The following is a 72089-nucleotide window of genomic DNA, read 5'->3' on the forward strand; positions in this document are numbered from 1 at the left end:
ATGCCATTAACCCAATCAAAATACTGAGCAAAATTGGTGTCTTGAATCTGCAGAACTGCAAATTGCCATATGAACAGTAAAGTTTCAATGGCTATAACTCTCTCTAGAAAACTCCGATTTAGGCGATTCTTGAACCGATGGAAACCTAAGACATAGTAGAACATTTCATATGAAGAAAATCAGACCAAATTATGGACCTAACTTTATCAAATTACTGAACAAAGTTGGAATCAATAATCTGCCAGAATAAAATTCTGCAGCATAAACAGTAAATATAATTTGCTTATAACTTTAGCTACAAAACTCCAATTGGGGTGATTTAAAAAGGGGAATAAACTTAAGACAATAAGGAACATTTTCTATGAAGAAAGTTTTATCAAATTCTAACAGTAAACCGAACCAATGAAACAGTATAATTAGGGACACCAAAATTGAAAATTTGGCAATTTTGCCTAAAAGGCCTAAGTTTTGAGAAAATGACCAAAACCAAGAAGTTTAGTGACCAAAATGTGGTATGTGGGTGAAGTTGGAATTCCCATACCTATTAAGCCTTAGAAAGTCAATAATTTGACTTGAATAGTGCAGTGAATAGTAACCCGAAACACAAAATTTCAAGAACGTCGAATTTAGCATGTTAGAGCTAGGTAAAAGTGAAGTTAAATTTATTATTGGATTTATGCTAAGTTATGATACTGAAACACTGTGAAATTGTGTGTTTCAGTGGAAAAGAATACCGGGACAGAACCCGAGGAGTCGAGTCAAGGCCAACAGGCGACTCGTTTGAGGTTTGTGCATAACGTGTAATTTTTGTATTTGCTGCATATTGTTTTGAATGATTTGAAAAAGTGAATTGAGACATTATTTATGATGCTTTAATCGAAATTGTTGAAAGTTATTTTATATATTTGAAATGACAATGTTTAGCAAATTATTAAGATAAGTTTTGAAATCACAGTGTCATGACCATATATTTGAACACCTCACTAGCACGACTAGTGGGGGTAATTAGTTTCGAATTTTGATTCCTTCTCTGGAGAAGTATTGAGGTGTGCCAGTAGAAGATGATGTGAATGGATATCCATATATTTGAGCTAGCTAGCCTTGTGATGTGATTTCTCTTTAGCCTCTGGCTATTGAGATTCTATTTGTTTCGAATGGCATGATCTAACTGTGGGTTTTATGAAATGTATTTTGATACTTTGAAATGAACTTGGTTTGCATTTAAAATCTCACAATGCATGATTTGTACTTAATTCTCATGTTCAGTCAAATTTTTGAATAAATGTGATTTAAATTTTGCATAAAGATTATTTTAGTATGTTGTGCACCACTGAGTTCTAATACTCGTGATAAATTTATTATTCGCAAATATAGAGACTAGAGGAGCAGCAGACTGAGCTGCTTAGGGTTAAGGATCTATCAGCTTGAAGTTATCGGGTATAGTTTATACCCTAGCTGTAAATAATTATTTTGATGTATGTATTGCACATAAATGTATGGACATGTAAAAATGGTTCTTGAGCAGCTTGTACAAAGTTTGTATAAAATTTATAATAAATTTTAGTTTGAATTTTCTGAATGTAAATTGTAGTATGATGTATATACAAATTGTTTATCTTTAAGGAAATATGAATGAATGATATTGATTGACAGTATTTTGAGAATTGTTGAATTTTGAAATTGAGAAAATGGTTGAGATTGATTGTGAATTTGAAGAAGTAGTTGAAAAATTATTGGAAGTGTTTTTTTTCAGGTATTTGAAGAACTGTTTTCTCAAAATACATATGGAACTCTGACAAAATTTTTATAAAATTTGCGGAAAAATAAAATGGACTAAAAATATTAAATAGTTTTAATTTTAATTAAATGTTTTAAATACCTATTAGAAAATGCTCACCACTGAACAAAAGTAAGAAAATTATTTTAAAATCCCTTGTAGGGTACTTAATGAGTTATCGGTAGGTGAAGTTCGGTAGTTCATTAGGTATTCTACGGGATCATGTTATGCCTTACAGAGGAGTAAGGTGTGACAATCAGCATACACTCTGCATGTTTATTTCATTTTAGTTATTTTTATTTTATTATTGACACCACTAAGCAGTATTACTTAGCGTGTTGCTTTTGCCACGCGTAGGTACAAAAGATACGGAGAGCGAGCCCAGTAGACCCCAGACTGGGTGAGAGTCAGATCTGCTAGTATCCTGTGTTACCTCTCATCTGCAGTGTATTTTGGTAAGACACTAGGATTCTCTTTTATATTTTTGTCAATTGTATTTTGTATTTAGATTTTCATGCTATCATGTAAATTATAAACGCTTGTTTTATTTTGTAAATGTGTAAATTAATGAAATTAAGTATTGCCTTCATAAATTTGAGTTCGAATTTAATTATGTATGATATAAATAAAATGAATGAAAATTGTTGAGAAATTGTTGAGAAATGTTGAAATGATGTTGATTATTTGGAGTTGAGAAGGATTGGGAATATATATTTAGAAGTGTTTTTCACATGTTCCAAATAACTATTTTCTCCATTTTTAGTTGGCACTCTACCTAGTTTTCTATAAAATTTCGGTACCTCAAATTAATTTATAATTTCAATAAATAATATAAATGATATCAATTTCATAAATTTCACTTAGTGACTCATAAATAAATAAATTAAGAAATGATAAATATCAATGAGATAAGTTATGGTGCTTCGGTACATTGTGTGACATATCTTACTCAGCTACATTGTAGATGGATAAGAGGTGTCACAGGAAGCCCCAGATATTATTATTTCCTAGTTTAGAGACCGAAAATTAATTTCATATAATTAATTAATTGGTCCTTCTCATGCAAGGGAACTAATAAAATGGTCAATTCAAGCAGACTAAGTCCCTTTTCACGTTTGAAAAATTTTCAAGTTTGTGGGTTCATAATAATTAATAAAATACAAGAAAATCACATCTTTTCTCTTTCTCTAAAATTTGAAGCACAAGATTTACACACTAGTTATTTCAGATAATTAAGAGAATTAACCACAGACACACTAGGATTTGGAATGTAAGGAAATTTTTATTTAAATTTAATTCGTTATGAATTTATAATATAAATATGAAAAATTTAAGTATTTAATAGATTTTTATATATATTTTTTATATATTAAATTTATCATGAATTCGATTTAAATAAAAAATATCCTTAAGATATATATATATATATATATATATATATATATATATATATATATATATATATATTAAAGTTTAATTGACACATATATTTTAACAACCCTTTTATGTGTTTAATTGAAAGTAAATAGTCTAATAATGTTGTGATTAATTAATTGAAATTTTAATTTGAGTGCTTGACTACTTTATCATTTGGGCTGAGTTGACTGTTACACTTTGACACGGTTTATGGGAATATGTTACGGTAATAGTTTATTGATCCTTTTCCACATCAATCTACTCTTAATTTAAGATTTTTTTTTATTTTTATTAAAAAAATAAAAGCAAACATAACATTTTATGGCGTTAGTGAAATTAAATATTACTCCACTTGAGTTTAGTTAAAGTACTTTAAGAATTCAATAGATAAAAAATTTTACATGCATCATTAGCTCAATGCTTGATTTCTGTAATTCTATTTTTTATATATATTTTTTTAAGAAAGACTAAATCTTTTATTAAAGATATTAAAGAGTGTTAATTAAGTTAATTTTTTTTATAAAATTAATTTATTGTATTTAATGTAATTTAATTATAATATCTAAATAAATTATTATTAATTATTTTGAGTAGTTAAAGATAATTGTGAAAATGGAGGTTAAATAAGTGGTGGGAAGTTACTGGCTGTGTGGAAAGCTACGAAGTTTTCTGCTACAAAGTTGATGAAAAGCAATTGCAAGTAATGGGTGGCGTCTGCCGGGAAAGTGTAGGACATGGGAAATATAGGTACCATAGGCTCCCAGGTTCTCTTAGGTGAGACTACATAAAGAAAGTGTTGTGTTACAAGAAATAGCCTCAACCACCCAACAACTAAAGGCAACTTTGATATTATTATTAAAATTATTATTAAAATTTTTTTTTTTAAAATATATTAATTAAAAAATAATTAAAAATTAAATTTAATTATAAAAATATTAAAATATTTTTTTCAATTTTTTTTAATAATATCTAAAATGATATTTTTATTTAAAAAAGTAATTTTAATCTTTAAAATTAGGCTATTAATTAATAAACTCAACTAAACTATAATAGCTTTATATTTTTTATTTTATTGTTATTTATTTTTTATCTCTGCATTTAATTTCTCAAACCTTATTGCTATTTTCTTTTAGCTGTGTAATTAATCTCTCAATGATCAATATAAGTCTTATTTATATTATTTGTCTAATTAATCATAAGATTTGATAAAATTGTATTCAATCTAATTAAATATCCACAACTTTATGATTTAGAAGTCGATACACTCAATATTTGATACAACTACAATTTTTAAACTATTAGTCAGCTGAGATTATTCTCTAGTGAACAAGATATAATCTCTTACTGATTTATACATTTAAAAATGATTTCTTAAATGCTAGCCTTTGGAGTCATCTCACAATGTTTTGAATCTCGATAAAGGTAATGTTTTAGGTTGAAAATTATTGAAACTGGAAAACATTATTATAAGTGCAATCTTGCATGTTACGAAAGTGCTCATTTTTAGAACTATATCTATCCTAATTGTGATCCAGCTGGTTTTATATATCCTTTTTTTAATTTTGAACCTCCACCTCCACAAGCAATTAGTCGTTCTCACCCAGTATTTTAATAATTAATTTAATTTTTTTTAAATCTATTTATTATAATTTTAAAATATAATAAATATGATAAAATTTATCTATAAAATATATGAGACTCATATGTTATTTTATATATTCAATGATTAATTCAGTATTTAAAAATTGAATTAATGAGGGGTAGAGATTAAAATAGGTAGTGAATTAAATTCAATAAAAAGAGAAGACATAATAATGAAGTAAATTGAAACATAGATATGAATTTAAGTTAGCATGACCTAATCAACCAAGTAAGACAATAATTTATTTGGAATTATGAGTGAGAATGTAATTAATTATAAAGAAGCACTAACACAACAACAAAGACTCATCTTTAATTTCCAAGAAACAAACTTTGAAAGAATGGCCGATAAAATGTCAGATCAATAATGACAACTAGTCAAGAGGAAAATAATGCTACCTAGACAAAGATTTTCACTTATCCACCTGCATTGTAATACTAGCTATGACTATTATTATTTTAATTTAATTTCTTAATTATTTTATATAAGGTTGGCACTTGCATCAACAAATCAAGTAGGCAAATTGATCCATCCTTTGAGTTCTAGAATTCCCTCTCTTGCTGAGGTGACCAATGGAGTTTGATGTCAAGGTAGGTGCAATCATGCAAATTATATACATGAATAATTATTGTGCTCATAAATAATCATATCTATTAATGATTATTAAAAGAGAATAAAAAATTCTAAATTAGGACGCATATCTATCCTATAAGGCTATAACTCTACTTTTGCTCCTTTGGCCAAACACAATTAACACAATCAATAGTTTTTGACAACTTAATTACTTTGATAATTAAAGAGTATAATAATAATAATAATAGTAACAAAGTTATTTTCCTAGGTGTTTTACAAGACCCAAGAAAATACTAGGTTATATCGAGAGGCTACTTATTATCATCATTACTTGTTACAAAAGTAATCAAAGATCCTAGTACTTTTATTTAGATTATCTTGGAGATGATCAAAATCAAAATCAAATTAAAGTGCCGTTTAATGAGTCATTTCCAAGTCCTAAAGTTCTAGTTATCCAATGAGTGTGTTCGATGACACTTAGTATGATCATTAACAAGGTGACCAAATCGCATTCTTTGTAATCTTTGTAGCTAACATTTGGATTCTCATTGGACAACAATGACAAAGAATGCAAATTCCTCTTGCAACTTTAACCGTTCACAGTTCACACGTCAATTTGAATATTTAATGGAGATTTCAATTTTCTTCCATCTGTAGCTAATGCTTATAATGAGCTTATTTCTCTTTAATTTATCCTTTCATTATAATGAGAAAAGCACTAACTTGGGCTGGTTTATAAATTCTTTGTTATCTGTGAGAAACAACAATCACATTATCATGACCTAAGAAATGATGCAAAAAAATATGAGTGATGATAAGGTCTAATGCGTCATAATGAAGAGCAAGCCAGGCAAGCCAATTAGGGTATTATTCTTATAATGTCAATATCCATATCTAGGTTATTTTCTTTATAATATATTTCTTTAAATATTTTGGGTTTGTATTATTTATCGAAATATTCAAATATACAACCATGGCTGATCATAAAATTGGAAATATAATTGTAGCATGTTTCTGCTGTGATGAGAGATTCTTTTTCCATCAACTTCAGGCACCAAAATTTCAACACCCTACTCCTTCAAAACACCGAAAAGGAAGAAGAAAAAAAAAATAAAGGAAGATCTAATGGTAATGGGGGGCGAGAAAAGATTGTTAATAAGATGCAGGTAAAGTGTAGCTTTCAATAGATATGGCATCTCTTCTTGATCATTTGCTACAGAAGCATATCTTGACGGATAATCTAGACTTTGTCCCTAACGGTAGTACTATGGAAAAATCAGCCACATTCTCAAGGTCAAACACAAATATACCACTCCATATATATAATCAACAGCAACAAGCTAATGGTTTTTGAAAATCTTATATTGTGGACAAGCATAAAGCAAACAAAAAAAAAAGTATCTACAAAATGAAAAATCTAGTTATCTAAATAATTTTTAATTTAAACTTGAAAAATCTCATAATTTTAAAGGAAATTCAATATAACATAATGATAAATTAAGCTGGTACCAGTTGCCGTAATCCAACGCTTGATGTCATTTTAGTGTCAGATTGCTTTCCAACCGTCACCAATGGGTGATACTGTATGCTTGCGACCCCCACCTCGAAGGCGTCACAATTCACTAATTGACTTCCTCTATTTTTTTTTTTCGTTCTCTTTCCTTCATAATGGAGAATCCAGAATATATGTGTTAGGCTCCATAGACCTACTCCTAACTCTATCATCAAATCTAAAAAATAAAAATCCAATCTAGGACAATATCTTTATCATTTCATTTTCCTCCTTTTTAATTGTATGTGCATAGCTATAACATTAACGTGTCGTTTTTAAATTTCATTTAATTAAAAGGTTGGTATAAAAAGAAAAAAAAAACGTACTATTAGAAGCACTTATAATTAGATCAAGGATGAAACTATTTAGAGATCAGAAAGAGTCATATAGCCCCTTCAAAAAATTATGAACTTTATATTTATATATGATAAATTCGTTTATTTATGTTCCTATTAAAATATATACTTTTAGTGAAATGTTACGTTATAAATTTTAAATTTTAAAAAATTCTTTATATAAAATTTTTTTAGAAAATAAATTTAATAATTATATTTATTTCTAATAACTAATTAATAAGTATTTATGAAATTAAAACTTATAATAATCTACATGCACACCAATAAATAAGTTCTTTAAGTTTTTTAATTTTGTTAGTAATTTGCATGGAATTGCTATGAGCAAATTTCAAATATAAATAAACTAAAAGAGCATAATTCCTTTACAAGTTACCAATGATCTTGATTGATCCCTCAAGATATACCTCTTAACTCTGCCATTGCTTGGAATTGGATGCTAATGCAAAGTTTAATATACTTTTTAAGTGTAGATAATAAAAGAACCATCAAGGTGGTGGCTTGGTGTTAAAAACATATTCACTTATCTATTTGATTTATATTTAATATTTTCTAGCCATATCTTGTTATGTATAATAACTAAATATTAAATAATATTATGGCATGGATTTATGGATTATGACAAAAGATATTGATAATCGCTAAAATTTTATAAGGAATTAAACTAACAATATTAAATTAGAAATCACAATACTTAATTAAAAAGTAGAATATTATAATCATTAAAAGTTTTAAAAAGGAGAATATTATAATCATTTTTTACTGTACTTTAAGGGTGGAAGAAAAGGTGCTCCAAAAGTTATGTAGAGGTGCCCAAATCAGTGCATTCAACTTTCTATGAGACAATGATGACAGTGTTGTGTCAAGAAAAGTTGGTGTAAGACTGCCACTGAAGTGGCTCTCTCCAGTCACCCACAATGAATTCCTTATCAGATACAAGAGTGTTACAGGAACAGTCCATGAACAATTGATTCGTGATGTTACCCAGAAATAAGGATCAAAATCTCTGAAATTAAATAGGAGTTTTTGCGATTTTATGGCTTAACCTAAACGGAATTGCAGTGGGATATACCTAACAAATTGAGGGGAATTAATTAATTTTTGTGGTGTGGGGCAACTGATTTATACAAAATCTTATATTTTACATAAATATGTTTTCCATGTACAGGTAAGTATTCATATATTTGATTTTTTAAAAATTATATTAAAACTTTTAATTAAAAATTAATATTATGAAATTTGAATCTCTAATTTATATTATTATGAAAACTGGCATTTTTTCAAGGAAAAAAAAAAAAAGAAAGAAATGTTGGAGAGAGACCTCAGAAGTCGGAAGGTGCGTATTGTGGGGCCAGCTATAATTAATCAGCAGCGTAGCTGTAAGGCTGTGGGGCTACTGAGAACACGTGCCAAAATCCTTAGTCGTAGTCTTACACTCCAACGAAACAAGCATTCGAAACGTGGAAAGTTAGGATGCGTCAGATTTGGCAGGTGACGTGGACATTCTTCATTCACTGCTTTTCCTCTGTCAAGTCTATTATATCCAGGTTGGCCTAAACATACTAATCTGACTAAGCTGCCAACCACTGCTTACGTGCCCTTCTTCTCTTCTCGTCACTCTGCTAAGCCTGTTTCAATCTGGGCCCCTCTTTTGGTACTGAATCGACGGTACACAATCAGCGACTTCTCCTTTCAACTGTTAACGCAGGGGGTGGCCCCCACTTTCCCACTCCAGGTTTCGGCCATGCCATTGTCCACCAATATACCAGGAAACAAATAATTAGTATGTTTACTTAAAAATCATAATTAATAGACACAATGAGAACATGAAAGATAAACTCATTTTTATATACTTTGACAAGTCATAGTCAAGCAATTTATTTTGAATAATTTATCAACTTTTTTAGTACAATGGTGGCATGGTACTATAATAGGGTGAGCCGGGCCCTCTTCGTAGACACGTAATGAACAGTTGAGTGCCACGCGGTGGGCGTATAGAGCAGGAGAAGGAGATGGTGAAAGCATGCGCGACAGGATAAATAATGTAAATGAGAGCAGAGGATAAAAATGAACTGACAGAGATAGAGAGAAAGTGCCCAGTGTACATATCCAGAAAATGAAGGCCAGGGCTTATTATTCTTTCCTGAAAAGAAAGGAATTCCCTGTGATTCGCACATGCCCTAGAACATAGACCACTCCTCCTTCAAAAATGACTCCCGAGAAATTGATATTTAATCACATTGTTGGGTTTTCATAGAGAATAAAGAAAAGCCGAAATGAAGCTTTCATGTCAGCCATGGTGAAATCTAGTATTATAGGTTGGCTATATATTTCAAGAACCCAAACGTGTATGTAGGTTGAATGATATATATCATGCATGCATGCATGCGCCGTTTTCATTAAATTTGTAGGACTCATTATAACTAATAAAAATTGATAATTATACATATATTACGGTTTTATTGGATATAATGCGCACATTAAAATTTAGGTCTTCACAACCACCAAAAATATATTTATTTGTACAGATGACATTATATTTTTGGTTAATTCCGAATATATATAAGAAATTTTCCAAGCAAGGAGACGCGAAAGTTGATAAGCCCCATTACGTGAATCTTCATCGCTGAGTCATTATGCTGCGCTCTGAGACCGTTCCTACATGGTATGGGGACAAGAAAGCCCCTATAATAGAATTTTAATTTCATGTGGAGTTCATGTGACAATCTTGTTGGGAAACATGACTACGAGTTTCTGCAACGCGGATTTATGTATGAAATTCTTCCAAAACAGATGACCTATGCATACCTATATACACATGAATCAGATAGACAACTCTGTTTGAATCGTGGGAGTCCAAAACTTAGATGTCTTGCGCAGGCCACTTGTGGTCTTATTTATACCTTTCTTATATAGTATTATTATTTTGATCCAACAGAGAATTAATCTTGAACCAAATTGTCCTTCATCCTCATCAGAAAATTCCAACAACACCATTTTTTGTCAATTTGAAGTTTGGACAACCATTGTCAGCCCAAGCTTCACCCTGCAGGCTCGAGGCCCCAAGTTCTGAGCCCAAGATGTATTTGTGGGCTCGTTTAACAATTGGGCTCGATCGGTATCTAAATTGAGTATCAATTTATTCTTCTTTTTGTTGTCCTACTTCATTACAGAAATTCTAAAATGAGCTATTGTAGCAGCAGAGCTTATGCAGAAATCTATATAAATTTCTGGGGAAGTATTGTTTTTATGATTTCAGACAATTAAGAAGTAAGAATCGACAATGATGAAAGATGTAACATCCAAGGCTAGCTGTTTCAATGTTTTGAGAAGAAATGGATGAAACAATGGAGCTGTGACAAATTGGAATGTTCACATTACTTTGTAAAGCTTTCTAGGTTCAACAGTTTCCACATACAGTTCCCACCATTTCCTTGCTTCCTCCTTCTCATCCAACATCGTATGTATGATAGCCTGAACAAATTAATATATAATCAAGATCATTAATCATGATAATTAGTACACAATGCGTAATTGAAACCGCTTCATTTCCCATATACTACTGGTGTTTTGTAATGATGGCTTGCTGCTTGGCCTTATAATTTTTGAAGTATGTTATGATAAACACAGTGCATGATATACTTCTCCTGTTTATTTTCTCTGGTTCCAATAAATATATGTCTCTCTGTCTGTGTTTCTTTCTTCTTCTTTGGGAGTTGAATTATGGCTTCAATTGGTTCTTTTTTAGTTTTTGATTAGTGAGTATTGGTTTTTGTGGATAGATTATTGGATTGCATTGGAGGAGATCCAAGAGTTATGTCGAAATTCATCTGTATCTTCACAGGACTTGAGGTATATGGAAGGAAACAGTGAGAGTTTCTGTGGGAATTTCAGTACCCTGAAGAGGAAATCCAATTTTCATCATTATATGAAGGTGTTGAGATTCCTTGTGTATTCTTTAACCAGTCAGTGAGTCTGGTCTGGTTTATGCCTCCTGCTACAATTCCTGAAAATTTAATTCATTTCCCATTTTTCATTTTTGTTTGGCATTAGTTTCGTCCGAGTCCAATTAGCAAAACCAACGAAACTCTTGGACACAAATTCACCAATGCTGTAACTTTAAAAGAATTAGAAATATCATGATTCTTCATTGTTTTCCCCTTCTTGTTGAAATTAAAATTAACAGACTTGATTTGTGTAAAATTCAGATCGAATGGCAATGGGTAACTCAAACGGAGTAGTTGAAGTCTCAGCAATCTTCAATGGCCATGACAATTAAAAATAATTGTCTCTTGACAGGAGTAGTAACATGAAGTTCAGAATTACGAGAATATTCAACACTCCCAATAAAAGAGGGATTAGTTTGTTGTCATGCAATAAAAAAAAAAGGAATTCTTGAATGCACTTCGTGAAACCTAACTTCTTTTATATTTTTATAAAATTAATAATTAAGAAAAATTAATAATAATGCTTAATTATAATTAGTAATTTATTATTTTTTAAAACAATTATTAAAATAAAATTAATAACATTTAAATTTAATAATTAATTATTTTTTAAAATAATCATTAAAACAAAATTAACAATATTTTATATTGTAGCTTTTTTTAATTTAAAATTTAATTAAATATTTAGTAATTTATTATTTTCTGAAAGTACTTATCAAACAAAATTAATAACATTTTATATTTTAATTTTTTATTTAATTAAAATTTAATTTAATTTTAAATTAAAAAATAATTTTTTATAATAAAAATATTATAATACGCAATATTAATTATTATAATATTATTTATTAAAATAATATTTATAATTTATTTAAAATATAAAATAAAATAATCAATAGCAGCATTCAGCTTTCTTTTAAATTTATTAATTATTTTATTAAACTGAAATGTTTGGAAGCTGTTTATAATAGCATCCAGATTTTCAAAATACTATTATAATTAGTATCCTACCCTTAAGTCTTTCAACTCAGCATAATTCACTCTTTTTTAGGAATTAAATTAAAATCCATCATTTTTTAGTATAATATTTTTTTTATTATACCTCTCTGGTAAAAAAACTCTAAGTTCTTATTAGGGGTAAATCACAGGTGAACTTGTTCATAATTCGTTTTCTCGGAAGGAAAATGTGTAGGAAATGGAAAATTATTAGGCTTGATGATGAAGTTTAATTGAATAATCATTGCATAAATAATGCTCAAGAACGAAGCTCCAATAGGTCTTATCTACTGGAGCGTGCATGGTTGAGAGAGAATTGTTTAAGAAGCGAATAATGACTGGCAGGATAGCTTCTTCAATGTGCATTTTCTGGTTTTTTTTCTCTGAGTCATGCTGAAGTTTTGTGTATACAAAAAGAACTTGAGATTAAAGGTTGCACTAGATTTAGACTTTTCATCATTTAGTATTGGAGAAGGAAGGATTTTAACGATGGTAACATGGCTTCAACCTCAACATTAATGCAAAATGAAATATTAATCTCAAAATTAGATTTTTTCTGTTAGAAATATAATCATTTATGACGCAAACTTGACCTGATAACAAGATTTGTCGGTTAATAGCAGCTGTTGTAGCAAGTGCCAAAAGTACCTAAATTTGAAGTGTGGGGGGAATCCATAATTGATTATTTCTCTAAAACTTGTATATTATTGTAGTCTTAGCACCGAAAGAGGGTAGAGGATAAAGAAAAAAAAAGAGGGGAATATGGAAAAGAGAAAAAAGCATTCTAACCGACAGCTTTTCACAGGGAAAAGCTGAGAAAGAATGACAGGTTCAGGTAGGCAGGGCATATTCCTTTTGCCCTTTTCGATCATTTCGTTTCCTGGTAGGCTATTTTAACTTGACGGAAGGGGAAGTTGCTGGGCATTGGACATTGGACTTCACAGGAAGCCTGTGAGAAAAGGCGTCTCCTACACTGGAATGGATTAGGGTGTTTTTCACTTTTTGACAATATGCTCTTATTCACACTTCACACCCATTTCTAAATTATTTAATGTGAAAATTTGGCTTTGAGGTTCATCGCCCAAAATTGGCTCAATTAAAAATTCTTAATATATATTACTTTGTGAAACAAGTGACATAAAACAGAGAGAGTTGATCCACTCCAATTCTGAATGGAGAGGAAGAAAATGACAAAACGACAATTCCACAAATATCCGGCGGAACGTTTGGATCTACCAACTTCTTTACGGCCATTCCCAAATTCATTAGCTCTACCAACCTTTTTAAAAATTACGGTATAGCAATTAATACATTGTCCAAAGAGATGCACCATCAAGAAAATGATTCTACACCAGCTAAAGAATGATACGTACCGTGGTAGACCCAAGACTGATATTTTCTTTCCCCCATCGCGAAAATAATTATTTCAACATGTTAAATAATTATTTCGAGAAATGGGATTGATATGAGCAATTTTGCAATTCACATAAATAAAATCACAATCTCACGCAAAAGCACTCTCACCCTCTCCTTCAAAGTCGCACCATTCTCATTTTAGTAATGCCACTCCTATTCCCATTTTCACTATCTTAAAATTTTTTCCAAATCCTTGTTAATTATTAAATTTACAAATAAAAAAAAATCCTCAGAATAGTAAAGTATATAATAACATAACTATTTTATTTTATAATTGAATCTGATTGAGATTCGAAATCGAAATAACTCTTAATTTAATTAAAAAAATAAATAATAAAAACTAAAATATTTATCTATAAGTAAGTTAATACTTTATTTATCAAGAAATTTTAAAGTAGCATTTAGTATTTTGACTATGCTCAAAATGCTACATTTCTTATTCATATTGTTAGATAATATAGTGTCTATATTAATATTTAGAAGTTATTAGAAGTTAGAGAAGTGATTCATAAAAAGTTATTCTCATAAATTTTAAAGGTTGCGAGAGTATTTTAATTAGAGTTAACAAGATTATATCACTATTTTTATATTTAATAACTAATCTAACAATTATTTTTATTGAAAATTTTTGCTATAAACAGTTAATTATTAACGGCTAATATCTAACGATTAATAGCTAATATTGCAAAACATAGCATAATTTTTGAGATTAATATGTTTCATTAGTGATGAACTTAATAAAATTTACATTAAAAAATTAGTCTCTTTTTTCACATCATAAAAACAAAACAATAAATTAAAAATAGATGAGTCTTATAAGCAAATTCAATTTTATCTAAAGGAGAGTTTATCTTACACAAAAAAATTATCAAAATTGGCATGTGTCACATTTAAATGTAAGAAGTTTATATAAATATGAGATTTTAATTTTTTTTTATTAATTAGGTGCATAAATTAATTTATATATCTAGTGTACGTTAAAAATTTCCATTTGTAAAATAAATGAGTTGGCACAGATAATCTCCCCAAGAGTAGGGGTGAGCACTCGGTTCGAACTGAATTGAATCGAATCAAACCGAATTAAATTATAAAAATTAAATTATATATTTTAGAAACTGAACCGAATCGAAATAGATAAAAAATCAAATCGAATCGAATCGCTTTATTTCAGTTCAATTTGATTTAAATCGTTCAGTTTTGATTTTTAATTAATTTTTAATTTAAACTTGATTTTCAAATTATTTGATCTAATTTTGACTTTAATTTGAACCTAATAATCATTAATCAATGAAATTAAATAATTAATATATATATAATTAAATATAATTCATAAATTTCTTATAAAATAAATCAATTCAAAAATCAATTTGGTTCAATTTGATTCAATTTGAATATATAAATTACTATTCAATTCGATTCGATTTAATTAATTTTTTTTCTTCAAAATTAAATCAAACTAAAATAATTAAAATTTATATAATATAAAATCGAATTAAATTTATTAAATTTTAAAATTAATTCGATTAAATTAAATTAATTTAATTTTATTTAATTTTTTAATTGGAACCAAAATGAAATATGCTCACCCTTGCCCACAAGGCAAGAAAGCGAAGGAAAAGTACATTTAAGTCATTTCAAGAGTCACCCTTTTTATATGCTTTCCCTTCCACCTAATGCTCAGCCCCTATTTTCCTTTGCGAAAAAAAATAACCCCTATTTTCGAGTGAAAACTCCAGTTACCCAAATGACGTCTCAACCATTAACAAATCACCGAGAAGGAGCGGAGATCTACCACGGCGAGTCCCTCTGCAAGCAGAAGTCCCTCGACCTCCTCCAGGAGATCCGCCTCCCCATGGGCCTCCTGCCCCTTGACGACATCGTTGAGGTTGGCTACAATCGCACCACTGGGTTCGTCTGGCTCAAGCAGAAGAACAGGAAAGAGCACAAATTCCGTGCAATTGGACGCAACGTGTCGTACGATAAGGAGGTGACGGCGTTCGTGGAGGACCGGCGGATGCGGAGGCTGACTGGGGTGAAGAGCAAGGAGTTTCTGATTTGGGTTACGATCTCTGATATCTATGTGGACTCTGGCGATACTAAGAAAATAACTTTCGGTAATCCAACAGGGATATCGAGGACTTTTCCAGTGTCTGCCTTTGAGCTAGAGGAGGAGGAGAAGAAGTGATTGTCGTTTAGTTTCCAGTGTGCGTTTTAGCTGAAGGAGAAGGAGAAGTGATTGTGGGTTCGGTTGTTGTGTAATGTGGGATTCAATAAATCTATGATTATGATTATGGTTTTAATGGGTTTATGATATGCATTTTATTAAAATGATGAGGTTGGATTAGGTTCTGTTTTATTAGTTGGGAAATCAAAATCATATATCCTTCTTGCTAACAATATGAATCCTTGATGCCCATAAACAGTAGAGGCTTAGCAAATAGCATGGAATTGCTGAGTGGATATTTGATTACTCGTTTTTATTATTTTACTGATAAGTCATATAGTTTGTAATTTGGCATTGCGTTTTCCATGACAGCCATGTTCTCGAATCTCTACTTTAGTTATGCTGCAACCGTTAAGCATTTTACACGAGCTCATGGTTTTCTGCCACAATAGACTGCTTTTAGGTTTAGTCCTAATTTTGACTAATGGAGAAATGGTTAGTGGTGCTCAATTACTTATATTGCTTCGGCTAATTTCTTTTTCAGGAGAATTTTTTTCTGATAAAAAAAAAAAAAGGAAAATATACAGAACACGAGCAACGATTTACATTTTCAAGTCTTATCGTTTCAATTCAAATAACGGTAAAAAAGAAACATTATGATTCAAGTATACACAGTGCTGTTCCCTGCGTATTTCCAAAATGAATCTTGATACAGTATTGCCAATTATATTATATATAATTTTAGAATAATTTCAAAATTCACACTGTTGAATAGATTTGTTGGGAAAAAAAAAAGGCAAAAAATTAAACAACTTTCAACCAACTTAAGAATTTTATTTAATGAAATTTTTTTTTTGTTTTACATTAAGTTAAAAATAAAAATTTATTTTACCATGTAAGCAAAAAATGGATTTATTATAACTAGGAGCCAGCATACTTCCATTTCAGGCGAGCCCAATGTCCTCTTATCATGACACCACTTATTTTGGAGAGCATGTAAAATTGAAATTTACAACAATTTCGATGGCAATGGACTACTGGCCATTCTCATGCAAACAGCAGAGCAGAATATAAGATGGAACCTAAATCACCTACAGATGGTCATGGTTAAAACGACAAGAATTATAATATGAATCCATATGAAGCAAAGGCAGCCAAAGCCCAAAGCAACGTATTGCGATATACAAAAATTCCTGGTATTCAGTAACATCTTTCTTCTACATTAGTTCATAAATCATTGGCAAATCATATGGTATAAGCTCAATTTTAGTTCCAAAAATGAAATGCATCTTCGGCTGCGATCCCAAAATAAAAACACCAACCACAACAGCTGGAAAACACAAGCTCACAGTCTTCTACCTCTTCTACCACCCTTTCTGCGAGTGCTATCAGTGGGAATTGGAGTCACGTCTTCTGAAACAATAAACCAAATGACAAACCAACATCAGCATTCCCATGTTTCACAAGGAACAAGCTTCCTTAACAAAACTTGATAGAAAATTTAAGCCAATAATGCCATTAATATCAATACAAAAATTTCAACCATTCAACAAAAATTTTGCAGCCAATTCTCATCAGAAAACCACATCCAGAATTTTATTCAATTGTGCTTGGCTGGTCCCAAGCCCGGATAAAAGAAGAGGGTTGCGGTAGGTGACAACCAGCATAAAAATTTCGTCACACCTTATGATATGGATTCTTATGATTTAAATGTTAGGACATCCTCTACTTACAACGAACTACATCAGAGCCCGGGTATAGTTAGAAATATGCAAGGGTGTAGGGCGTTCACCAAAAGCTACGCGCCATGCAGACACCCAGTATGTGGTGTTAAATGAGCAGAGGTTCTCACATTATGAACGGGTGTGGGTAAAAAAGTTAGTCTATAGGACAGATAGTAGAACAGATAGTGGAACAGAACACAAGATAGGCATTGAGAACAACAGAAAATATCATAGAAGGAGATCAATTAGAAAGAAACAGAATAGGAGAGGATCAGAGTTGATACTTGGAATGTTGGATCACTTGCAAGAAAATTAATGGAGCTTGTGGATAACTTGGAAAGGAGAATGGTGAATATTGCTTGCATTCAGAAGACTAAATACTTAGGAGAGAAAAGTAAGGAAGTGGGTAACTCAGGAAACAAACTGTGATTTACCAGAAAAAAGGAGAATAAAAACGGAGTGGACATAATCATAGACAGGACATTGAAAGATACCATAATAGCTGTGAAAAGTTTAGGAGATTGAATTATACTAGTAAAGCTAGTACTAGAAGGGGAAACAATAAATTTAGTTAATGCTTATGCCCCACAAATAGAACTAGATAGTGAGAGTAAACAAAGGTTCTGGGAAGATACCGAATAAAGAGAATGTTTTCATCGGCGGAGATTTGAATGGACATGTAGAAAGTAATAAGCAGGTTATGAGAATATTCATAGAGGTTTTGGTTTCGGTAGCCGAAATGAGGAGGAGAAAAACATCCTGGATTTTGCTATGGCGTACGACCTAATACTAGCAAATACCTACTTTATAAAAAGGGAGTCACATTTAGTGACATTCAAAAGTGAGCAACATAGAAACTAAATTGACTTCCTCTTAACCAAGAAGACAAATAAAGCTCTATGCAAGGATTGCAAGGTCATTCCGAGATAGGCTTTAACAAGTCCACATCGGTTAGTGGTCTTGGATGTTAAGTTTAGGAACAATTCAAGTAAGGCTAGAAGAACTATTATAGCTCGAACAAAGTGGTAAGAGTTCAAAGGAGTAAAGCAAGTGAAGTTCAAAAATGAGCTTCTCAAGTCCGAAGCATGGAAGCTGGATGTGGAGGCCAATGGTATGTGGATCTAGATGGCATCAAAGATTAGAGAAGTAGCTAAAAAAGTACTTGAAGAGTCTAGAGTATATGGACCACCCTCAAAAGAGAGATGGTGGTAGAATGAGGCAGTACAAAAGGCAATGAAGAGAAAGAGGGAATGGTATAAGAAATTACCTAATTGTGATAATAATGAAGCGTATGAACAGTACAAGATAGCAAAGAAAGAGGCAAAAAAGGCAATTAGTCAAGCAAGAACGTAGGCCTTTGAAAAGTTATATAAGAAACTTAAAACTAAAGAAGGGGAAAAAGATATTTATAGATTAATAAAGAGAAGAGAAAAGAAATGTCAAGTTCTCAATCAAGTTAGGTGCATTAAGAACAAAAAAGGAAGAGCGTTGTTGAAAGATAAGAACATTAAATAAAGATGGAGAAATTATTTTAATGATCTTTTTAATAATAGTCAAAGTGATAATAGCGTGAATATAGACAACAGAGCAATAAAAAAGAATGAGAATTATACTAGAAGGGTTAGATCTTCAGAAGTAAAGGAAATACTTAAAAGAATGAAAGTATTTAAAGCCTATGGATCCGATGAAATACCAATTGAAGTATGGAAGTGTTTAAGAGATATGGGAATCGCATGGTTAACTAAATTATTTAATAAGATTCTAAACTTAAGGAAAATGCCTGATAAATGGAAGAGGAGAATTTTAGCACCTATTTTTAAAAATAAAGGAGACATACAGAGTTGTTCAAACTATAGGGGAATTAAACTCATGAGATATACTATAAAATTGTGGAGAGAGTTGTGGAACACCGACTATGTCATGACACTTCTATCTCTCCCGGTCGTTCAACTATGGAAGCGATATTTCTCATTAGAAGCTTAATGGAGAAATATAGAGATGTGAAGAAAGATCTACACATAGTTTTTATCAATTTAGAGAAGGCTTATGATAATGTTCCAAGAAATGTCTTTTGGAGAGTGTTAGAATAAAAGAGGATATCTATTAGGTACATACAAGTATTGAAAGATATGTATGAAGTAGCAACTACTATTGTGCGCACAGTAGGAGGGGCCACAAGAGATTTTACTATCTCATTTGGATTATACCAAGGTTCAGCTGTAAACCCTTACCTTTTTACATTAGTTCTAGATGAATTGACGAAACATATACAAGACAGTATCCCTTGGTACATGATATTTGCGAATAATATAGTTCTAATAGATGAGACGCTAGAAGGAGTCGATAGAAAGCTAGAGCTTTGGAGAAGTACTCTAGAGTCAAAGGGCTTTAAGTTAAGTAGAACGAAGACAGAATACATGCACTGTAAGTTTAGTGAAGGCCGAACTGGTGATAGAGAAGGAGTTAACTTGAATAGAGTAGTATTGCCCCAAAGTAATCAATTTAAATATCTAGGCTCAATCATTCAAGTAAATGGGGGATGTGAGGAGGATGTTAGTCATGGGATTAAAGTCGGATGATTGAAATGAAGATGTGCCACAAGAGTTTTATGTGATTGCGACATTCCTAATAAGTTGAAAGAAAAATTTTACCGTACAGCCATATAACTGGCCATGTTATATTGTAGTGAGTGTTGGACAATGAAAGAGTTGTATTGTCTAAGATAAGAGTTGCAGAGATAAGAATGTTAAGGTGGATGAGTGGCCATACTATACTAAATAAAGTCTATAATGAGAGTATTAGAGAAAAGGTAGGAGTGGTGTTAATTAAGGATAAATTGAGAAAAGGGAGATTGAGGTGATCTGGGTATGTGAAGCGTAGACATACGGAGGCTCCAGTTAGACAAGTAGAGCACATTGGGTTAGAGGATAGAAAGAAAAGAAGGAGTAGACCTAAAATGACCTGGAGGAGCGTAATACAACATGACCTAAAAACATTACACATTTCCGAGGATTTAACCCAAAATAGTTTAGAGCGGAGAAAAAGAATCCATATAGCCAACTCCAATAAATTTTTGGATAAAGGCTTAGTTGAGTTAGGTTGAGTTGAGTTGTATGCAAACATTCATTTTTAATACATGGAAACATGATTTCAAATCCTACCACAATCAATATATTACAAGATTAGTTCCTACCACATACAAGAAGGAACAAAATCTTAAAAGAAAGACCAACAATAAGCACAGATGATTTTGCAGAAAAAACTAATAGCAAATCTTAACACCATGTCGAGTACGAGTACAAATATAGGATAAGGCCCTTACCTATGCGACCAATTTTCATTCCAGAACGAGCAAGCGCACGCAGAGCAGACTGTGCACCTGGACCGGGAGTTTTTGTTTTATTCCCGCCAGTAGCACGGAGCTTAATATGAAGAGCAGTAATACCAAGTTCCTGCCTCATAATATTGAAAAACAAGTCAAGCAGTAATGCAGTGAATGGGAAATGTAAATTGTGGTGCTGTGATGACCAGTAAGACTTGATACCAAACAAATGCATTCAAATTAGCAAAAAAAATAAAGGCAAGGTAAGCTTTCACATCTGAAAGACTATTCCAGGAATAATGCTATCAAAATATTCATGCAATTCACCATATTATAAGGCTTCACTGAGCTGCATATCTATATGAGACAACATTAAATTTAACAGAAAAATACTATAACAAAGATGATCCCCAGTTGGGAGGGACAGAACCTCTTTTTGAAAAAAGGGCCCAGGGAGGGTCACATATTACTAGAAAACATAGTTATTAAAGGCGCACCTCAGGCACGCTTCAGGCTCAAGGCTCACCAGGCTCCAACCCTAACACCTTATGCTCCTAGGTGTGCGCCTTTGTTCTAGGCACAAGATTCTAGAGAGGCATGCTTTCTTTATTTCTATCTTTAGCGAGCACTTTCATTGACAAAAAGGACAACCACTTAAACTCAAACCAGCAAACCCAATTCAAGATATATGTCAAAGGAAAAAAAAGAAAAGCATAACATTTATTTGATTTTTATGAACTTTTAAAATTTTTTACTTTTGCGCTTTACCTCGCTCAGGCGTGCGCCTGAGCCTTGCGCCTTGCAACTAGGCTCTAGGACTCCTTGGCGCCTTAGTGCCCCTTGAGCCTTTAATAACTATGCTAGGAAACAAATAAAAAGAAATGCTCTTTTCCTTAATATAGGCTGGACTGTATGAATGATCAAGGCCTGCTCAAGCACCAAGCCTGAAAAGTATCTTACATAGAACTAAACAGTACACAACCAAAAAATAGATGCACCCTTGGCTTTATTTGAAAATTGAGAAATGTCATAATTATTCCAAAAATCACTGATGCCTTTAAAATGAAGGACTTTAATGTAAACTTATAGCAAGGGACCATTAAATACAATAAGGTATTCACCTAAAGCACCTCCTATATTAGATAAGGCACTCACCTAGACTGCCAAGTAAAACCTAAAGGCATTCAGTTGGCAGTCAGGCCTCCTTTAGACTGACCTTACCAAGGTTGCTATCTGCTACACCTGGCAGTTTCACAGTGCTTTGTTTGGCACATAGAAAGTACCTGAGTGGCCTTTGACTACATAAGCATAGGCACTCAAAAACAGAAATAGAAATGACCCACTCTATATTCTAAATCAGATCACCGGAAAATGAGCACTCATTTGTAAATAGGAAGAAAACCTTGCATCTCTGTGAGACATCCTGTGCTGCAAGCATGGCAGCATACGGTGAAGACTCATCTCTGTCAGCTTTCACCTTCATGCCTCCTGTTTTGAAAGAGAAGATCATGTCAAACGACACAAAAATCCTCCCCTTTACATGGATATAAACAAAAGTGATAAAGGAACATTGCAAAGGTAAATCCAAAAAGCAAATTTCAACACAACAAAGAGAGGAAAAAAGTTAACATCTAAAAATTTGTTTAAAATGCAAAGGTCAGGAACAGAAACTTAAGTGCTTGCATAAAATATATACCTGTTATTCGAACAAGGGTTTCTCTTCCAGAGAGATCAGTCACATGCTGCAGCTCAATGATGCACATTCAATTACAAGAAAAAATCAAGTAATACTGCCAGCTAAAGTGAAAGAACATCACTAATACTTACAATGAATGTGTCATTGAATGATGCAAAGATATGGGCCACTCCAAAAACATGCTCACCCTCCCTTACTGCAGGTCCAAGTGTAACATTCTCTTCCTTTGGCTCTCTAGTCTTCTTTTTAGACTATAAAACGGTTTATGCCCAGTATAAAACATGAGTTACAATCAGGATATCTTACAACTAAAAGAGTACCTTAGTATAAGCCAAATAAAACAAACAAAGTCAATATTGAATGAGGATCACGTATAGAGGTTATTTGAAGACCCAACAGCAACCAATGACATGAAATAAAACTTGCTGCTGGTTCAGGAACTAGAGTGAGCATACGAAGAATAATTGATACCAAAATTTAATATTTACATACCAAATACAAGGGATCCATGCAATAATCCTCAGAAACAAAATTCATTTTACAGAAACCACAAATGCAAGAAAGTCACTCTGCATGAAAAGGCTATTAATGAATCAAAGAGGCAAATTGTGAAATTCTTAATTTCAGCTCTTTTGAAAGGATAGCTTTCCTCGATGCAAGTCTCATACTCTGTTGCAATTTACACACCAGAAATTAAAAATAAATCACCGAATACAAGTTAACAGTGAGACCATGCGTCGTTATAAACCATGCAAAAAAAATTTCCAAATGGAAAATCGATCGCAATTATGTTCTCTAAAACCCTACCAAACTAACTATCCTTATTTTCACTTAACAAGATTATTAGAAATAATACATAATCTACTTGCTAAAAACAAAAAGCAACGAAATTCTAGATCTTATAATGAATGAGTATAATATAAATGTTTATGGTTTCTTAAAACAACGTAAGAACCAAAAACTGCACCATCAACGACGCAAACATAGAGATCGATTGGACAAGCTAAAGGAGTGAAGCGGAGAGAATTGCTTACCATGGCTGCGATGATATGAAATTGCGAAGGAGATAGCGAAGGAAAGGTTTAGGAGAAGCCGTATGACGAAGTGCGAACCAGAGAGCAGCGAGAAGCTCTGTATTGGCTGGGATTATATGACAGAAGCGGAGTAGGGTTTTACTAGGCGAATGTGTGTACTTTTTAAATTTTCATTTATGTCACTAAATTCTTACAAAAATTAACAATGCACCTAAAATTGTTTTATTATTTGGATGTCCCCCGGGCGTTACAAAGAGCCTAAAACTATTAATTAAAATTTGACACGTGTATCTATCATTAATTAACAAATGTCATAATTAAAAATTTATAATTTTATTTAAAATATATAAAATAGTTAAAATTTAAAATATAAATATTTAAAATTTAATTTTAACTTATTTTCTTTTAATTATTAATATATGAAAAATATTTAAAATTTAATTTTAAAAGATAAAATTAATTTTATTAGACAAAAATAAGTGAGTTTGATGGAGTTAGATTTTATTGTAATTTTATTTATTTATTTTTCAATTTTATCTAAATCAACGGAATTTGTATCAGTGGTAAAAACTATATCCATTAAATAATACCTATAACTTTTTGTAAAAAAAAAATATATCTAAATAATTTGATCAAATTTTAACTGTAATTAAAAACTCAACAATTCTTTCTTTATACATTAGAGTCTTTCTAATTATGCAAAATTTTTTGTACTTTTCTCAATCAGAATCAAACTGGCTATAGAGAGCAGGCATCCTTCCTAACTCTTGGATCAGAACTAAATCAGAATTGGTAGTTTGAATTATCAATTCTAATTCAATTCAAAACATTTTTTTAAACAAATTTGATGAGAGTGGAAATATTATACACATTTCTAAAAGGTTAATTATATTGCTATTTATAATAGTATAGAAAATATGTGTGATATTTTCATTGAAAGGAAATACCAAGTTACTCAGATGACCTTATTTATTGGGTTTATCTAAAAATTATACAAAACAACTTTAAAATGTTAAATTATTCAAAGTTGAAAGGACTTGTTCGATAATATTAGCTATTTTAATATTTGTTAGCTAGCTATTTTAGTAGCTATTAACTATTAGATATTAGTCGTTAATTGTTAAAAATAATCGTTAGATTAATTATTAAATTTAAAAATAGTAATATAATTTTGTTGACTATAATTAAAACGCTCTACTAACTTCTAAAAGTTAGCAGGAATAGCTTTTTATGAATTAATATCTTAACCTTTAAATATTAGTGACTATGCTATCGAATAATATAAATAAGAGATGTAGCATTTTAATTATAATCAAAACACAAAAATATTATCTAAAAAGTTATTACCGAATAAGGCCAAAGTCCCTAAATCATTTTGAGAGACAATCTTTAAACTGTTGATTTCGATTCGAGTTCCAGTTTAAAATGATTCCAAAAAATATAGGAGGGTGATTTGAGAGTAGTTTAAACAAAAAGTTGAGAGAAAATTTTATTGAATTGATTATAAAAATATTTTAATTTTCCTTATAAATCTTTCAATTAAAATAAATGAAATTAATTTGGAGCCAATGGTCTTGCTTTACCTTATTTGCTCGCAATTAATTAGAAGAAATTTTTATATGGAATGCAAATCAAAATGAAACTAGCGTTTAAATAATTGTAATTATTGAAATTTTTAAAGGGATAATTGTAAAAAAAAATCTTATATTTTTAAAATTTTTGTAATGCTACCCTATACTAAGAAAATTATCAATTAAATTATAAATTTCCGTTAAGAAATTTATTTTTTTACTAATAAAAACGGCATGTAAGTACTACATAAGAATGCAACTTTAATAATATAAAATACTTTTTTATATTAACATACTGAAATAATATGCTCCTATCAAAAAATATATGTTTTTAGTCTATTTAAATATTTTAATTCTATATTTTTGTTTCATCTATCAACAGTAAATAACTGCTTAAATGTAAATTGTCAAATATATATTAATATAAGGCACTTGCATTGAATTAAATACACTTTTTTCTTTTTATTTTATGTTAATTATAACTAAGTCATACTTACGAGGTGTCTTACATAACATCTCTATTAAAGAAATAATAATTTTCTTAACAAAGGGGTAGAATTGATAAAAAAAATTTAAAATTTAATTAATAATTTTCATTGTATAATATAGAATTACAAATTTTTAAAAAGTACACTAAACCCTTTTCTAAAATTATAATTTTTTACATAATTTTAATTTTAATTTTATGACATTTATTAAAATATTTATTTACTTTTATTTACTTTATATGCAAGTTATCATACATGAAATAACTATTTTATTTTATAATTTCACAGGAATATAGAATTAACAATTCAGGACAGTATGAATAAATCAAACCAAAATTCTAGGGTTAAAATGGTACCTATCTACTCACAATCACATCATAAAACACAATGAAATTGAGAGATTAACAAAAAAAATACTTCAAATAATTAATTTTAAAAAAAAATTATTTTAACTGAAATATATTAAAGTTGATATTAATTTTAATTTTTAATTAAGATATTTCAAAAAAGTACCTTCTGAAAAAAAATTTTTCAAGCAGCCGCCGTCAAAAAGACAAAATTTCCTTTACCGTATTCGCATATCTGAATTCTGATTCTTTAAAGAGATCAAGATCGCATTTTTACACACATTTAACAAGTAAATACAATAACATGCTTATGGTAATTGTACTGCTGAATTGTTGTTCATGTCCAAACCAGAATGCAATACAGTTAAAACAAAGCAGAAGTACAAACACCACACTTCCATTTTCCCTTGCTACATAAATCCATTAAAGACGCCATTACATACTTAGTTTCTCCTACCATTTGCTAATTTTCATTAGGTACAGGAGGCCGGCCTCTTCCCATTGTAAAACCTCTGGTTCCATCAGGCATTTTAGGGCCAGGAGGTGGCTTCGATGGTTCAACAACATGAGCTGCAGATGTAGTTCCATGACCTGAGTGGAAAACATATAATATATTAATTATGCAACGTTAGAGAGAAAAAAAGGGAGAAAAATTGCCACAAAGGGTGTTTGTACATCACTATCCTATAGTAGTGGTGAACACACACTCAGTGTAGGCAAATATTTACTAGCTGGTCTGTATACCCAAGCCATTAGTGGCACGATATTTGTTCCTCCTCGGTCGTCCCCAATTTCGAACTCTCTGTCCATTCTTTTCCTTAGATAAATGCTCCCCATCCTGAAATATCATGCAGCAAACCTCTTACCAAAGCTTTTTATTTTTTTAGTTTTATTTATATGGTAAAACTTCAAAAGAGTTTTTATCAGGATGTGAACGGCAGAATGAAGGTAGGATTAAGAACCTGATAAAAATATTATACAAATCTTCTATCAAATGATGGACAAATACTTAGCTCAAAATGTAAGCAACATTTACCTCTTCATCAGGTGTATCGTCATGGTGCTCACTACAGTGATGATTCTCATCTTCTGTTTGATTAGATGGACGGCTAGTGCTATTCTTTTCAGCATCAGCATCCCTCCAGGCCTGTTTTCTCTGTCCATACTTGCCCTACAGCCAGATAATTAATAGCAATACCTGTTATCGCCAATAGTGTCGAAGAGACAAAAAAAAAAAAAAAAAAACTCACCATTCGCTTAAGAAGCTTAACTCGCATGCCATTTCTCCAGTCCTGTTCATTATTTAATGTAGCCACCTGATCCCATTGCCAAAAGTTACCAACTTTAAATGATTAAACATTCACTAACAATGCAATATTCTTCAATGCAGAAGTTGATACTCACAGCTTTCTCTGCAGCCTCAACAGTGTCGTACTCAACAACAGCGTGTAACTACATAAAGAAATCAGAGAACTGGATTAATAGTAAGTACATCAAAACAACTACAACTCAACTAAGCCTTTATCCCAAAAATTTGGGGTCGGCTATATGGATTCTCTTTCTCCACTCTAAACGATTTTGGGTTAAATCCTCAGAACTTCAAAACAACTACATAATGTCAAAAAACCAACCAACCCCCCAAAAGAGATGGAAAAAGAAGGGAGAAGGGGAGGGGGTGCCCAGATCCAAGAAAAAAGAAAAACATTGAACCATTACATATGCTGGTATCTGCTCTGTGAAAGTAATTTAGCCACAAGATCATCCAAACCTCAACCACCAAACAACAAACTACACATTTCGATTAATCCAGCTTGTTTTTGGATGAGTTAAAGTTTTGCCTCAAAAAGAATCATCAGAAAAAATTCTTAGAACAAAGAAGCATGTAACTTGCAGAGTTTAATATAATACCTTGCTACTGATTAGAATATCTGCTTTGCTTCGTTTTTTTGATTCTTCCACAGCATGTGGATCACGAATGGAAATATTTTTTATCCTAAAATTTTGAAAAATTAGCATAACAGCAAACTGGACGAGAATGTGACTTGAAAAAGAAGAAGAAGAAGAAGAAGAAGCATGAAATAAAAATCATACTTCCCAGCTTCACCAAATATTCGTTGGATGTTCAATACTGAGTGATCCTCTGGAAGATTCTCAACCAGAACAGAGCATAACTAGGGTCCACAATATATATGTTCAAAAGTTTCTGCAAATAACATGTTCAACATATGGGGGAAATATCTAGTCCTTTAAGTAAAAATACCTTTGGATCCTTAACCTCAGCAAATGGAAAAGGATGATGACGCTTCACCCTCTTTCCATCTGAGCTCACAACCTGTAGATTGTTGCAATCATATTAATGGAATTGGACCCATGTAATAATTCCAGTTGCCATGACATCATCACAAAAGAGAGTGACCAATTAAGATACTTACCAAAGAGGAAGACTCTCTGAGTGCAGCAACAATATACGAAAGGTCCCGATTCCGAGCAAGCTTCTTCAATTTCCTGAAGGAAGCAATAATTTGGATAGGAACTGCAAGAAAATACCCAAGATAAATTTGAAAACTAAGTAGTCTAGAATAAATACATACAAAGAAACTGTGAAAAGCTGCTTTGAATCAAGAGCATGAATCATAAAAATATAGGTCCAATTTGTTTTTTTTTTTTCATAAAAAAATTGTTCAGACACTGCTAACTTATAGGATAAGTAAAAAACATTATGTCCCACATTGCCCAAAATGAAAAATAGTCAACAAGTATGCTAAACATAAAAGCTGGCCACTGTATCCACCTGCAATATATTTATTTATATCAGCTAGCATATCAAAATTGGAATAAGGAAGACTTTCTTCATAACATGTATAGGATAGAACCAGAGGCTTTTTTCAAACACCACAATATGCTAATAACAATTCAATTGCATTTTCCATTATAGTGCTAGGGTTCTTAAAGAACAAACATAATTAATACAAGCTAAACAGCACAAGAAGATATATTTAAGCATAGAGAATGAACCAAATGCAAGTAGGTTGCAAAGTCATTCAGAGCAACTCCATCAGTTCAGCACAACTGAGACAGGCCAACACATTGGTGTCCTTAGCAGATAAGAAGTATCGAAATTGCTAACTTTTAAGCAAAAAACTAACTCAAAAACCTCTACCCAACCAAGTAACATCCATAATAGGACTTGCAAACTGCAGGGATCCTTTTGGTAAATTAAGTTCCATACATTCGAAGCAAACAAAGGTATAAATAGTTTATTCTACTGCTATCCTGGATATAAAAGTTATGCATCAAACCTAACATATGTTTGTCTGTGGGCAAATTTTCATCGCTAAAGTAGTATTCCACCTACAAAACCATGAGAGAACTTCATTATAATGACCCATGATCTCCTCACAAGGTGGTAGACAAATTCAACTCAGTATGAATTGCGAGTCATACACAAATACATAAAGGCTTCCTTTGAATTAATCATTTGCAAGAAAAAAATTCAATTTATCAAACCTATTTAATTTATCTAGCATATAAAAGAGCCATATAAAAGTTACTCACCAAACCCTTCCTTGTTCTTCTTGATCAAACCTAACATATGTTTGTCTGTGAGCAAATTTTCATCGCTAAAGTAGTATTCCACCTACAAAACCAAGAGAGAACTACATTATAATGACCCATGATCTCCTCGCAAGGTGGTAGACAAATTCATCTCAGCATGAATCGCAAGTCATACATATACATAAATACATAAAAGGCTTCCATTGAATGAATCATTTGCAAGAAAAAAAAATTCAATTAAGTCATGATTTCTATTTCTTTTAAAATCAATTTTTTTAAAGTTCAAAAGAATTAAATTCTTTACCAAAAAGAAATCAATTGAATTGAATCATTCTTCTAAAATTATAGTTTCCAAACAAGGAGAAATGAATTTCATGTCATTATGAACAAATTATTTTTGTTTTCAAATGAACAAAAAAAGATAAATAAAAAGTTGGAAGAATACAAGGAAATCCCCATGCTTACACTTCAATGCATTCCTCAGCAACCAAACACGATAACGAATTTCAAGGTTACGCAAAGAAAGACTCATCAATCCAATACATCATTTTTAAGGCATCGTTCAATTAGGCAGCTAAGAATACTCCCGCCCGAAAAGAAACGAGCTTTCGAAAGCGATAAAAGTTTCTGGGTCACTCGAAACTAACTAATTAAACACCGCAAGTCCAAATCAATAACTACGATAAATAAGAACACAAAATAAAGGGCTCACCTGTTTAATGATCCTCTGCTTGAGGTCTTCGGTTTGATCCGCGGACCCAGACGGGTGATCTTGAACTTGATCGCGTTCTACATCGGCGTCGTCTTCATGGTCGTGATCCTCATCAGACGGCAAAGCATGAACCTCAGGCTCAGGCAGCGTGTCATCGGGAGATCCAACGGGAATGAAATCGGAATGAAGGGGCGGAGATGCCACGGTGGAAACGATGGCGGTGTCGGCGGCAGCAACTGCGTTGGGCCCCGTTTCACCCTCCATCAGAGGAGTTGGAGGAGGAAGAAAGGGAAGCGTTTAATCGGGAAATGTGGAAAAAATTGGAAGAACAGAACCCTTCCGCCCTTCTTCTCCTGCTCTCTAGTCCCTTTGTCCTTAAAGCATTTTATAGGAAAGCGTAACCAGAAGGGACCTTTTGGTCAATTAATTTTGCGTTGAAATCTTGAATATTTTAAAATTTCGCCGCTTGGGAAGAGTTGTGCGCTTTGCTCTTTCAAGCTCGCTAAAACGACGACGCATCATATTCAAACACAGTTTCTGGATTTTTTAGCTTTTTCTGATAGAACCCGCATCAAGTCCTTTCCCTTTATGTATAAACATTACAAAAACGATATTAACGTAACAAGTCAATACTTGTGTGCTGTTAGGCTAATAAGCCGCTTATCCATCATATGGCAATTAAATTAAGATCCAAATTAAATTCTAGCAATCCATTATCTTTTAATATTCTCAATAAGCTACCAAAGTAAATGATTGCTTGGTGACACACGATGATGCACATTTCATTAGCACAGTGTTTCTAATTATTGTTAAAGAAAAGAAAAAGTAAATAAATAATTTACAGATCTTTTGATTAATTGCAATTTAAGATAGAAAGATAACAGAACATTCTCATTTCTAATACCAAAACTCTAAAGTAAAGCTCACAAGATAGCATACGTAAAACACATTATCCTACCAAACCAACCTCTAAACTAAAACCAAAACCAAAACAAACACCCAAAACGCAAGCCCGACCCCGCCAGAACCAATCCTCCTCGCACCCGAAATGCAAACCCGAACGTCATCCACCACGGGCCCACATAGGGAGCTCATATCATCTGTCCTGGTATTGTAGTAAACACTGTAGAATGCAATCCTGGTTCTATCGGCCTTGGCAGTGAAGTTCAAATTAGCAGTTTGAAAGGTGGAATTAGAATTGGGAGTATAATGGACGTTTTGGGCCTGATCTCCAGCGAAGGCCATAATTGCCATGGGCTGCTTGCATTTGTCCCCAGCATGGCCCAGTGATACTGTCATGGTGTACGCCTTGTTTGGCGTTGTTTCAACCATTTGGGAAATTATGCCTTCTTTTCCTGAGAGCAATTCAATGGCGCGTTTGCCTCCTGGAACTGAGAAGTGGTAGGAGTCGATGTAGCGAACAGCCCTGTTGGATTCGACAGTCCAACCAGGTAAAGAAGTTATTTCCTCATCCAGGTTGGTGGGTAGTAACACCCCTAGTGAAACGTTTCTAAACATCCACGGACCTTCCTCAAAGTCACCGTTTAGTACTGCATCGTCTGAAGGAAAACATAGCAAATAGAAATTGATAAGATAAAGAGAAATCCTAGTTAGGGTTTCAAAAGTTTGGAGCTCTAGACATGGCTTCGGTGTTATTATGATATAATGTTTTATAATCTACTGATAATAATTTATACCTCTAATCTTAGCTTAATCGAAATTCTTCTCATCAAATAATCAAGTGGCAGGCTCCGGATTCTCACCACATGGTCAAAGTAACAAGACTCTATTTGACAAATGAGGGGTTAATTTCAGTCTCTCAACTTAGTTAGTTCTATCAATAATAACCCTTAATTTTAATTTGTATAATAAAAATCTCTTCAATTTGAATATCATTAAAATTTCTATAACCTATTATTATAGGTTTTTCAAATTAATTTATAGTTAAATTTCACTCATTATCTCTCAATTTCAATAAATATACTACACACACCTCCTAACTTTAATTTACCTCACAAAAATCTTTAAACTTTAATTTAATATATAAAAAATTTTAATATAAAATGTACTAAATAATAATTAAAAGATTGAATATGTTATTTTGCTAATTTAACAAATAAAGACATAACTTATATTAAAAAAAACTAAATCATTAATACTTAATTAGGGGTTAAATATTTTCAAAATAAAGTAAGATAATTACATGCTATTAATTTTTTTTTCTTACATTAAAATAAATGAAAGGAATTAAGATATGTTAGACATAAATTTTTACCTAAAATTGAATAAAAAAAATATAAAAATAACATTTTTACATGAAAAATTAAACAATTAATTAATTATAAATATTTATAAAAAACATTAAATTATTTCTAAAAATATGCTTTTATTTAAATAAATTAAAAATAAATAAAAATTTTAAATTAATTATAAAGTTGAACAACGGCTACTATAAAGTTATTTAAGTCAGAGAATGATTAATAAATTTAATTATAAGTTACAAAAATTTTAATGATATTTAAATTTAAATTTAAGAATTTTTATAATATAAATTAAAATTAAGGGATAATATTAATATAAATACTTGAAGATTATGAGTGAAATTAACTTGACAAATGAGTGACTCCAATCATTGGATGGCTATGCTCCTAAATCTAACGGTCAAAAAAGCATCAAGCAGACCAGTAACTTGGGACCCACCCGTTTAGAAAGAGAACTCGCGATCGTCAAAGATCAAAAGAAAGAGAAACTATACCTTTGGGTTTATCGGGAGCCAAAAGCTTTTTGATGGCAATGTCATCAATAATGGGCCCACAAGCGGGGTCATCCTCCATGCCCAAATTCCTAAAAACCAAATTCACCTTATCCTCCTCTGCTTCAAAAGCCCACGCGTATGGGTCCCACCCTTGCACATTATACAATGTTTGCAAGTCTATGGTCTGTGATGCAGGTGGCACTGAGATGTTTAGCGACTCCAGCTGAGCGCACGTGCGAGCCGCACTGAACGTCACCGAGTAAATAGACCCTTTCTCCACCGTCAACTCTTGGCTTATCTCTGCGTCGTTGCCCAATCTCACTGCATGTGTACCACCGGGTACAATGAGGATCATCCCACCCTGTTTTTGCCCCGAAGATACGAGCTCTACGGCGCCGCTTACTTTCCAGCTGGGGATTTCGTTGGGCCCATCCGCTAAAGCGCCGCTAGGGAAACCGTTGGATGGTGCCGTTTCAAAATCACCGTTGGTCACCAGTCCTGCAATCGGCCACGTACAATTGTTTAGTGAATGAAAAGGTGGGACAGGCCCAATTAAGTTTCATCATCAAAGATATTTTGCATGGCAAGAAACAGTCGTCTTTTGGCCGATGGCGCAATTAAAAAAATTTTAAAAATTCAGTTAAGAGTGCCATACGCTGCAAATTGACTCTCATATTAAAAAAAAAAATAATGTGCTTCAAATTAAAATTCAAAGATAATAATATCATAAGACTTAAAGTTTAGTAAAGACTACATGCAATCAAATTTGGACCGAACAGCCTCGATGAGCGCATCGGCCCAACCGCACCGTTTTGGCCCATATTTCCAACTCATAGAACCTCTCTACTTTGACTGATTTTTCCTTTGTTTTTTAGTTACGAGAACAAAAGTCCATATTTTCACAGTCGTCCTTTTCACCGACACTCTACAGCTGGAGAGTGGGAGAATGGGACGATACACCAAAAAGACAGCGAAAAACGGAAAATATCAATGAGGCTTTATGGAAAGCACCCTTATCGTTTTGCCAACTAAAGTAAAAAACACATACAATGGGCGCCAAAATGCTTATAATGTGGGAATAGCCAAATTGATTGGGACCCCCAGTGTCATAACAAAGACCCACTTAAAGACCACTCTTTTCTCTTCTTCTTTCTTTTTTATTACATAAATCAATTTTCATGCTACATTAATGATGATTTTTTGGCATGATTTAGAAGATAAATAAAGGTTTAAAAATGAAAATGAACATATTACTATAACCTAATGTTATGATTTTTCTGATTAATTCCTCAATTATTAGAGGGAATGGTTGATTGACAAATAAGAACATAGACGCTGTCACAGTGTTGTCCTACGATATACGCAATGGAGACACTGCTGTCCCTACCACCAGGGTGACTGATAACTCACAAATTCAATGCTATAAATTTGACAAACACAAAGGGGCCGAACCACTATATATTTAATACTTAAAACAGTAATGCGGAATCCAGATGGGTTATGCTAAAGGTTGAAGAGGGCTCTCTGCATTCCACAGTAAACGAAAAAGAAAAGGTTCCCAAGCTGATCTAAAGCATAAAAACATATGCAAGACACCCTCATTGATAGGTGGGGCCTACAGTATTATAGTCTACAAGAACATAATCATTGCAAATCATGATTAAAGCAGCGATTAGTCGAATAATCAATCCAGTTATTAAAAATAAAAATATATAATTAACCAGTTGTGCAAGTGCAACTTTCCTAAAAAATAGTAGAATGGGCAGAACTAATCCTTGGTCATTTTGTGCAAGCAGTGAAAGCTTCACCAAAAGAAGAATGGCAGTTCTGGAATGCTTCACTAGAATTTAAAGCTTCTAATTAAAGATAGAATGCATTTACATTATCGTGTCACATCGGGAATTGATTCCTCTCTATTGGCCTATCAATTTACCAAATAGAGACCGGCCCTGGCATTAAAGTCCTCCAAAAAGCTATCGGAAAATCATTCAACTCCCATTTTACTAGCAATATGCCTGATCTATTACTGGAAAAAAGCTACAGACTTTACTGTGATCCATAAATCCCATAAATGAGAAATGATCCCATCTCAATAGCCCACCAAAAAATTTACTTACGCAAGGAAACCCACATTGAATCACAAGCGAGTTCACAGATCTCAGAAATGGTGATGACCCACATACAGCTATGCAAGAAAAGAAAGTGGCACTAAGAGAAAAAAGTGCATCTACTAACAAGAACAGAAAAAACGAAATCTCTGGTAGCTGTATGAGATTGAAAGATAGAATAATGGAAATTAGGAAAAATGGCATGCAACTAAAAGAAGCAGAAGAAATTAACTTACCATCTTCTCCTAGTATAGCACTAGCAAACAGAGCGAAGAAGAGAATAATAGACGAAGCGAACCAGTTTCTTCCTGTTGAGCTTTGAACCATGTTTACTTCTTGGCCAAGCTCTCTCTCTGTCTGTCTCTCTCTCTCTCTCTGAGCGTGGGTTTGCAGAGAGGAAACGGAGAAGTCACAGAGTGTCCTTTTGTTATGCAAGATTCCAGCTCTATTATTTTTTCTTTTTAATCTCTGAGTTTTTTTTTTTTTTTAACTTGAGTTCCAGCTTTTTTAATATATATATATTGTGGGACTTTATTATCCATAGCAAATGAAAAAAAAAAAATTTTGGAGGCATCTGATTTTTTTTCTATTAATATTAGATTGATTGTATTATTTATTTGTTTATCACTTATTTAATTATTATACTATAAAATGTCATAGTTTTAATTATATCCTTTTAGATGGTATAGTGAAAAAAAAATATATTTATATATAATATAATTAAATGTCTCAAATAAAAATTGTAGTTGAATCCAATTAAATTCGTTAATTTTTATGCATGAAATGAAGTATATTATTATTGCACTAATTAATATAAGTTACTATATTATGATTAAAAATATTGCAAAAAAAAAAAAAAAAAACCAAGTCCGTGTTTCGAGAATCGTGGTCTCTGGAGCGGCCAGCACACCGCCGGATGAAAGGCATTTCGCCAGCCAACAGTGTTCCATTCCACAGTTAGGGCGGTACATGAGTCAATTTGAACGGGGTAAATATATTTTGTCAATTCAAATTGAAAAACTCAATTTTAATAGTATTTAAATTAAAATTAATAAATAAAATTAAAAAATTATATGTATTCAATTTTCACATAAGTTGAATTTGATTGATTTTTATTTGTTTTAATATTTTTTAAATTTTTATAATTTAACTCTTATTAAATTTATATATATATATTATATATTAATTAAAAAATAAATATTAATTAAAATATATTATTTAATAAAAATAAAAAATAAATAAAATTATTCATATATTTCTCATATATATATATATATATATATATATATATATATATATATATATATATATATATATATATATATATATATATATATATATATATCGATTTAGGTTTGATTGCATTCAATTTTTACTATGTCAACTCAAAATTGAAAATTTTATTTGTATTTATTTTTAAATTATAATTAATATTTAAATATATAAAATTATTAATTTTAATTTAAATTTATTCAGATTAATCGGTTGATCGATTTGGCGATTTCTTGGTCCACCCCTCCCCACAATACATCTTTCAAGTTACAAACCCATTACACCACGCTCCCAAAAAAAAATCCAACCCCAAAAAGCAAAATCACGATTTTAAGGTTTGATAATTATAAATACAAATGTATTAGTAATATTTAAAAAAAAAAATTCTTTCACTCTTAAGGATTATATGAAAATGAAATTTAATTATAGTATATAAAAATAATTATTTGAATTGGAAGTACATATAGTAGTTAAATTAGAGGGTTAAAATTTTTTTTTTTCATCAAATAAAAAGTCCAATTAAAATATATAATGTATATGAATAAAATAAATAAAAATTGAAAATAAAATGTATTTAGACAAAATTCACTTAAAAAATTAATTAAAATAGTTGTTAATTTAAAAATATAATATATATTTAATATTATAAAATTTTGAACTTAAAATACATTGATGGCTTAAAATTAATAAAGCTTATTCAAATTATTTTTGAGTATGATGAAATTTTAACAATGAGATATTTAAGCTATAATAATGAAATAATGAATGGAAAGTCACTAAAATTTTTTAAATTAATAAAAAAATATGAAAAATTTAATGATATTATCTAATAATTTAAATTTTAAATAATAAATGTTGGTATTTATGGATTTTTTGAAAGATTAAAATGATAAAGAGAATGTTTATTTTAACTTATAAGCTGGTTTGATCAGTTTATAAGCTCTAAAAATATATTAACTTATTTATTTATAATAATTTTTAAATTTATAAATTAATTTTATAAGTTAAAAAAAAATTGAAAAGACTCAACTTTTTATTTTGATATTTATAAGTTTTATGTTTATAAATTAGTTTGATTAACTATTTTACTATATTATTCACACTAATTTTTAAAATTTTATTATAAATCTCATTTAATATTTTTTTTTATTATTTTAATAACAAATGTACTTATAATATTTTCTTACTATATATATCAACTGTTTATTAGTCAATTTTAAATACTTTAATTAAATACATAAATACTTAAACTTTTAAATGTTTATAAATTTAAATTATATAAATTAATTTTACAAGTTAAACTAAATTCTTAAATATATTTTAATATATATGAATAGAAATTTTTCTAACAAAATTTTGATATATAAATATAAATAATTACTTTTTATTGAACTCTTTAATTGTTATAAGGGTGCTATAGACACTGTGCTATGTAATTATAATTTATTGAGTTTAGTTGGATTATCTTTAATTTTACATTAAGACTAAATAAGAATAGGAATGAGTAAAATATTCATAAAAATTATATTACTCAAATTTAAAATTGATTAATAAGTCTAATACTTAATTCATTTCAAACTTTATTAAAATTAATCTTTAACTACTCATATTCATCTTAAATTTAATTATTACTCAAATATCATTTGAACTTTTATAATTTTATATATTTTAATTATTAATTTATATACAAATATTTTTATTAAAAAAATATAAAATTTAAAAATATTATTAAAAATAAATTTATATTTAAATAGTTATTTATATAAATAAATTCATATAATAAATAATCAATGTATAAAATTTAAGCTTAAAGTGAATGTTATTTTTTAAATTTAAATATAATTATAATACTCAAACTCATTGAATCAATATTCAAGAATATTTAATCCATTATCATCCTCAAAACTAATTAGTTAGCTATTAGTTAATCACAACATCATGTTCTTCTTCAAGTTTTTTTTTTTTATTTTATTGACTGAACAAATAATATTTTCTTGAAGCTCTGCTTTTTTATTTTTCTATTTTCTGTTCAGTGAGTAATAAAACAACTTTAATTTCTTAAACTTAGATATAATTAACATAAATTAAAGAAAAACTATATACGATTGAAAAATTAAACGATGGATGATAATTAAAATTTCCACAACAGATGTTTGCGTAATGTTTATGGAAACACATACCCATGTTTTAGGGGCACCTTTAACGTTTGAATAATGTTTTAATTAAAAGATGTGCCCAAAAATCCCACTTCGTCAAAAGCTGTTCATTTGCTTTCACATTTGGAGGTTAAAAATAAAACGCTTAATTTCACCCATTTTCCTCAAATTTTAAGTTATTTCATCTTAACTCATCAATTTCAATTTATATAGTGAGAACACTTAAATTTTAATTAAATATCATCAAAGTCCCTTTAACTAAATTTTATTGATATTCTAACGACAAATTTATTTATGCATATCTAGTTAAATTAGATATAATTAAAAAATATATCTATATCTGTTACATGAAGAAATCAATATATCTAATTGTATTTGAAATATTATTGATAATTATTTCACTATATATATATATATATATTAATTTTAGACAAATCAAATCCTTCATTATTTATTTTTTTATTCTATTTAGGTATATTTAAATTAGCTTATGAGCAAAGTACTCAACAGAAACTGGCTATAGAGACTTTAAATATTATTATATTAAAATTTAAATACTTTTATTATATAAATTGAAATTTACCCTCATGAGTTGATGATTGGTGGATGAAATTAAGCTCAAATAAAATAATAAACTAAAAAAATGTTATTCATATATATTCGTGGTAAAATGTATTTTTTAGGGTCTAAACAGAATAATATTTATTTATTTAATATTTATTTTTATTTATGTAAGTTTAGAGATATGATGACTCTAACTATTTATATATTTATTTGCATTATTAATACTCTTTAGAAGAGTGACTAGTTGATCACTATTGAATATATGATTAATTATTGACACAGTAATTATTAATTTCATTATTTCTTGCAGGTTTTTCATTTGCCTACAAATTATGTAAAAATTATCGACTAATCTTATTATATCGATTATATTATATGAATGAAATAAATTATCCATTCATAATATATTTATATCTTATTATTTATTATATTTGAGATATTTACTTATATACAATATTGTGATATGTATATATATATAATTGTAATGTTTTAATAAGTAGATTCAAATCGTTTGAATCAAGCTTCGTTTGTCTCAGTAGTGACATTAAAACAATTTTTTTTTATTTAGATAATTTTAAAAAAAGTAATAATTTTTAAAAAGTATTCTATAATTACGTATCTTTTAAATTTTAATTTTATTAAACAGGTACTTAGAAATTTTATATTGTCTATCATTCCATTAATGAAAATTAATTTGATACATTTTTCTAAAATTTTAATCAATACATTTTATTTTATACGTAATAATTTTTTAAACATTTTATTAAATTAAGTGGCACTCTTTTATAAATACATTTTTAGAACTCAATTTTAATAATGTTATAATAATGTAATTCGTTCAAACTTTAATTAGCTTGTTTTATTGGAGCCTTTTTTTTTTTAACCGCGAGCAAGATGCTACTTGACTTGGCTCGTCAAACGACAGGTCGAGTCAAGTATTTTTCTAGCGGGACTAACGACTTACGACCATAAGTATTGTCATCCAACGACAGGTCGTGTACTTGTCGGTCATCTCTTGGGCGGAAGAAGTACCGGTGTTGAAATCAGATTTCAGGTTCTATATGCAATTGAATTGAATCGAGCAAGAAGGCAGCATCAGCAGGAAGGGAAAAGCAATGGCGTCTTCGACGGCTATTCGAGAAACTACAGCGCGATCTTGAGAACAAAGCCAATGATCTCAGCAAACTCCAAAAGGGCAAGTTTTTCTAATTCCTTCTTCACCATTTCATCGATACACAAGTGTTCAATGTTTGAAGGACAACCCTAACATGGTGTCCAAATTAAATGTAGATATTGCAAAGAATCACCAATTCAGCAAGAAGTACACGGTCAAGTTAGGTGAGAACGATCTCGTTCTTAAGATCTCTTTCTCTGTGTGTATAGGGATTCTGATGAATGTTACCGTTATTAGTTGGCTAATAGTAAGTTGTATTGTCTGATTGATTTGGTCTGGTTAGCTGGAGTTAGATTTATTAAAAGAAGGTGCAAATGTTTACAAGTTGATTGGTCCAGTAGTAGTGAAACAAGACTTGGCAGAGGCTAATGCTAATGTCCGCAAGAGAATCGAGTATATCTCTGCTGAATTGTACGTTTTCTTTACTTTGCTCAGTTGGGTAGCAGATGATTGTATGCTTGTAGCCTTTTCGGTTCTTTACGTTATGGAAATTTCTGAAACTGTAATCTATATATTTAAAATAATCACTGATTGGCATTGGGGTAAATATTTGTGGGCTATATAGTATTTGGAGCATCATTAGTGCCTTTAACTGATTGTACTATCCTGTTAAGGAACGGCATCTCATTTCTCGTACCAATTAGTGATCGCCGGAAGACTGCAGTTTTCTAGTTTCAACTTCATTTCAAGTTTTTCTATTGTTTCCTGCGTATAGCATGTGATTATCTGAATTTGTACGATTGATTTCATGAATGGGAGTCCGTTATTGAAAATTCCTCTTAAATTTTATCTTTTTTTTCCCTCAATTTGTTTCCATACATGGGTGGATGGGAGGAGATGTGGTGAATGAGATAAATATGTGGTGCACCATCAACATTAAAGCCATCTCTCAGATGATATTTGGTTAATTGGTGGTGTGAATCCACAAGTATACGGGGTCATCTCAAATAATAAAGTGATGAATCAAGTATCGTTCCCAATAGGATTTGCCGTTTGAGTACTAAACTATGAATGAAGCGATTATTTGGGCTAATGATTAATGAATAAATGGTTTGTTCATGATTATTTGGGCTAATGATTATTTGGGCTAATGCATAAGTTATATAGTTACTTATTCTTTGTTCTTAGCATAAACTCAAGTTTTATTTCCATATTAACTCAGAATTTCTTGTAAATATTATGGATAGTGAGTAGTTTTCATTAGATTCTGGAGTTGGGATGTAATATTTGAGATATTTTATGGATTTTGATTGGGTAATCCAAATTTTGTGGTTTTAATAAAGTTTTATTCATTTATTGTGTGCTCAATGATATGCTTAGTATAGGATCCCATTAAGTATTATTCTTAATCCATGGTTGAAGCACCGAAAAGAGAAAACCTTATGATAAATAATCAAGAAATTGGACTTAATTAATTTAGATCTAGAAATAGACTAAGGATTAAGAGGATTTACAGTAATATTAAGGAACTTAATGGGTCTTGATTAATATTAACTCCACGAAAGTAGAATTAGATTGATTAAGGCACTCTTTGTCTTACTCGAAAGAGTATTCAAAGGATTTAAGGATTAATCCCCTTAAAACCGTAAATTCCATAAGATTGGATAACCAATTTAAAAATCTCAAAATAGCTTGAATATGAACTCCCAAACTCCGGAATCGCCCCTTTTATCATTGTTAATTTCTAATCGAATTTAATTGCTTGCCATTTTTAATCTTGCCATATTTCAATTTGCTTATTTTAATTTGACGCAAATTTAGTTGAATTATTACATTGTTGAATATATTATTAATTTTGCATATATAGATTTCACACTTCAATATCTATCAATTTACTACTTTAATTTCAAAAATAGTTCAAATTAGTCAATTTTTATATCAAAAATTCAATCATGAACACAACTTCTCGTGGGAATGATATCCTTTTTATATTACTTGTACGACCCGTGCACTTATGGTTAGGTCATATCAAGTTTTTGGCACCGTTGCTAGGGTCGAACCCGGGTCGCCCACGTGACAGGCGAGAATACTCACCACTATCAAGTTTTTGGCGCCATTGCCGGAGAGTTATTTGTTTAAGATTGAATTCTTGATTATTTTAGTTGTTTATAGTTTTTTTCTTTTGTTATCTTTTTATTTTTTATATTTGTTTGTTCTTTTTAGGTACTCATAATCTTTTATGAGAAGAGCTAGAAGCACAAGTGACACATCCTTATTGTTTAATCCTGAAATTGAGAAATTTTGTAGAGCCAATAAGAAAGAAACCAGAAAAAGGAAAGAAGCCTTGAGAGCAACTGAAATTGAAGTAGACATGGCTGATGAAAGAATTAAAATTGGTGGTGGTAATGCTGGAAATGATCGAAACAATGAAAATGCAGCCTAAGGTGAAGAGGTTGTAAATGCTAATGTGCCTAGGGGAAGTATGATGGATCATGCATTTCCTCATTTTGATGACTTGGGAGAGAGTATAGCAAGACCAAGAATTGATGCAAATAGCCACAAGATGGATTTGGGGTTCTTCAAATGATTCAAAATTCCCAATTTGGGGGACATCCTTCAGAAAATCCATACACACATCTAAAGAAGTTTGCTATGATTTGTGATATGCAAAACAACCTGGAGTATTTGATAATGCAGCAAGATTGAAGCTATTCCCATTCTGTTTGAAGGATAGAGCATTGGATTGGCTTGATTCTTTACCTCACAACTCCATTACAAATTGGGAGCAACTCACTGATGCATTTCTTGCACAATATTGTCCACCTGGAAAAACTCATGAATTGAGGAATCAAATGACAGCTTTCAGACTAAGAGAAGATGAAACTCTCTATGAATCATGGATGAGATGGAAGGAATTAGAGAGACAATGTCCATATCATGCCATTCTAAAATGGATGATAAACTAGAATTTATACACCAATGTTACTCTTGCAATTAGAGGGATTATTGATGCTTAAACAGGAGAAGAATTTATTATGAAGCAAGAAGATGAAGCTTATAAGCTATTGGAGAAAATTGCAAAGAATACTCATATTTTTAGTAGTCCAAGAGGACCAGCTCTAACTTAAGAGAGGCAAGCTGCTGGAATGTATGACCTTGATCCATTCAACATGATTAATGCAAAGTTTGATGTACTTACAAATATTTTGGCAAAGAAGATGGAAGATTTAAGTATGTTGGTTAGTTCATCATCATCATCTGGAAGTTCACAACAAGTTGCTTATGCAGAAGGAACTACCAGCTGTGGAGTAGACTATAGAGAACAAGCTGCATATGTTGGTAATTATGGAAACAAACAAATGGGGAATCCTTACTCTCAAACTTATAATCCAGCTTGGAGGAATCATCCCAACTTTTCATGGGAAAATCAGCAAAATCAAGTCCCAAATCAGAATCTTCAACCACAATAGCAACAAGGAATTCCATATCAGCAAAATAGGCAACCATTGCCTAATTTTCAATAGAAAAACATGAATCCTCCACCAAAATAGCAAGAACAAAGTTTCACCATAGAAGCTTTATTACAATAGATTCTTGCTAACCAAACTAAGCATGATGAAGAGATGAGAGAGATGAAAGCAAGGCTAGAACAGATGCAAATACATAATAGAATGTTGGAAAATCAGATTGTACAACAAGCATTTTCCTCAAGTACCAAGTCTTTTGGAAAACTTCCAAGTCAACCGAAAAACCCAAGAGAGCAGTGTCAAGTTATTACTTTAAAAAGTGGGAAGGTTGTAAACAATGAAAAGAGTGAAAAAAATGAGAAGACTGCAAAAAGTGAGAAGAGAGAAAATGAGAAAGAAATTGATGAGAGTGAAAAACAAGAAAGTGAGAAAGAAAGTGCAGAAAAAGGTAAAGAGAAAATTGAAGAGAAGGAAGAGAAGTATATACCTCTAGAGCCTTACAAACCACAACTTCCCTTTCTACAAAGATTTTAAAAAGCTAAGCTTGATAAGCAATTTGGGAAGTTATTAGAGGTTTTGAAGAAGCTATACATAAATGTGCCTTTTATTGATGCTCTTTCACAAATGCCCTCTTATGCAAAATTCTTGAAAGAAACTCTCTCAAACAAGAGGAGACTTGAAGACCATGAAACTGTAGCTTTGATAGAAGAATGTAGTGCCATACTCCAGAAGAAACTTCCTCCTAAGCTTAAAGACCCCGGAAGTTTTTCAATTCCATGTCATATTGGAGAGTCATATTCTACAAAAGCTTTATGTAATCTAGGGGCTAGTGTTAGCCTTATGCCCCTCTTTATTTATGAGAAGCTCAATATGGGAGATCTTAAGCCAACTCACATTTCTCTTCAGTTAGCTGACAGATCAGTTATAGATATATCCTGAAGGGATTTTGGAGAATGTGCCTCTGAAGGTTAGGAAGTTCTATATACCTGTTGACTTTGTCATCTTGGAGATGGAAGATGATTCTAATATCCCAATTATCTTTGGAAGGCCCTTTCTAGCTACAGCAGAAGCATTTATTAATGTTAAGGGAGAAAAATTGACTCTTAGAGTTGGTGAAGATCAATTGGTTTTCAATAGTAATAACACCATGAAGAAGCATCATTCTGAAGCTGATACTTGTTTGAGAATTGATATCACTAATGAGCTAGTTGAAGAACACTTCAGAAAGAGATATTCGAAAGATCCACTTGAAAATTGCTTGGTTCATGGAGGAAGCATAGACAATGACAACCTTCATGTGGCTGCATATGCTCAACATTTAGAGGGTAGTCCACCATGCATTTCTGCTCCAGTTTTTCAACTCACAAAGAAGGAAAAAGTCGAATCTAAGCAACCATCATTCAAGGAAGAAGATGCACCTAAGGTAGAACTTAAGCAACTTCCTTCTCAGCTCAGGTATGAATTTTCTTGGCCCCAATGACACTTATCCAGTAATTGTAAATGCAAACTTGAGCACTTTAGAGGTTGATAAGTTGTTAAGAGTGTTGAGGCAATTTAAGAAAGTTTTAGGATACACCATAGATGACATTAAGGGAATAAGTCCACACTTTTACATGCACAGATTTATTTTGGAAGAAAATTGTAAGCCATCTATTGAACATCAGAGGAGGTTGAACCCAAATATGAAAGAAGTTGTTAAAAAGGAAATTTTGAAGTTGCTTGATGTAGGGATCATATATCCTATACCAAACAGTACTTGGGTGAGTCCAGTACATGTTGCCCCTAAAAAGGTGGAATGATAGTGGTTAAAAATGAAAATAACGAATTAATTCCCATCGGAACAGTGGCTAGTTGGCGAATGTGCATAGATTACAGAAAATTAAATATTGCCACTAGAAAAGATCATTTTCCACTTCCCTTCATTGATCAAATGTTAGAAAGACTAGCTAGGCATTCTTATTTTTGCTATTTAGATGGGTATTCGGAATTTTTTCAAATCCCTATCCATCCAAATGATCAAGAGAAAACCACTTTTACTTGTCCATATGGAACCTTTGCCTATAGAAGGACGCCATTTGGGTTGTGTAAAGCACTAGCCACTTTTCAAAGGTGCATGATGGCAATATTCTCAGATTTCATTGAAGATATAATGGAGGTTTTTATGGATGACTTTTCTGTTTATGAATCTTCATTTGACATATGCTTGGCTAACCTTTCTAAAGTTTTGCAGCGATGTGCGGATACTGATCTTGTGTTAAATTAGGAAAAGTGTCATTTCATGGTTCAGGAAGGGATAGTGCTTGGACATTTGGTGTCTAACAAAGGAATAGAGGTTGATAAAGCCAAGGTTGAAGTCATAGAGAAGATGGCTTCTCCTACCAATGTTAAAGGAATTCGAAGTTTTTTAGGGCATGCTGGGTTCTACAGACGCTTTATCAAGGATTTTTCTAAAATAGCTAAACCTTTATCTAATTTGTTAAGTCATGACACACCATTTGTATTTGACCAAGAGTGTTTGGATGCATTTTGTAGGTTGAAGTAAGCTCTTATTACTACACTAATCATTCAACCGCCTGATTAGAGTCTACCTTTTGAAATTATGTGTGAAGCCAGTTCTTGGTCAAAGAAAAGACAAAATGGCTTATGCTATTTATTATGCTAGCAGAACACTGGATGAGGCTCAAACAAATTATGCAACAACTAAAAAGGAATTCTTAGCAATTGTCTTTGCATTGGAAAAGTTTAGACCTTACATTATTGACTCAAAGGTTGTTGTATTTTCAGATCATGCTGCTATTAGGTATTTCTCAGTAAAAAGGAGGCTAAACCTAGGCTCATTAGGTGGATTTTGATGCTACAAGAGTTTGATTTGGAAATTAGAGATAAGAAGGGAGCTAAAAATGTAGTTGCGAATAATCTTAGTAGGTTGAAATTGGATGATGAAGAAATGGATGCAGTCCCTATTGATGAGTTTTTCTTGGATGAATAACTTTTCTCTCTTATTGCTAAACTACCTTGGTATGCAGACTTGGTGAATTATCTATCTTATGGAGTTTTATCTTTTGGAATGACATGGCAACAAAAGAAAAAGTTTTTATATGAGACAAAATTTTATAGATGGGATGATCCTTTACTCTTTAGGAGATGTTGTGATGGTTTAATAAGAAGATGTATTCCTGATGAGGAGATAGAGAGTGTTATGCATCATTGCCATGCTTTTGATTATGGAGGACACTTTGGAATCTCTAAAACAGCCATTAAAATTCTTTAGGCTAGTTTCTTTTGGCCAAACCTTTTCAAGGATGTGAGGAAATTTGTGTTAGAATGTGATAAATGTCAAAGGAGTGAAAATCTGTCAAAAAGAGATGAAATGCCCTTTAATGATATTCTTGAGGTGGAATTATTTGATATATGGGGAATAGATTTTATAGGCCCATTTCCTCCTTCATATGGTAATAAATACATTCTAGTTGGAGTCGATTATGTGTCAAAGTGGGTAGAAGCTGTTGCAACTCTAACTAATGATGCTAAGGTGGTAGTGAAATTCTTTAAGAAATTTATCTTGAATAGATTTAGAGTTCTAAGGGCTGTAATTAGTGATGGGGGTTCACATTTTTGTAATAAGCAATTTGAGAGCTTAATGAGGAAGTATGGTGTAGTGCACAAGATAGCTACCCCATACCATCCTCAAACTTTAGGACAAATTGAAATTTCTAATAGGGAGCTCAAACATATCTTAGAGAAAACAGTGAGCAATTCTCGAAAAGATTGGTCTGTCAAACTAGATGATACTTTATGGGCATATAGGACTGCTTACAAAACCCCTATAGGAACTACTCCCTTTAGGTTGGTGTATGGTAAGTCTTGTCATTTACCTGTGGAGCTAGAGCATAGAGCATATTGGGCCATTTAGACTTTGAATTTTGATCTCAAGCAAGCTGATGAGAAGAGGCTATTGCAACTTAAAGAGCTTGAAGAATTGAGGATGGATGCCTATGAAAATGCTCGTATTTATAAAGAAAGAACTAAAGTTTGGCATGATAAGCATCTCAGGAAAAAGGAATTTAAAGAAGGTGATTCAATTTTATTGTTCAACTCAAGATTGAAATTGTTCCCAGGAAAACTTAAATCAAGGTGGACTGGTCCATATAGAGTTTCTAAAGTTTTCCTTTATGGAGCAATTGAAAATTGGAGTGAAAAATCTGGGAATTTTAAGGTCAATAGGCATAGATTGAAGCATTACATAACTAGAGACCCAATAAAGGGAGTAAGCTGTTACAAGCTCTCTGATCCCACACGTCCTTTTTAGTGAAATGCATGAAGAGTCCAGCTAAGGACTATAAATTAGCACTCTTGGGAGGCACCCCAAGTTCTTTTATTTTGTTTTTATTGATTTACTTTTATTTGCATTACTTTTGTTTTGTCTTAAATCTCCCCAAATTCAATTTTTGACATTGTTAAATTTTGTCTTCTGTAGATGTATTTCAATGGATGAAGGTTGTTGCACTGCTGGGGAGTTACTCTTAATCTGATATTTTATCCATTAACTCTCCCAAGATTGTTTATTTTCATTACTTCCTGTGCAGGACCCCTTCTTGGCTTATGCAGAAAAATTTTTCAACAAAAAGGGTCTGCAGCATATGCTATTTGCTTTTTTATTGAGGTTGGGCGTGTATCTTTTATATATCTGTGCTTATCATGTTGATATGATGCTAAGTGGGTCATTTTAGTGGTTTTGAACTTAATTGGGTTGTGTGATTCAATGTGCACATGCTGCATTTTATTGATATAACTTGGAGAGCTTATTTTCTTTTGTGGATAAGTGCAACTTTGTGTAGATTTTTATTGAGCTTTAATGTGCTAGAATGTTAATTTGTAGGGTTTGAGTTGAAATGACATAATTCACAAATGTCCCTTATGCAGAACTTACTTCTACAAGCTTGTATGGTGCAATTGTGATGGATTCTGCATATATTGATGTGTTTTTTATGATAATTTCTCATGGTTTATGCTTCACAAGGTTACATTTCTTCATTCTCATATATTTTTCAAACTTGCAAAGTAATTTTTATTGTAATCTGAATCTTGTTGAAATGTGCATAAGTAACTATATAACTTATGCAGCTTTTGGGTCTCACTTTGCCTTAATTTTCATTTTTGCCGAAACCGACATAAGCTCTTGCATAACTTATGCAATCCTGCATAACTAAATTTTTGTTATTTTATTTCTTGTCGAAATCTGCATAAGGGCATGCATAACTTATGCAATTATGCACCGCCACAATTTTTGCCATTTCTATTTCTGCCAAAACTTGCATAAGTGTACGCATAACTTATGTACTCTTGCATAACTTCAAATCCTGAAATTTTCATTTCTGCCGAATTCCACATAACCAAGTGCATAGCTTATGCACTATTGCATAACCAAATTTACTGGGATTTCTTTTCTGTCGAAACTTGCATAAGTGTGTGAATAAGTTATGCACTTTTGCACAACTAACTTTTCAGAATCCCCATTATTGCTGAAACTTGCATAAGCATCTGCATAAGTTATGCACACCCATTTTCCCCTTATGCAGAAATTCGCACGTCCTAAGCAAATCAAAATTCTGCACAACCCACTTTTTCACCTCCCACTTCCCGTCATTACTATTCACAACCACCTTCCTTCTCATTTTTCTTGGCATCAATCCCTCACCCCTCTGCCTTTTCGTCGACCGGTACCCTAATTTCCCCTTTATCTCTTTTATTTTCTTCTTCCCTCCTCCATTCCTACCATCATCGATCACCACTACCATGGAAACGCCTCCCACTTCCCCTCAAGGCTCTCCTATCCAAGTCACATTCCCCACTATGCAAGCCCCCAATCCTGATTCTCCTCCACAACAAACCCCTCCACCTCCTTCTACATCCACCTATAAAAGGAGAATTCGGTCTAAATCAACCCGACCCATGGCATCTGTACCACCTCCCGCAAAACGCAAGGACCCACTTACTACTCCACTTTCTGAGCCTACACCCAAAAACCCTAGAACTTTGGCTTCCACACGATAAGGGGTCGATGCTTCTACCTCTACACCACAAGCCAAATCTCTCTCCTCTAGCAAGAAGCAACCTTCAGCAGCGGCAACACAGGTATCCAAATTACCTTGGCCTCTTCTTGATCCAACCCATAAGGCAACTTTTAAGAGGCTAAAGGATAGAAAAGTATAACCCACTAGGTATATTTCTGCAGATGCCCTCCAATCTATTGATTTATTTAATAATGTTGTTGCCTACCTTGATGGTCTAGGTTGGATGAAATTTGTGCATAAACAAGAATTAGTTTATCTAGCCCTAGTTTTGAAATTTATTTCCTCATTTTCTACTACTTTGAAACTGCATGAGATGGATTACAAGCCAACTATGAAATTTAGGTGCTTGGGGCAAAATAGAGAGCTATCATTAGACCAATTTCATAGTATCTTTGGGTTTGCTATTGATGGGTTGTTTAGGATCCCATATACAGGCATAGAGGTAGCAAATAAAAGTGTTTGGAATGTTGTTCAGTTTTGGAGAAATATTACAAACCAATCTCAGGGTTTTTATGCTAGCAGATCCAAGACCTCCCAAATAATAGACCCAGCACTTAAATTTATCCATAGGCTTATTACTAGCACTATCTTGGGCCGAGGGACTAGTTCTGGTGCTGTTGGAAAATCTGACTTGTTCATGCTATGGTGTGCTTTTCACAAAGTCAAAATATCTCCTGGTTACTTCTTTTGTGAACATGTGTTGCACACTGCTACCAAATCTGTAAGTGATATAGTCATGGGTGGGCTCATAATTGTTATAGCTAAAAATTTTGGCTTTGATCCGGAAAAGCATCCTCTACCAGCACTTTCAGACACTCTATATTTTGATGCTTCTCACTTATACAAGACTGGATTTAGTTTGCCACCATCTGACACTGCACAACCAGTAGCAGATATAGGACCATGTGCACAACCAGAGGCACAATCTGCACCAGTAGTCCAACAGCCTTCTGCTGAACTTACACCACCTACTCAATCTACACAGGATACCCCAGCAGAATCTGCACAGCCAACACCATCTGCAGCTGGACCCTCTTCCTCCACAGCACCTCCTCCCTTCAACACTAAAGCCTTATTCACTTATCTTGAGAGGCTTAGTGATGATGTATATTTTGTGGATAGGAAGCTTGAATCTGGTCTTGATACCCTTAAGGATCGTCATGATCAACTCTTTGATCTTGTTATGGAGACCAGAGACAAGCAGAAAGAGTTGAAAGAGATGATGAAGCAGCTCATGGCTTTTCTGGGTATGCCACCTCCACCTCCATCACCTCCTCCAGAACCACCCCTTCAGCAGCAGCCAGCTCCATCCAGTCCTCTAGCAGCACCTTTGGACAAGGGCAAGACCATAGAAATATATTAGTTTTTATCTTGCTCTTGTTCAACTTTTAGGAGCTTTTCTTTTTAGATGTGCTGGAACAATTTTAGTTTGTCTTGAATTCTATTTTCTTGAAATAAAATTGGATAGCTATTCCATTGGTTTTTCATTACTTCTCTTTGCCTTTGCTGCTCCTTTATGCATACTTGTCAATACATTGTATATATTTACATACCTCTGTAGGTGTTTTCAAGTTTTTCCTTGATATATCATTATGCTGCAGCTATTCAATATACTACATAGGCTATGAAACTGCTTATGCAGCTGCTTTTTAATTTATATTTCTCCTTATAAAACTATTCTGCATAACTTATGCAGTCCCTTATACAACTCATGCTATACTGCACAGCTTGTGCAGTCTCTTTATGCACCTGTTCTGCAAAGCATTTATTCTGCATAACTTGTGCAGCTTTCTTATGCATCACCATCATCTTTTAAATTCACATTTTAGATGATAAAACACTGCTCTATACCAGGTAACTCTTTCTTTTTGCTTTTAAATTTAACTATTCCTAGTTATTCCTCTTTGCTTTGAATTTTTATGCTGCACTGCCTTAGACATTGAGGACAATGTCCAATTTTGAGTTTGGGGGTGTGCATTCTGATTTTTGCTACATTTTTCACATTTTGAGTATAGGAAAATCTCATTCCATTCCATTTGTATATATATACTATAAATATTTTACATACACATCCATACATACATATACATAACACATTCACATACACATTATACATCACTTAGAAATTGTACACATTGCATACAAATAGATTTCTTTCATATAGTTAATGCATTGCTCATTTTTAGGAATTATGCATCCATGAAATAAAATCTTTTGCCAAATCTCTTGAGTAATGAGAAGTTGTCTATGAGAGTGATTTAACTTACCTTAAGTTGGGTTTGTAGATTGAAAGTTTCCTAAGAGGTGCGACTTTTTAAATTGTTTATCCCTTACCTATATCTTCTTAGCCAAAAAGCCACCCAACTAGTCCTTTAGAGATTGGAGTGTTTAGAGGGAGTTATTGGATAAAAGGTAGTCAAGTGATGTCTCACCAATCCTAGAATAAATTTTCTAAACCTTTCAAGGCGAAATATTAGCTTGTACTTGAAAAGGGAGATGATTAGGCATTCTTTGATTTAAACCTTTTCATTTTAAATCTTTGGCCATTTTCCCAATTAAAACTAACTCTTGTAAACCCCTTTGAGCCTTCATATTCTAAATTTTTCTTGAAACCCTTATTGCTACCTAGCCAATGAATCAAACACTCCAACCTTTTTACGAGAATAATTATTTATAATATTAGGTACACTACAATAAATAAATAAAAGATATAATGAAAGGGAGAAGAAATGCTTGTCATCTTGTGAAAGTACTAGTATATATGCTTTTCACTATTGTCATTCAAATTGAAAGAAATCCACCCAAAATAATTAAAGGAAATGAGTTTGGGGGTAGTATTTTTAGGGACAATTATCAAGAGAATATATAAGATACAAGTTTAAAGTATCAAAGTGTCCCTCCATTTTATGTATTTTGTAAAATATGCTAGCACTTGAAAAAAAAAATTCTCATTGCGTATCTCTCTCCTCTTTACACACACACACACACACACACACACACACATATATATAAGGGGGGTGTACCATATGTTTTTAAGATTGAAAATATTCTCATGCTTTGAATCCCTTTTACCCTTTTCCTTCTTAACCTCATTTTGAACCCCATAGCCCCATTACATCCCTAAAAGACCTTTGATATCTTAATAGTACTTGCTACATTAGTGGAGATAGGAGTAGGGAGTTTGCCTATGGGATTGGAAATTTATTCATTCCCTCATTAAATTCCATCATTCTATATAGAGACACTTTGGTAATTGATTGTTCTAGAATTCCTTTTGAGCATGACTTTCTCTTTTGATTGGTTGGTTTTGGAATTTTGAATGATAATTGACTTGATGGCTAAGCAGTGAAAGCTTGGATAAGCATTAGATTCTTTGCAATTTGAAAGATGGGTATATGAATTGTTGGTATGACTAAAGGTATGTTAAGTTACTTTAATAGGTGATTTTCACAGCTCTTTGGACAAGGCACTCCTAAAAAAATTGCACTATATTTTAAAGTTTGCTTAAGGATAAGCAAAGATTTGAGTTTGGGGGTATTTGATATATGCATTTTGTATAATCATTTAGGTTAAATTTTATGGCCATTTCATTCACTTGTTAGTCACTTTTAGCCAATTTTATTAGTTATTTAGATAGTTTTTCATAATTATCAATTTTTGGATTAATTTATAATTTTACTTTATTTTGTAGGAAAAATGGTGTTTTTGAGGGACTAAAAAGAAATTTTGCCAATGAGGAGTGATTCCTACAGCCAAAGATATCAAAAACAAAGTTTGAAAGTTAAAAAATGCAAGGTGACCGAAATGTGCATAACCTGCTGCATAAGTTGTGCAGTTCTGCACAAGAAGAAGAAGCAAATTCCTAAACCTGTCGAAATCTGCATAACTACTCTGCATGACTTATGCAAGTTCACGTCCTGCTTATGCAGCTTCACGAAAAACTGCATAACTTATGCAGTTTCGCACTCTGCTTATGCAGCTTCACACAGAGAGCCCAAAACCTGCACAGCTAATGCAACATCACGGGAAACACTTGGAACCACCAATTTTGCATGGAATCTGCATAAGAAACTTGCACAACCTATGCAACTCTTCATAATGAGCTGACATAAGATTTTTCTCACGTGAACTTCACCTCAAACACGTCATTTTAGAGCTACTTGTCAGAAAGATATAAATATGTATCTCATTTTAGAAAAAAAAAAGAAGGGGGGAAGAAAAGAGCAGCAGCAGAGGAGAGTCATAAAAACAGATAGTGAAACGTCACTTTTCCTTTTCTGCACCAGATTTTGATTTTTCTTCCTTTCTTCCCTATTTTCTACCTTTCTTGTATTGGGTTTCTTAGTTCTTAGCATAGACTCAAGTTTTATTTCCATATTAACTTAAAATTTCATGTAAATATTATGGATAGTGAGTAGTTTTCATTAGATTCTAGAGTTGGGATGTAATATTTGAGATATTTTGTAGATTTTGATTGGATAATCTATATTTTGTGGTTTTAATGAAGTTTTATTCATTTCTTGTGTGCTCAATGACATGCTTAGTGTAGGATCTCATTAAGTATTATTCTTAATCCATGGTTGAAGCACCGAAAGGAGAAAACTTTGTGATAGATAATCAAGAAATTAGACTTAATTAACTTAGATCTAGAAATAGACTAAGGATTAAGAGGATTTACAGATTAATTAAGGAACTTAATGGGTTTTGATTAATATTAACTCCACAAAAGTAGGATTAGATTGATTAAGACACTCTTTGTCTCATTCGAAAGAGTATTCAAAGAATTAAGGATTAATCTCCTTAAAATCCGTAAATTTCATAAGATTGGATAACCAATTTAAAAATCTCAAAATAGCTTGAATATGAACTCTCAATCTCCGAAATCGTCATTTTTATCATTGTTAATTTCTAATCAAATTTAATTGCTTGCTATTCTAAATCTTGCCATATTTCAATTTACTTATTTTAATTTGCCGCAAATTTAGTTGAATCATTATATTATTGAATAGATTATTAATTTTGCATATATATATATTTCACACTTCAATATCTATCAATTTATTGCTTTAATTTTAAAAATAGTTTAAATTAGTCAATTTTTATATCAAAAATTTGATAATTAACACAACTCCTCGTAGGAACGATATCTTTTGTATATTACTTGTACGACCTGTGCACATCAGTTTAATAGGTGTGTTGACATCTAGCTTGAGAACTATTTCATAAGGTTTTGAATATTGATTATTTACATCCAGTCATCCAGAACAAGATTGGGCTTTCTGGGAGGCATGGTGCATATATGAAGTTTCCATAGGATGCAGAATGGTCATTCATAGAGTTGGCATTTACAAGAAAGGCATAATGATTTTGGACATACATTCATAACAATAAATCCATTACAAGAAAATAATGTTGCCTCCTTGTTTTTCCCTTAGGCTCTCTTAATTATCATCCTCCTCCTGGATGCTGTCCTTGGCATGCAAAGACAAATCTACGAATAGAAAGAATATAATGCATAGAGACTCGGGCTTCAACTCATTAAAATTTTAAAATAGCAACAAAAAGGTTTAGATTTATTTTATATTCTGATATTTTAATTTGAATCCCCGTTTGAGCTCTAAGTCTGATTGGATTGAATTGGCGATCTGGTTCGACTCATAAAATTCTTTAAAAAAAGTTAAAGATTTTCAGTTATTGGATTGTTTCAATCCAAATTGAATCAAAATCTAATTAGAAACCACCCTTGAATTAACATCAGAACCAAACGGAAACAGTTTGAGAAATAAGATTCAACCATTCAGTTCAAATTTGTTCCAGCCTGCCACATCCTGAAACCAAAACGTGGCCCAGATAATACTTCTGCTGGGAATTATACTTGATTATACTAAAAAAAAAAGAATTTAAATTAAAAGACTTAATACCATAGCAATACATTTATACAAAATTTTTACTCTTTGCACATGCGATGGAGCCATAAGCAGTCTTAAGTGAATTTGATTTATGGACAGTATCATAAAACAATGAAAAATAGATGAAGAAAATAAAAATAATAAAGGTTGGGAAAATTAATGGGGCCATTGCGAAAGTGGGGGAAGGGAATGTTGATTAGTCCTACACGAAGGTCACTTTCAGGTCCGGCGTGGCATCTTCTACTTCCAGTATAGTGTGTGAAGTGAAGGCTAACACATGGTGCCCCAGCGTACCTGCTCTTCTGCAAATGCAATTAATCAAGTGCTGCAAACGTCCATCCTATGATCTTCATATATAGAACTTCTCTTCTGCTTCTCATTGTGCTTCTAAAATGGGCTGCATGCATTTCTGCTTCATGTGATTCATGTCTTGCATTTGCTTATCCTTCTCGTTTTAGATATTCCCTTCGAAATAATTAATATCACGGTAGGGTATAGCACCCGCTTAATATATAATCAGCCATCATTTTGCGGTTGTAGATGGGGATGGGGTTTTTCACCGCAGATAGTCTTGTCGTCTTTTAATCTCTTATCCTAATCCTTTGTTTGTCAGAGGCCATTAATTAATTTTCATCGGTCACTGACTTCTAAGATGCTGTTTATTTTATAGAAAAATATATTTTTATATTTTTTAGTATTTAAATATTTAAAAAAATAAATTAATAAAAAATATTTTTTTATAAAAAAATAAATAATTTTTAAGAAAAATAATTTTTTTAAAGAGAAATTTTTTTATTTTTTAAATTTTGATAATTTTATTATAATATAAAAATATTTATACATATATGACATAAATATATATAATTAGTTTAACAATAAGCTAAATAATGTAAAAAATATATTTTTATATATAAATTATTTTCTCAAAATAAACAAAAGCTAAATTATATAATTTTGAGATTTTAATATTGAATTTGGGTCAGGTTAATAAGAAATTAATTTTATTTTAAATAATAAAATTTATTTCGTAAATGAAATGAAATCATTTTGAAAATTAGCTCTCAATACTATTTTTTTTAAATAATTCATTTACAAACTTCATCAACTTTTATAAAATTTATTTTATTTCAAATAATCTCAAAATATGAATAGAAGGATTACTTATAATTACTCCACCATCAAATAAAAGTTTTTATTTTTTTTAATTTTCCATTTTAACTTTATGTTGACGATTAATTATCTTTGGAAAACAAATATAAAGAATAATATTATAGGTGAAAAACCAAATGGAGGACATATTGGAGAGCACAAACAAAGATGCTATATTTCATATGGCATTGTGATGAGGAGAGATTTCTCCATTTTTTGTGCTGCAAAACACGAAACCTAACCTAAAAATAACTGAAACATTTACAAATTCTTATGAGAGGATATTATCTTCAACATTTATTTAATGCTAAAGCACCCAAGCTAGGTTTTTTTTTTTAAAAAAAAAACTCATTTTTATCTATTTTAATTTTACCTATTTTTTAAGTTTTTATCCAATTAACCAAAATCTTTATTATTATATAAAAGTAATTAATTTATATTTTTGATTAATTAATATTAAAAAATAAATTTATGCACTACTTTAATGGGATGAGCTAATTTGAACTTAAATAAAAAGATTTGAATAAATTGATAAAAACTTAAAAATTTAATAAAAGGGGTTTCGAAGAAAATGCCAAGCTGAAACAGGCCATGGGTTTAGTTTCAGATCCTTTATCTTATTCTGGTTGTGAAAAATTATTATTTTTATTTTTTATATTTATGTTCAGAGATATTTAGACTAGCTTTTGCGTATTAAAACTAAATACTACTATTTTATAATTGCATTAACATATTTTAATGTATTTAAAATAAATAATTTTAAAGTATTTTCCGTCAAATCTTGATATATAAGAAGATAGAATTCTTATTCTCATCAACCGGACTTACAATCCTGTCTGGTTTGGTTGCACAATTTTATATATATATATATATATATATATATATATATATATATATATATATATATATATATATATATATATATATATAGCTGGTCATGTCAATCACAGTTCAATTTATTAGAGAACTATATGCAATAAGATAAAATTTTCTCTTAATATATATAAATGAAAAGATAATTAAAAAAAGCAATGAGTTTTCAATAATGTTAAAATTATTTTCAGAATTATAAAAATTTTGAATTTAAATTATAATTAAAATTAAATAAAAAATAGTAAAAACTTATACATTAATATTTTTAATTTTTTATATATACAAATAGATATTCTATCGACAGTGGGAACCCTTAACATAATATATATATATATATATATATATATATATTTGATGTATTCAACAAACTTTAATTCTCTCACGTGGTTATATGATCGATCATGTGGTTATATGATCGATCATTTTCATGATTTCATCAATCTTTTCAAAGCACAACAACGAATGCTGGCTTCCAACTAGACCCATAATCACCCATTTGCTGATAGCTGTAGAAAAATCTCTAACTTGTTCAAAAACCACTTATTATTAAGTGGCTGCTGCTATCTGCTGAAGAAAATGAGCACGTAAAGAGGCAGCATATATGCTACCACCACCATAACGTCCACGCGCGACAGAAACCTAATAGCTAGCTAGCCATACACCCACCACCAACCAAAGTGTGGGATATCGTCCGTACGTACTAGGTCATCCTATTGCTCGATCCCCAAGCCCTCACTAATGTGGATGTATATCAAATATCAGAGGCCTTGCCAGGCCGAAGCTTTTGTGTATCAGACCAAAGTGAAAGGAATCCATATGTACTAGTTAGATACGCATCGCTATAAATTAAAATGGGGTGATGTCAATGTGACCAATTTTGCCTGATTTCAACTGTAAAATGAAGGCACTTGCTGAGGTGCTGGTTTCTTGTCATCTAACGAATTGCATTTATGCGCACATATTGAATGGTGCTTTTGATGCAACAAGAAAGAATCCACATTGACATCATATATTGTAATTAATTAGATTAGTTGTAATTAAGGTTTTCATATTGCAGGAAACTAAAGCGGCTGCATGCCTTATAGCTAAAAGTTCTGGGAAGCTTATTTATGTATAAATTCACATTTGCATGAAGAGCAAAAAGAAAAAAATTAGGAATGGTGAACTCATCAAAGAGTCCTGCACCCGCTTTTATTTATTTATATATATACATATCCAAAACCTAACGAACCCCACATTTAATAATTCATGTTTCAGAAAAACAAAAATAGTGCAGGTCAAATATTAAATTGATGCATGGTTTAGTGGCTGAATATATGTGGCTTGAATTCCTATTACCTACAGTCTACAAGCAAATTAACTCTTAAGCATGTGCTCTTTTAAGAAAAGACAGACGATAGTTGCAGTTAGTACAGTGCAAAGATATTTGCAAACTGATCTAAAGCAAGCAGTTGCAAGTCAAAATCTTAATCAATTGTTTTTTTTTTTTTTTAATTCTTTATATTTAGAGTTAGACATAAATCTCAATAAAATATATAATTAATTAATAATTAAGCAAGGTGGTTGTGAGCAAATGTTTCCAGGTGGGTTATTGCACCAATGTATTGGAAGAAGATATTTGCCGATGCTGGGGAGGCAAATATGCACTTCTTGATATTTAGAATTTTATATTCACAAATATATTTATTGATCTTTAGAATTTTATATTGACAAATATATGTATTTCTCTTCTGACATTATCCTAACACATTTCATTATCTATAAGTGCATTTTCTCATCGACCAACTCATTAATTTTTCTTGCCAAAGTGTTGAGAGTACACATAATGAAATGCCATAATTAATATTTGGACTATTAAGTATCTATATGATATATAATGTATTGTGCTCTAATATTGTCCTTTGTGAATATAAGGTAATATATATTACCAAAGGAGACAACAAAATTTTCATCCAATAATTGTTCTTATAATTAAAGCATGCAAGCAAAAAAAAATTTTGCATTGATTTTCAAAGGAATAACTCACTAACTAGTACAAGATTTTTTTTTTTAATTTTAATTAAGAGATTTGAACATGGATGAAAAATATAAAATTTATTTTATTTATAATTCAGTTAATATTAATTAATTTTTTTTTATAAAAAAAATTAAAGAAATTAAACTAGCATGATACCCATAGCATTGTGAAGGTTTTGAAACAAAAGTTTTTCACTAAGTAACAGAAGATTACAACGCATGCTGCCATTGCATCACGCCATTGAGAATGGGGTTGAGCTTGGAGAAAGGCTTTGGGTTCATTGCTGAGATGTGACGAGTGACAAGATTAGCTTGGCGTTTGTTCATTGTGGTTGAACGAAGATTTATGGGATTTGTACGAGGAGGGACAGATTGAACGGTTTGAGAAATTTGTTGACGTGGTCGGAGAGGTGAAGGATATTGTGATAAGTCAATTTGAATATTAAGTAGTGGTTGACATGAAAGAAGCAGGTGAGGTATCTCTCTATCAATTTAAAATTATAAAGAAAAGCAGTCAATAAAATTATTAATTTCTATCTATCTCATGTCTTTTCACTTAGCATTCCTCTTTTTACGATGGGTGTACTGGGGAGTTTTGCTCATCTAGGTTTGAAGGAGCGTATGCTAAATTTTTCCTAATAATTTCATTAATAAAATCCTACTGTCTATAAAAGAAAAAAAAAAATTTTGGCAACGTCATACTGAGCTCATGAGCTTCCTCTCAAAACCAGCAATCGTTGAGGTAAATGTTTGTGCAAAAGACAAATAAAATAATTGTAGAACTGCCAATTGCATCTGCACCTTGCATCCCATTCCTCGAATCTCTCTCTTGTTGTTCATTTTAGTGTTCGAGAAAAGTGACATGAAGTGGTCACTCCATGCAAAATTAATAATATATGGATTTCTTACTTAATTAACGTAAAAAATATTAATTAGTTGAGATAATTAGTAAATAATAATAAGCATCCAAATTATCCCTTGTTTTCAGCTTTTCAAAAAGACAGTGAAATCGTGGCTGTGAGGGATTAGTTTCGCAGTATATATCCACAATATATATATATTTTTTTCTATATAGCATAAATAAAATTAATTGAGCTCTCATGCTACTTTGTTGGATAAGTTAAAGACTACAGTTCTCACAAACTAATTTTTTTAAAATGTTTTTTCAAGTTGAGAGGGGTGTGTGCCCTTGTGGGTATATATGACTTTAATTTAAGCGAAGGGAGGGTTTAATACCTTATATATATATATATTGATCTCATTGATACAAAGCAATCTCTTGTAGATCTCATTGGTACCATGTTTGAGTTAGAAAATCTTGTAGCAGCCTTATACGAGAATGGTGTCTCATAAAGTTAAATAAGCACATCCACAAGAGGAAGCCAAAATCGTTGCCAGTGCCATGTGAAGGCTGCACAGAGAGTGCAAGTTGGTGTCTGCGCGTGTACAAAGCATATACGTGATCAAGATCAACAGAAGCAGTAGTAATTGTTGCCATATGAAAAATTAAATATTCTGTTTTGGGATTCATCCTGAAGTTGAAGTCACACACACACACACACACGTGTGTGTTAAACTATGCACATAAATTTAAGGTACAATCATATAATGATGAAGTATATAGAAAAAAAAAAGAATGACACAAAATTTACATAGTTTGACTGTAAGATTTATGTTTATGGACAAAACGAGATAAAAAAATTAGAAGATTATATAATACTCTCGATGAACATAAAAGTAGTGCTCACTCTCTCACAGAAAAATGGATCATCCTTCTAATGTGAAGAGTGGCCCTCATATGATTGTGAGAAATAGTGCATACGCACCCGGTGTATTTAATAATCTCTAAGAAAAATTCATTATGATAAAAAAAATAAGATACAATTATTCAAAATTCTTAAACTCTAACTCTATCATATTTATCGAATTTCTCACAATTTTTCTACAATAGTTTTAGAAAATACAATATTTATATCAATATGTTGGTGTAAATATTATAATTGAATTGCAACGCAAAATTTTGATATCGAGTCATAAATGGAGTCTATGAAAGACATATATAAAATTCAAAGCAACATAAATAATAATATATTGTGAATTTTGGCACTTTGATTGAGAAAGACTACTCAACTTTGCATAGTCCTTTGCCAAAGATTGGATGAAGATAAGGGAAACTCTTTCATTTGTCTTGTCTATTAACTCACACCTAATTTAGACAAACATGAGGAATGCATTTTGAATATAATTACAAAACTCAATTGCTATTTATTAGAACAAATTAAAGCATGGTTTTCTTAAAGTCAAAAAAAATATATATGTTTCCCTTTTGGATCTCCAGCCTATTTGGATCTCTCCTCAAATTCATATATTATGCTAATGTGACAAAATGGCATCCCAAAAGCTGATCAAAGCCCAATTATGCCTACCCATTTCGCTAATAAGCTATCCAAATTAGGCAGTCTAATCTTATGTACTTGTGGGATGATTAGGATCAATCTTGCACCACACATGATCCTGACGAATAATTAGTGATCTCTGCTATATGCCCGCAGATATCTCCATTAAGGGCATTTTGGTTCCTTAGTGCAGCTGCCAACCACTAGCTAGCTATTGGTGTGGACCATTTTAAGGCCTCTCATCACATGAGGTGATAGAAAAAGGCTACACTAATGGCATGCAACTGCCCTGCACCCCACAATTCATATTGTTAAAATAACATCTATCAACTCTTATATCCCCAGGATAATTCATTTCCTAGCTATACCATTGGATCAACTTCCCTTGGTCCCCTGGTGTGCGTCTTCTTCTAGTTAATGGTTCTGCAATAGCTGGCCAATCTATATTTCCCTCTTTTTCCGGAAAAAGAAATTAAATTAAACATGGGATTGTACTATTTCATTATATATATCATTGCCGATATTATAACTTTTGGAAATTCACCAATTGGAAATTGAATACAATTTTTTGCACTTTCATCACTTACATTTCAAAGGTAGAAGAGTTTGATTGCTTTGTGCAATTGTCAATTTATATATCCGTACGTGTAATGCACATTCAATTGGCCCCCATATGCAAAAGCATATCAAAATTTTCTTCATGCGAATGACATTTGTGTTGAATCTTTTTTTTTTCTTTTCATTTGCTTTTTTACTAGAATGTTTACATCATCTATAAATTATTCTTTCTAGTATTATTGGAAATAAATCTAGAACCTAATTATAATCCAAACAAGCAAAGTAACTATGACATTTGGTATATAACTCCAACTGCTCTAAAGTTTAAATTGAGCCTCCTAGATCTTGTAACCTTTAATTTTTTATATTTTTAATTATATACATTTTTTCATTAGGGATTTATCGTTTTCACACTACAAGAAAAAAGGAGATTTGAAACGGAAAATTCGGTTTCAAATCAGGGAAAATCGGTTTCTAAATAAATTTAGAAACCGATTTGAAACCGAAATATTCGGTTTTAAATCTGCATGTTTCTAAATAAATTAGAAACAGAATATAATGTTCGTTTCAAATTCTGAAACCATTTTGAAAATGATATTCCGTTTCAAAATTTACAAACCACATAATTTCGGTTTCAAAATCCGTTTTAATTTAGAAACTGATACTTTCAGTTTCAATTTATTTGAAACGGATTTCTATTTCAAATCGGTTTCTAAATTGTAAACATAAATAAAACACTTTTTAAAACTGAAATTAAGCGGTTTTTAAATAGAAATGCAAATTCCATTTCAAATCCGTTTGTAAATTATTTTATTTTGAAACCGAAACTCTTTATTAGAAACGGAAATATTCGTTTCTAATCCGTTTCAATTTACTAGAATAATTTTTATTTTTTTTTATTTAATACATTATTTCCTGCATTGATGCATATAATATCAATATCATAATATTTACAACATCAAGCTATCAAATATCAAATATCAAATATCAGTTAATATTATATATAGATATGATAGTGATGAGTTATGAAAATAATATATTATATAGAAAAATAAAATATCATAATAACAAAAAAAACAAGCTACTTGTTATCAATAATATCATCACTCATCACTACTATCGGCCTCTCGACTATCATCCTGATGAGTCGCATCTGGAGCTGGGGCTGTAAACTGCGTACCCTGCATCATTTATGCAATCATTTATTGCATGCGCTCTTCTAGTGTCTGCTCACGTTGTCGGTATCTCTCCTCCAACATCAACTCACGCTGTCGGTCTCTCTCCTCCATTGCAGCCAAACTATCTTTTAGTGTTACGATAGTCTGATGCAATTGCTTAATCTCTTCATCCATTGCCTCCAATTGAGCGTGATGGGATGTAGTAGAAGATGATCCATACGATGAGCTAGGGTAGAAAATTGATGCTTGGGATCCAATGCCATAAACCCTGTTCTTCTTCTTCCCCCCTACAACTTGATAATATAGTGCCACCTCATCCACAGCAGGAGGGTCACTACATCCCTCTTGTGGTTGAGATGACTGCTCTTTAAGTGCCAAAAATGCATCCTGCATAAGTCAATACGTATGTTTTAAATACATTTGTTTTGGCAATTGAATAAACAAACTCAATTATTCATTTTTTTCCTACAATTGAAAGACAAATAAAATACTTATTTACTTACCTTAATTGATTGCACTCGTGCATCAACCATATCGTAGGTGCCCTTCCTAGTATGGGTCTTATGGAAAAGCTCATAGAGAAAAGGTCTTCGGCCAAGCTGGGTTTCCTAAAAAGATATAATGATTTTTGTGATATTTATAATAATGTTGAATTAATTCCTACTAATATGTAGATAGACACTAACAAAACCAGTAAATATGAAATTATTACCATTCTATCCGCGTTGGTAGCATGTGAAACTGAACCCTCTGTGTGTCTAGAAATGACTGCCCCAACTCCCCCTATCTCACTACAGCGGTTAGCAGTGAACTGATGGCTCTTGGCTTTGAACTCTGGGCTACTCCATGCCTCCTTCCATTTTTGCATTGTATTATTAGGCACGATGACCTTGGATTTTCCTTTCCTGACATTGCACATTAGTGCCTTGTAGCGCTTTGCAGCCTTATGCCTCCATGCTCCATTATTGACATAGAATGGAGCTAGTATTAAATTAGTATTTATTTGTAAATATTTTTTAATTTTTATAAAATATAATTAATTATTGATTTAAATTATTTTAATAGGGTAAGTTTATGAAAGACATTTCTCTAGAATAGTATAAAAAAATTAATATAGTTGAAAAAAAATTAATATAATATATATATTTGAAATTAAATTGTCCCCTATAGTTTTATGAAAATAAAATTAATATAATTCAATATAATTAAAATTAAAAATAGATAAAAATAATTAGATAACACTTTAATTTTTGAAACTGAAAGTAATCGGTTTCTAAATATAACTAAAAGAATTAGAAACCGATATAAATTGGTTCTTAATTTATTTTAAAATTTCATTGATTTTGAAACCGACAAAACTCGGTTTCTAAATATAGAGGAAATAGAAACCGACAGAAATCGGTTTCTAACTTTACTTTAAAATTTATTAAATCAAATATATAATAGATAAATTTTGAAACCGAAAGCTATCGGTTTCTAAGCATCAATGAAGAAATTAGAAACCGATAAAAATCGGTTTCTATTTTGAAAATTTAGTAAATAATGTAGAAATTATAAATATAATTAGAGAACAATTTAATATTTGAAACCGAAAGCAATCAGTTTCTAAATAACTTTGAAATTAGAAACCGACATAAATCAGTTTCTAAATATAATAAAGGAAAATAGAAATCGACAGAAATCAGTTTTTAACGTTTTAAGTAAATTGTGAAACCGAAAGCAATCGGTTTCTAAATCTATTAAGTAAATAGAAACCGAAAGGAATCGGTTTCTATTTATTTTAAATTTTAGTAAATATAATAGAAATTACATTACTTTTGAAACCAATATAAATCGGTTTCTAAATTTTTTAGGTAATTAGAAATCGATATGAATCGGTTCCTACTTTATCCTTAAAATTTAATAAATAAAATTAATAATTAGATTTATTTTGAAAACGATTTGAAACCGACATAAATCGATTTCTAAATATAACAAAGGGAAATTGAAACTGATAAGAATCAGTTTCTATACAGACTTTAATTTTTAGTAAATAAAATTGTTGAAACTGATACGAATTGGCTTCTAAATATAAATAGATAATACTTTTATTTTGAAACCGAATGAAATCGGTTTCTAAATTAAATTGAAAGAAATTAGGAACCGATATCTTCGGTTTCTAATATGATAAATATTAGAGACGGAAAATTATTCGGTTTCAGAAATCGGTTTGTAATTGATTTATAAACAGTTGCTAAATTTTCCGCCAAATTGTTCTTCATAATTTGGAAACCGACGAATTTCCGTTTCTAATTTCGGTTTCTAATCGGTTGCTAATTGGTTTTTTAATGTATTTAAGCTGTTCTACCAAATTTTCATTTCAAAATCTGTTTCAAATTATAAACTGACATAAATCCATTTCTAAATTCAGTTTCTATTCTGATATTTTCTTGTAGTGATCAATTCTATTTAGAGTAATCGAATTCAAATTGAATTTTCGATTTTAGTTTAATTTTTTAATATTTTGATTTTAGCTTGATTTGATTTTTAATATTTTAATTCTAATTTAATTTAATCAAATTTAGATTTTAATTTTTGAGAAAATTTTATGTAATTGTTTCGATAAGAAAGTTATATCTAAATTATCATTTTGGTTTTAAAGTTAACTGATAACATAAAGTATATTATATAATATATCTTTTAGTTATTTATTTATTATATAGTATTTAATTATATGGGTAAGGGTTAAACATATCATATAATAAAAGCTACACTTGACCGTGTAAAAGTCAATTAGTCATCTGAACTTTTTCTTATTAACAATTAACACATAAACCTTTTAATTTTGTAATATTTTAACGTCTCGTGTTGATAATTAGCTTCTTATAATTGAGTTTCCGCTGATTGATATGAAATAGAAACAATTTTTTTGAAGGTTTTTTTTTTAAGCAAAAATTTTATTAATAAAAGATTCAGGAAACACTTGGCATAATTGTCACCAATCTAAACCCGCCAATAGACTTGCCCCATGCATAAAAGCTTATTTAATTGGTAATGTCATGTGACTTCCAAGTTAATTAGTCTTTTAAGTATTGTTGTTTTTTCTCATAAATTAGAATCTTTCTCCTTATATATAATATAAAAAGTTAGGTATATTATGATAAATAAATTTTTAATATGTATATTTATATTATTTTTAATTTTGAGTAGAAAGTACTGAAAATATTTTGTGTAAACTATATAAAGAATGATAATAGAGCTTTAATCTCAAATTAGTTGGGATCGGTTATATAAACTTTTTTTTACCATTCACCTATATTATATATCAAGAGTTAAATATTCAAAACTTAAGAATCTATGTATGAGAGATAAGAGATGATTAAATTTTTCTTTGATCATTAATTTATTATAATTTTTTGTTTTTATTTAGACTTGAGATCGACTATATTTTATTAAGTTCAGATGGGCAGAAGAATAGAAAGAGAAAGAAAAATTGAAGAAATAATGCAAGAGGGTTTTGATGGGAAGAGAGAGTGACCCATGCCTTGGCTTCAAAGGCATGTGCTTAGCTAAGTGCTTTCTTTCTAACTTTCTGCCAAATACCAGATCGACCATTTTTAAGGACCTTTTCTGTGAACCAAAAGCCACATTATCATGCCGATCACATGCAATGCACGAGTCCATCATTGGGATATTTGGACATTTCTTTCAACTAGAGAGGGACTTCTACAATATTATAGATTGATCAAACCATTTATTTTTAATTATGAGAAGGCCAAATTGGACTCTGTGGAAATCAATATAATATCTTGATAAATGTTTTTTTAGTGAAAATTTTGTAGTTGAATTTTATATTTTGAAAAGTGAATGCTATTTTAAAAAAATAAAAATAAAAAGACAAATGGGAAAGAAAGATTGAAGATTCCATGGTGAGAAATCATTGTTAGGACCTAAATTTGGCATATAATATAGGAATAGGAGGCCGGGGAAGTTCACAACTATTTCCATGGCTAATTTTTAATTAAACCAGATTGGACCACAGATTTGTGTTTATTTTCATGAGGGATCATAATCATTTCATTGGACCACTGCCTGCCATCCATACATTAATCACGAGAGCTTTCATCTTTCTTTTTTTTTTTCTTTTTTCTTTATTTTGAAATATGCTTAATTTTGAGGAAAATTTATATCCTATGTAAAAAAAGACGCATTCTATATATGTTTAGTCTATGCATTCACAAATTAATTTGAATGATGCCAAAAAAAATCAGACTCTTAAGATAGTATATTTAGGAACAAATTACTCATTTAATTATAGTTATTATTAATAATATAATTATTAAGAGTAATCTAATTTTAATAATTATAATTATTTATTTGGAATAGTTATTATGTTTTAAAAATAAATATATCATCTTGTGTTTTTGTTAGATTTTTTTTTTTTTTGAACTTTTATTAGATAGATCAAAATACCATATTTTATTTATTTTTATATCGTAAAATCAAATTGTCTTAAATTAAAAGATTATTATTTAATATGCCTGCTTGTTGAGAGACGTGAGTCCTGATAGTCCACGTCGTCAATGTCTCCACGTGTGTTGGACTACTTGTCTCACGGGGTTCTCGTGTAGGACCCACCAAAAATTCACTCTGATCAGCCACACCCCGTGGCCTGAGCTTTGGGTACAGCCTGCCAAACTCCAAATCATGTTTAAATTAAATTAATATTTTATCCCTCCTAAAAAAATTATTAATATAGAAATTTCATTGTATGAAAGTAATATATATTTTTTTTCTAGTAAATGGAATTTTTTTTTATTAAATAAAAAAAACATGTACTCCAAAAATATTCAATAATCTCTTTGTATGAAACATTAGAACTACAATATTATCAAAATATTTAGAAAAAAATTTCAATAAAACAAATGAAGCCTAAATCACAATTTTTAAAATCACCCGAGTTCTCATATGCTAACCAACCAATAGGAAATGCACAATTCACCTGGGCCATATCGTTGTTGAAAAGCTCTTTTTGCTGCAATCTCTCCCGGTTCAGCTACTGGCTAAGCCTTGCCACCCCACTGGACAGAATCTTTCGAGGATACCCCAGGGGACCTCCTTGATCTCTCTGGGTCCCTAATTTCTTTCACATGTAAAATAAATGACAACTTTTTCGAAGTTTCCCTTCACATGCAGCCTATTTTATTGTTAATAATATCATCTCTACTGCCCAGAAACATTTTGGCACTTTGTAATTCTTGAAATTATTAGATTGGAATTTAATCTAAAACAATAATAGCAAGGCACGCACCACAAACTGCAGCATGAACAATCCAGATAAAGATTGAACATGAAAATTCATACCATAAAGAGTGTTTGGAATTTGGATAAAACAAGCAACGTATGTGTTATCAACAAATCATCAAGACGTGGGCCTGTAAGAGGAAATCGGTGAAGTAATATACCCATAAAGCCAGAGAGAAGGCAGGAAGAGAGGGGCAGCTGGATATATGGCGGGAATCCATTTCACACTTATGGTCCTGATTGAGCTGCATAAAAAAACAACCTTTAGGATAGTACCAAGGACGAGGAAGAGAGAATGAGTCAAAAATTAATGCCACCCCTCTAAATTAAGTTGTTATTGGTCCGCGTGGCATCCATGATTTGAACAACCTGCCTAAATCTACCGATGCTATTTGGTTTATCTCTCGATTTTGAAGTGAAAACACCAATATATTTTCACTCAAATCTGTCCTTGCGAGACCTTTGTCTATAAATGACTCACACCTCCACATATTTGATCATGGACCTTCCACCACCACCAGCACAATCACACCAAGCAGAAGCACCATTACCATCTTCTATGCTTTGTCTCCCTGACTCTCTATCTCTCTCTCTCTCTCTCTATCAGAATATTCATCGCTGCAACTACAACATTACAGAAAGTCTCATGTCTGCCACTTGCACTACTATCTCACATCGCCTTCTTTCTTCCATTGCCTGTGTTTTCTTATCTTCTTTGTTGTTCAAACGGGAGGGAAAGTTCCCTTTTCATGTTTTTTTCATGCTTTCATTTTCATCCTTTAGTGACGCACTACTTGCATAAGTTACCTGCAGAATCATTTCATACATGTCACGAGTACTAAGGAAAAAAGGCCGTAAAAAGCAGAGTTAACCGGTGTCACCTGTCACAAGCCTACCAGGCCATATAAATAAAGCCATTACCAAGGGGCTCACCTTCACCAAAACTTAACAGTATTCTTAGGAACTCAAACAGCCCATGATGTCACTTTCCTGTGCCAAAATCTTCTTCAAACGATTCTGTAAAGAGGATGTTCAAATGGAGGGCATCCCCCACGGCAGCTTCTTTTCTAGTGACCTTCTACCATCCCTTGGAGCTAGAATAAACCAGGCAACCATACTCCGAAGATACATAATTTCCCCCTACAGTTCCCGTTATAGGTGATAATATGTGTGCCATGGTTCACTCAGTTATTTCTTTCTATATTTATAACTCGACCTTCTCATGTCCTGCTCCTCATTACAGGGCTTGGGAGATGTGGCTGGTTGTTCTAGTCGTTTACTCTGCTTGGATCTCTCCATTTGAGCTTGCATTTCTAACTTACAAGAAAGATGATGCTCTTTTCATCATTGACAACATTGTCAATGGCTTCTTTGCCATTGATATTGTTCTCACTTTTTTCGTTGCATATCTTGACAGCCAAACTTATCTCCTTGTTGATGATCCGAAGAAAATAGCAATCAGGTGAATAAGCTGGCAGCATCTAAATGCCATGTTTCATACAGATTGATAGAATCGATTGAGTGATTTATTGCTATTAGAAGAACCACCCTGCTCCAATTGGCAGCTCCCATTCTAAATGAGTTGTTTTTCTTTTTTTCCCACTTTTTATATTTGAGCAATTAATTCATTCAATTTTCCTTCCCAAAAAAAAAAAAAATTCATCCAATTTGCAGGTACATATCTACTTGGTTTCTCTTTGATGTTTGCTCAACCGCTCCATTTCAGTCTCTCAGTCTCCTGTTCACAAATCGAAGCAGCAGCGAAATTGGCTTTAGATTACTCAACATGCTTAGGCTTTGGCGTCTCCGACGTGTCAGCTCCCTTTTTGCAAGGTTGATCATCAATCCTATGCACTTTATTTTCCTCAAATTTTCAAATTGTTATGATAGAAGGATTGCAATAAATTGTTTGCTTCTTTCAGACTTGAGAAGGACATCCGGTTCAACTACTTCTGGACTCGGTGCACAAAGCTCGTCTCTGTAAGTAATGAAAAACTCCCACTTGTTTCCTTCAGTAATATGTTATACAGGACAGTATAGCAATTTCCAAACACCTTTCCCCCTCTGCTTGGTTTCAGGTAACCCTGTTTGCAGTACACTGCGCTGGATGCTTTAACTACTTGATTGCAGACAGGTATCCTGATCCAAAGAGAACATGGATAGGTGCAGTAAACCCAAATTTCAAAGAAGACAGTCTCTGGAACAGATATGTAACTGCTATTTACTGGTCTATTACCACACTAACTACAACTGGATATGGGGACTTGCATGCTGAGAACCCCAGGGAGATGCTTTTCGACATCTTCTACATGTTGTTCAACTTGGGATTGACAGCTTACCTCATTGGAAACATGACAAACCTTGTAGTTCACTGGACCAGTCGCACAAGGAATTTTGTAAGTTCACTTGTATTTGTAGCTTTCTACGATTCCATTTCCACCTAGGTTTTCACCTGATATCGAAATTCCACAAATTCAGCCAAAAAAAGAAAAAAAAAGAACCTGAACGAACTAAAATAAACAGTGAGTTCCAATCAACAGTATCCTAAAGAAACCTATCTATGACTCTCAAAATGTAGGCAGACTAGAATAATTTTTCAAGTTAGTTTCTTTATTGGAAAGTATGATTTCCTTCAAGAGAAAGTATGTTTTCTCTAGTCTGACAACTAATGTAGAGAAACTTGCTTTTGAAATCATAGAGGGACACAGTCAGAGCAGCTTCAGAATTTGCCACACGAAATCAGTTGCCACCTCGCATACAGGATCAAATGCTGTCACACTTGTGTCTGAAGTTCAAAACAGAAGGACTGAAGCAACAAGAAACCTTGAATGGTCTGCCAAAAGCAATTCGTTCAAGCATTGCACGCCATCTCTTCTACCCCATTGTTGAAAAAGTATATCTTTTTCAAGGGGTTTCTCATGAATTCCTCTTC

At 31.6% G+C, this 72089-nt stretch overlaps 6 protein-coding genes, 1 long non-coding RNA gene and 1 other non-coding gene across 12 annotated transcripts in view; 3 read left to right on the forward strand and 5 right to left on the reverse strand.

Moving 5' to 3' along the window:
- The first annotated feature begins 15323 nt into the window (after nt 1-15323).
- Nucleotides 15324-15972, forward strand: LOC110661813 (uncharacterized). The gene has a single exon (XM_021820572.2). It carries the CDS (start codon nt 15327-15329, stop codon nt 15855-15857), a length of 531 nt encoding a protein of 176 aa, XP_021676264.2. The 5' UTR covers nt 15324-15326; the 3' UTR covers nt 15858-15972.
- Nucleotides 15973-16943: 971 nt separating this feature from the next.
- Nucleotides 16944-23778, reverse strand: LOC110661814 (40S ribosomal protein S14-3). Of its 2 annotated transcripts, none has more exons than XM_021820574.2 (6): nt 23613-23778; nt 22710-22829; nt 22579-22624; nt 22285-22370; nt 20883-21012; nt 16944-17246 (listed from the first exon to the last, which is right to left on the reverse strand). In XM_021820574.2, the coding sequence occupies exons 1-6, from the start codon at nt 23613-23615 to the stop codon at nt 17182-17184; spliced, it is 450 nt and encodes a 149-aa protein (XP_021676266.1). In that variant the 5' UTR covers nt 23616-23778; the 3' UTR covers nt 16944-17181. The 2 variants fall into 2 exon arrangements, with proteins under 2 accessions (XP_021676266.1, XP_021676265.1); XM_021820573.2 differs by having other exon boundaries at nt 16944-17249.
- Nucleotides 23779-26313: 2535 nt separating this feature from the next.
- LOC110661815 (la-related protein 6A) lies at nt 26314-30654 on the reverse strand. Its single transcript, XM_021820575.2, has 11 exons — nt 30286-30654; nt 29574-29655; nt 28451-28551; nt 28279-28350; nt 28110-28189; nt 27927-28011; nt 27423-27470; nt 27269-27334; nt 27055-27189; nt 26763-26856; nt 26314-26609 (listed from the first exon to the last, which is right to left on the reverse strand). The coding sequence occupies exons 1-11, from the start codon at nt 30547-30549 to the stop codon at nt 26482-26484; spliced, it is 1155 nt and encodes a 384-aa protein (XP_021676267.1). The 5' UTR covers nt 30550-30654; the 3' UTR covers nt 26314-26481.
- A 457-nt stretch (nt 30655-31111) lies between these two features.
- Nucleotides 31112-35587, reverse strand: LOC110661816 (protein DUF642 L-GALACTONO-1,4-LACTONE-RESPONSIVE GENE 2). The gene is made up of 3 exons (XM_021820576.2): nt 35385-35587; nt 33041-33538; nt 31112-31844 (listed from the first exon to the last, which is right to left on the reverse strand). Exons 1-3 carry the CDS (start codon nt 35473-35475, stop codon nt 31255-31257), a joined length of 1179 nt encoding a protein of 392 aa, XP_021676268.2. The 5' UTR covers nt 35476-35587; the 3' UTR covers nt 31112-31254.
- A 4837-nt stretch (nt 35588-40424) lies between these two features.
- LOC110661817 (uncharacterized) lies at nt 40425-41087 on the forward strand. Its single transcript, XR_009144339.1, has 2 exons — nt 40425-40478; nt 40598-41087. It is a non-coding gene; the product is annotated as an uncharacterized LOC110661817 (long non-coding RNA).
- Nucleotides 41088-43091: 2004 nt separating this feature from the next.
- On the reverse strand, nt 43092-43198 carry LOC131174225 (small nucleolar RNA R71). The gene has a single exon (XR_009144473.1). It is a non-coding gene; the product is annotated as a small nucleolar RNA R71 (small nucleolar RNA).
- Nucleotides 43199-63799: 20601 nt separating this feature from the next.
- Nucleotides 63800-64793, reverse strand: LOC131174080 (uncharacterized). The gene is made up of 4 exons (XM_058137132.1): nt 64587-64793; nt 64378-64482; nt 64013-64261; nt 63800-63877 (listed from the first exon to the last, which is right to left on the reverse strand). The coding sequence occupies exons 1-4, from the start codon at nt 64791-64793 to the stop codon at nt 63800-63802; spliced, it is 639 nt and encodes a 212-aa protein (XP_057993115.1).
- Nucleotides 64794-69566: 4773 nt separating this feature from the next.
- Nucleotides 69567-72089, forward strand: part of LOC110661818 (potassium channel KAT1) — a 4641-nt gene continuing 2118 nt past the window's right edge. For 2 of the 4 annotated variants that reach the window (XR_002496211.2, XM_021820578.2), the window contains exons 1-6: nt 69567-70315; nt 70401-70619; nt 70832-70990; nt 71080-71137; nt 71236-71553; nt 71856-72089. The exon at nt 71856-72089 is cut by the window's right edge and continues 6 nt beyond it. Coding sequence is in view for 3 of the 4 variants with exons in the window: in XM_021820578.2 (XP_021676270.2) it covers nt 70134-70315; nt 70401-70619; nt 70832-70990; nt 71080-71137; nt 71236-71553; nt 71856-72089 (1170 nt within the window). In the remaining variant the exon portion in view is untranslated. The remainder of the gene's footprint in view (nt 70316-70400; nt 70620-70831; nt 70991-71079; nt 71138-71235; nt 71554-71855) is intronic. The other 2 variants (XM_058135856.1, XM_021820577.2) reach the window with 2 other exon arrangements.

Source organism: Hevea brasiliensis, chromosome 15 (genome assembly GCF_030052815.1).
Source record: "Hevea brasiliensis isolate MT/VB/25A 57/8 chromosome 15, ASM3005281v1, whole genome shotgun sequence".
NCBI classification, from domain to species: Eukaryota; Viridiplantae; Streptophyta; class Magnoliopsida; order Malpighiales; family Euphorbiaceae; genus Hevea; species Hevea brasiliensis.

Coding starts and splice junctions, on each gene's coding strand:
- LOC131174080 (XM_058137132.1), bottom strand. CDS start 64,793: ATGTGCAATGTCAGGAAAGGAAAATCCAAGGTCATCGTGCCTAATAAT. Junction 64,483..64,586: donor CTACCAACGCGGATAGAATG/GTAATAATTTCA, acceptor ATATCTTTTTAG/GAAACCCAGCTTGGCCGAAG. Junction 64,262..64,377: donor CACGAGTGCAATCAATTAAG/GTAAGTAAATAA, acceptor TGACTTATGCAG/GATGCATTTTTGGCACTTAA.
- LOC110661815 (XM_021820575.2), bottom strand. CDS start 30,549: ATGGAGGGTGAAACGGGGCCCAACGCAGTTGCTGCCGCCGACACCGCC. Junction 29,656..30,285: donor AGCAGAGGATCATTAAACAG/GTGAGCCCTTTA, acceptor TTGGTTTTGTAG/GTGGAATACTACTTTAGCGA. Junction 27,471..27,926: donor ATATTCTAATCAGTAGCAAG/GTATTATATTAA, acceptor TTCTTTATGTAG/TTACACGCTGTTGTTGAGTA.
- LOC110661813 (XM_021820572.2), top strand. CDS start 15,327: ATGCTTTCCCTTCCACCTAATGCTCAGCCCCTATTTTCCTTTGCGAAA.
- LOC110661816 (XM_021820576.2), bottom strand. CDS start 35,475: ATGGTTCAAAGCTCAACAGGAAGAAACTGGTTCGCTTCGTCTATTATT. Junction 33,539..35,384: donor TGCTATACTAGGAGAAGATG/GTAAGTTAATTT, acceptor GGCCGATTGCAG/GACTGGTGACCAACGGTGAT. Junction 31,845..33,040: donor GGCTCCCGATAAACCCAAAG/GTATAGTTTCTC, acceptor GTTTTCCTTCAG/ACGATGCAGTACTAAACGGT.
- LOC110661814 (XM_021820573.2), bottom strand. Junction 22,371..22,578: donor AACCCTTGTTCGAATAACAG/GTATATATTTTA, acceptor CTTTCAAAACAG/GAGGCATGAAGGTGAAAGCT. Junction 17,250..20,882: donor AATGAAAATTGGTCGCATAG/GTAAGGGCCTTA, acceptor TTATTGTTTCAG/AAGACGTGACTCCAATTCCC.